The sequence below is a fragment of the Olea europaea genome, unplaced genomic scaffold, assembly GCF_002742605.1.
Source record: "Olea europaea var. sylvestris unplaced genomic scaffold, O_europaea_v1 scaffold2039, whole genome shotgun sequence".
In the NCBI taxonomy this organism is placed as follows: Eukaryota; Viridiplantae; Streptophyta; class Magnoliopsida; order Lamiales; family Oleaceae; genus Olea; species Olea europaea.
This window is the reverse complement of record NW_019238293.1, coordinates 583-72,671: the sequence shown is the minus strand read 5'-3', so window position 1 is coordinate 72,671 and position 72,089 is coordinate 583. Positions and strand designations below refer to the sequence as shown.

The 72,089-nt window shown below is 34.6% G+C and overlaps 6 protein-coding genes and 1 pseudogene across 6 annotated transcripts; 5 read left to right on the top strand and 2 right to left on the bottom strand.

The window, feature by feature from the left end:
* Nucleotides 1–2,048: 2,048 nt before the first annotated feature.
* On the top strand, nt 2,049–3,680 carry LOC111379819 (mitogen-activated protein kinase kinase kinase 17-like). The gene has a single exon (XM_023003253.1). The coding sequence runs from the start codon at nt 2,259–2,261 to the stop codon at nt 3,489–3,491; it is 1,233 nt and encodes a 410-aa protein (XP_022859021.1). The 5' UTR covers nt 2,049–2,258; the 3' UTR covers nt 3,492–3,680.
* Nucleotides 3,681–7,429: 3,749 nt separating this feature from the next.
* Nucleotides 7,430–9,210, top strand: LOC111379821 (mitogen-activated protein kinase kinase kinase 17-like). The gene has a single exon (XM_023003255.1). It carries the CDS (start codon nt 7,781–7,783, stop codon nt 9,026–9,028), a length of 1,248 nt encoding a protein of 415 aa, XP_022859023.1. The 5' UTR covers nt 7,430–7,780; the 3' UTR covers nt 9,029–9,210.
* A 4,773-nt stretch (nt 9,211–13,983) lies between these two features.
* LOC111379820 (mitogen-activated protein kinase kinase kinase 17-like) lies at nt 13,984–15,751 on the top strand. The gene has a single exon (XM_023003254.1). The coding sequence runs from the start codon at nt 14,374–14,376 to the stop codon at nt 15,619–15,621; it is 1,248 nt and encodes a 415-aa protein (XP_022859022.1). The 5' UTR covers nt 13,984–14,373; the 3' UTR covers nt 15,622–15,751.
* Nucleotides 15,752–19,602: 3,851 nt separating this feature from the next.
* Nucleotides 19,603–24,245, bottom strand: LOC111379813 (annotated as a pseudogene).
* Nucleotides 24,246–39,682: 15,437 nt separating this feature from the next.
* On the bottom strand, nt 39,683–41,775 carry LOC111379817 (shikimate O-hydroxycinnamoyltransferase-like). The gene is made up of 2 exons (XM_023003250.1): nt 41,698–41,775; nt 39,683–40,749 (listed from the first exon to the last, which is right to left on the bottom strand). Exon 2 carries the CDS (start codon nt 40,705–40,707, stop codon nt 39,856–39,858), a length of 852 nt encoding a protein of 283 aa, XP_022859018.1. The 5' UTR covers nt 40,708–40,749; nt 41,698–41,775; the 3' UTR covers nt 39,683–39,855.
* A 19,123-nt stretch (nt 41,776–60,898) lies between these two features.
* On the top strand, nt 60,899–61,909 carry LOC111379812. The gene is made up of 2 exons (XM_023003247.1): nt 60,899–61,513; nt 61,610–61,909. Exons 1-2 carry the CDS (start codon nt 60,899–60,901, stop codon nt 61,907–61,909), a joined length of 915 nt encoding a protein of 304 aa, XP_022859015.1.
* Nucleotides 61,910–64,458: 2,549 nt separating this feature from the next.
* Nucleotides 64,459–65,904, top strand: LOC111379811 (uncharacterized protein K02A2.6-like). Its single transcript, XM_023003245.1, has 2 exons — nt 64,459–65,044; nt 65,144–65,904. Exons 1-2 carry the CDS (start codon nt 64,459–64,461, stop codon nt 65,902–65,904), a joined length of 1,347 nt encoding a protein of 448 aa, XP_022859013.1.
* The last annotated feature ends 6,185 nt before the right edge of the window (nt 65,905–72,089 follow it).

The window sequence follows — 72,089 nt, the reverse complement described above, 5'->3', positions numbered from 1 at the left end:
TGCAGGTACTTACAACGAAAATCCTTACTGATATTATTTAATTTTTAATATGCTTTGTATTTCAAAATGAGATCATTTGAATTCGCATATAATTTATCATTTAATTATGTACTCTAGGAAAACCTCATGTGCCAACTCAGCTGTCTAAGGAATCTCCTAAAGATGATTATAATAAAGCTATTTATTATGCATCTACTTTGATAAACATTTAATTATTTCTAGGCACAGCATCGCATGACAATGGCTGTAAGTTTTGTTACTTTACAGGTGATGTTATTCCACTTGCAAAAGGAGATTTCCAAAGTCAGGCTTCTAGTGTTCTTTATCCGCCATCTCTTTCAAGAAGAGCAAATGAAAATTCTCTGGCTGCTCCATTAGTTCAACGCCCGAAGATAGTTTCTCAATTTGTTAAACATCATTCCGGAACTTACCAACAGAAGTATATTCCACATCCTATTCCTGCTGTTCCTCTTCATACAAAACGGCAAGGTATCTCAATGATCCCTTTCACTTGCAAGTTGCAATCACTTTGTTGACATAATGGAACTGGGTAGTTTTGTTATTTTCAAAATTTTGATGTAGTTGCTGTGACCTATAATGTAATTTTGTTATTTTTCAAAATTCTTGCCCATTTTATTATAGAAACCTGTGTGACTGCTAGCTAGTATATTAACGTCAATGCAGTTTGATTGTCATTTAGCATAATATTATGGGATTGTAGATAAGGGAGCTGATGGCTGTATACTCTTCATTCTCTCTCCGTTGCATGCTAAGTAGTACAAGAAACGCATTGGCACAATTATTTTATTTTTTTCCTTCTTTTGTGCTGCTATAATGACAATTATAGCCCAGTCAGTGACTGTTAAGACACATTTGCAGGTTTGGAGGAACCTCATTAGCCAACAGAACAGAAGTGCCTGTTATGGCAAGAGTGATCTTTCATTCACACCAGAAAGTCCAATACATATCAGCATAGTGTTGCTGTTCTTCCTTGAGGCCATATATTTCTCCACCACTGTACCAAAAATTACGCCTCAAGACCAATCAAAAAAGTCCTCGCATTTCTTTTGTCATTTGTGAAACATGAAGTTCGTCATTTTTGCTTTATCTTTTTGGGCTATCACCAGAAAACAAATTGATTTCCAAACTCATGTCAAGGAACAAAAGAAGTTCTAGAGAGTGGAGTTAGGTATGATTCAGACAGAGATATTTAATTATGTTGCCAGCCAGCAAGCTGATTAAATTGAATCTCATGTCAAGTGACAGAAATTGGACTTGTACACGTTGACAGCTAATTTCAATTTCGTCAAGTGACACGATTGGATCATCTTCATGTGACCAAATCTCTTATCTAGACCATTCAATTGGAGGGGAAAAAAAACTAGAAAGAAAAATGGAATTCATTCCCCATCATCCGATCCCATCTCACGATTCTAAGCTTTTTGATAACAAAATTTCAAAACATTAATGGTGTCTTTAGTCATGGGAAAATAATTGACATTTTCTTGGTTAAGACATTTACATTGAATCTCATTATTAACATAAACGACTCCTCACTATTGTCTAATTCAACATTTATAGTAACGCATCACCTACCTATTAAGGTTCATTTTGAAGAATTCGAAAAAGATGGATTTGGAAACCTTGCATGCAAAGTAACGATTGACGAGGAAAGTAATGAGGAAAGGCATAAAGCAAGTATTGCACCGATTACCACATTATTCGAGATGAGGACACCAACCATGGTTATAGCTAAGACAGTGAATGTTTGGGTAATTAGCTTACAAGTGAAAAGCAAGTTTTAGAATTATTGAAGATTCTTAGCATTCCTTGTTGATTCAAGGAATAGTGTACAGAAAACGGGTTAGCAATTGAAATTCTGACTTGTAATGGCAGTCAAAGTTTGTCAGCTCTCTGACTATTCCAACTTGTCAATTGCCGAAAGAGAAACCGCCCACGCGTTAAAGAAAAACAAGCGCACATGACCGTTATTCCTGTTATAAAAATTTTCTACTTCTAAGAAACGCGGATGTTTCATTCTTTACCCCACGGTTCCCACCCAACCCACACCACCGCACCCCTGCCTAGATTGTTATTTATCCAAGCCCTAAAGTAAAATTTTCCTTTAACAGCCCCAGAAGTACAAGAAAAAATTCTGTTAACTGATAGGTTGTTTCGTTCCCTATCCTTGTCAAAAACTGAGAAATTGGGAGGTTTTCTTCGTCATCCAATTTCAAGGAAATTGCGAAATAGATAAAATGGTTCAAGAAAAGGGTGAGCCTACGTATGGAGATGGGGTTGCATGGTTTAGGGGTGCAATGATTGGAAAAGGGGGTTTTGGGCGTGTGTATTTGGCTAATTTGAAGAATCCCAGATCAAAATACAGTTGTTTGCCTTCTGTGATGGCTGTAAAATCTGCCGAGGTTTCAGTTTCTGGTTCAATTCAGAAGGAGAGGGAGGTTTTGAGCAATGTCAAGGGTTGCCCTAATATAATTAGATGTTTTGGTGAAGAGACAACAATGGGGGAGAATGGAGTGATGGTGTTTAATCTTCTTTTGGAGTATGGTTCTGGAGGAACATTAGCCGATAGAATTAAAAAATTGGGTGGCAATGGAATGTCTGAATCTGAGGTTAGGGTATATGCAAAGTCTATACTTCAAGGATTGAATCATATTCATGGCATTGGTTATGTTCATTGTGATCTAAAACCCGATAATGTTTTACTTGTTCGAAGTGGCCGAAGAACCGGGGTTTGTGAGTTTAGGGCAAAAATTGGCGATTTTGGGTTGGCAAAGAGGGTGCCGGGGAACAAAAAGAGGAAATTGGAGCCTTATTGGAGGGGCACTCCACGGTATTTAGCTCCCGAGGCTGTGGTGGATAATGTGCAGGAGTTTCCTTCTGATATTTGGGCATTTGGGTGTATTGTTCTTGAGATGTTAACTGGGAAACCTCCTTGGGACGGTGATGGGGAAAAGGATTCAGATGCAGAAGATATTCTTTGTAAGATTAAAGAAGGGTTGCCAAAAATTCCGAATGATATATCAAAGGAGGCAAGGGATTTCCTTAAGGGTTGTTTTGTGAAGAAACCAATGTTTAGATTGACAGCAGAAATGTTATTGAATCATCCATTTTTAGAAGGTTTGGATGTCATTGAGGATGGGGATGAAGAATTCAACGAGGTTGAAGATTTGAATGAGATTGAATCTATTTTGTTAGTATATGAAAGTGAGGATGAATTAAGTAGTAGCTCGTTTCAAGATTATTGTAGCTTTGATTCGGGAGAGGATTTCTTCAATTATTCATCTGAACAGGATGTGGAGGATGAAATTGTATCATCCCATTTTAACGAAGGAAAATCAAAGGAAGAAGAAACTAAGGGTGTCACTAGCTCCATTGATGATTCTGGTTTTGATAAATCAATCAGAACATCGATATCATCTAGAAATGGACGACAATATCCAGTTACTCATACTATTCCTGCAGGTGTCTAGCAAGATATTCAGTGAGAAATCCATATTCAATTTTGCTTTGTTGTGTGTTCAATAGATTATTTTACAGGTTATACTACTGTACCTAGATAATATACTAGGAATTGATTTTTAGATTTATTCTAGTTTCTGCTAACTTGTAGCATTTCTTCAATCATGATATTGTTGTAGGTTCCCTTTTCATCGTTTCAATTTGTTACAAAGGAATGCATTTACTAAATCAAACTATGTTTGCCAGAAATTGCATTGCATTAGCAAGTGTTGGAATATGTGGAGCTTAATCATATTCGACACTAATTCTTTTTCCATGGTGAAAAAAACTTGGAGTGGTGGGTGGACATAATTCTCACCATGTGTCGTTTGCTTGTATTCGTTTCTTTGGACTGGCAGGATGTGAGAATTCAGGTACATGGAATGTCCAACTATTCGAGTTATTAGAGTAGTAGTTAAATATTGACGAGGATGACTAGCGTGATGTAACTATTATTTTAGTATATTGTCCGAGAACGTTTCTACTATATACTTATTCAGTTTGTTAAAAACGATAAGAGGGATAACATTTAAAAAGGGGACATTATGGTCAATGACACAGACGTTCAGCCTATGATGGTTCATGCTTATAAAAAAGTCATTTTTATCCATATGAGTAATGTTCACTTATTCACCACTCGTTTATATATATTTATAATTTAAATGGTACTTTCCAAACATGGATAATAAAAATGAAGAGCTAGCCATTTTCACCTTTTTCCCTTGAACTGGGCCATTTAAAACCAAAAATAAAATAAAAATAAAAATAATCTTAAAATGCGTATTTACATGAAACAAGAAGTATTACGGCGAAAGTCTAGGAAAGACAACGTTAATAACATAACTTTAGTGCTACTAGTGTCAATTTCTCTTTAAAATTGAAAATATCAACTAGAGGCTTAAACTCGCCCGTCATTCATGTTGAATAGTATTGTTGGATTTGGTCCGTTTGGATAATTATATTGGATCTGGGTTCAAACCTGACCCGCTTAAAGCCCAAATCATTGTATATTCCCGCCTTGACCTGCTTTCTCACACTCCCCAAAACTGGTCATCATTAAATTCAATTACATTACATTCCATTTTTCTCTCTCATAATTTCAACCACACAATCTTCCATAAAATAATATTACTAGTAAATCGAAAACTTTTCCTTCTTTTTCAACCACCCATTTTTCAAAAAAGTAGTATTCTCCCCTTTTTCATTTTCAGAAAATGGGGGCCAAATGGAGGCTCAAATTAGTTTCAAAAATTGAAAATCTAAGAAAATTTGAAAACCTTGAAGGAAATTCTATTTAAATTTTTTATCAAAATATATTTGAAATCATAGATAAGGAATTAGGGGTGGTGTTGTTGGTTACAAATATCAACTTAATTACAAACTTTTATCTTTATTTTATTATTAATTTTCCTAATTTTATTAATCCTTTCCACATCCATTATAAGTCTTTTCACAAATATGATATTTATTTGTTTGCTATGAATCATTTTTTTCAGATGATATTATGCCCTTATTTGAGCTCCATTCTTTTCATAAGAATGAATTTTTGAATAGTATATTAGTGAAAAATGTGTGGCTAAAAAATAATTAAAAATGTTGAATTTGTGTATAAAATTATATTATTGAAAAATGTGTAGTTAAAATAATGTCAAAACACTGTGTGAAAATGTATTTTTTTTTCTCAAAGAATGGACTCAAACAGGGGCTATGTTAGCTTATGTTTGGTACTACTTATTTGAAAATCCTTTTTCATCAAGTGCATTCTTCCTAAAATAATTTCACAAGTGGACTCATAATTTTTTAGTACATTTTTCCTCTTTGAATTCTCTTTCTAAACTTCTTCTTCTTCTTCTTCTTCTTCTTTTATCTGTTATCATCTTCTCTCATTTTTTATTAATTGTTGTAATTGACTTGGTCATTGCAATTAATATAGTGGGCGTTGAATTTACTTTTCTATTTCTGAGTAATTGTCACTAAATTGTTCGATTTTGTTGAGAATCAAGCTCAACCATATCAAATAACCATTGACACACATCCAGGAGTCACTCCCATTGAAGAACCCTTATCAAAATCATTGGAGATTCAGAAATTTCCTACACTATAGCATTGAGCAAAAGCGACCAAAACCACACACACAAAAAAAAAAAAAAAAAAATGAAGGCACCTATCACAATGCTAACTATAGTTAATGTGAATTCCTTGAACAAAATTACCAAGTTAACTACATAGTTCATCTATTTTTTTTTTATTGGGGTTTTTAACTTATTAATGATATGCAAATTTGTTGATGAGTAATAATTCTTATTGAAATAACCGAGGAAGAATTCATTTTTATCCACCTGGTGGCATTTGGCGTTCCTGCTACTCCGATAAGCATATGTAACCTGAAAAATGAAGGAGGGCTTTCTCTCCAATTTTACCTCCGACGTGAAAATCAGTATATGGTGTTAGGAAAAACAAATGACGAAATTCATATAGCTAAAGAGTTCTCCCTAATACCTATTTCGCCTTCAGGGTATTTATATACGTTAGAAGCCAGGTGAGTGCCGAGCAGCTGTGGTGCCACGTGTCCCACGTAGCCTTCTCGGGGGTTTTCATCTTCCCGCCAGTAGGTTGTGCTCGTGATAGCCGTTACGTGAACCTTATCAATTCATCAATGATTTTATGGCTAAGTGTTGGGGTGGCCGTGTAGGTAATTTCACGCCGGTCGATGGCCACGTGTAAAGGTAGAGTATCCATGGAGAGTCGATAGTCTCACGCAAAGGTATAGTGCTCATGAGGGGTCGACGATCTCACGTCAGCGTGTAATACCTTACCTTGCTCGTCATCCCAGGCTCCAATATCACTTATATTATAGTAGTTAGTAGTGGTATATGAAATAGTCAATGAGTATGAAGATATTTATAATGTCTAATTTTAGAACTTAACATTATTCGTGCAAGGTCGTAAGTTAAATAAGTCTAGAAGGCTACCCAATTTATAAGTGCATATTCAATGCTAATATGAATCACATAACAAATTGTTAATAAGCAAAAATAGACAACATCTACAAAAATCCATTTTCAATGCAATCCAAATGGGACTACTCTACCTGATGTGGCAAGAAAGAATTGACATTATGAAAAGCTTCATCTAGATGTAGAGGCTTTGTTAAATGGAGTAGGTCAGCAAAATTTAAACTTCATTTCTCTTTCTATTTCTCCCATTTATTCTTTTTTGCTTCTATTAAAAATTCAGAGATAAAAATTTGAGTTACAGAAAGAATTCGTTGAAGACAAAATATGAACTTGATTTTCTTTTAATTAGACAACAATGTCGCATATATTTGAAGTCAATTTATTTTGTTTCCACGTAAATTGCTATTTATAGAATGCATTAGAGGTGCTATATGCCAATTTCAAAAGCTATATCTACCTAATGTGCTGATAATAGTAGTATCAAAGTAAAATCTCATTTGAGGAGGAATTTTGTTGTGGAAGGATTTAAGTATAAGACTCATTAGTTAAAGTCACCGACTCAACTAGGTAAAAATATTTGTAACCCTGCTTAACATTTCAATACCTTCATTATTTTCCAATATGAGAATATCACGATAAGGAGTCGGGCATGACAATACAAACAACGAACTCCTAATTTTTTTATAGGATCTCCATTGTGAATGTGATAAAGCAGAAAACTAATTCAGTGGAATAAACTAGCTAACAGAAATTTAGACGTTGTAAATGCTACTCTTAAATAAGGAAAACTTGTAAAAACTAATTCTTTTGAGTCTCTTAAATAGCTCGTAAAAAACGTGTGCATCTTAACTTTAAAAGGATATTAGGTACCTTTTTCTTATCAGGCTAATCCAGTTTAGAAGTGACTTCCATTTAGGGTTATTACAGTTATAATCTTGACGAAGATTCTTTGTAGCAATCTTGTTCTATGGAATAAGTATTACCTGACATAACCAAAATGGGTTGTCAATTGTCTAAGGAAATCACCCACACGACACAATACACACGACCGTTATTCCTGTTACGTTATTTCCTTTCAAGAAGCGTGATTATTTAATTCTTTTACCCCATTCTCACCCTAAATTTTCCTAAATTGTTAGCCTCATAACAGGAGGAAAAGAAAACTCAGAAAACTAATAGGGTTCTTCATTTATTCTCAGGAACGTTCAATTCAATCATCTGAAGTTGTCAATTTAGATTCGTATTTGATTCAATTTCAAGAAAAATCAGTAAATAGGTATAGAGGATATATAGAGGAAGGTACAATGGATTGGAAGGGAAAAGAAAAGATTCAAGAAAAGGGTTTACCGAAATATGGAGACGGGGTTGCATGGTTTAGGGGTGCAATGATTGGAAAAGGGGGTTTTGGGCGGGTTTATTTGGCTACTTCGAAGAATCCCAGATCAAAATACAGTTGTTTGCCTTCTGTGATGGCTGTAAAATCTGCCGAGGTTTCAGTTTCTGGTTCAATTCAGAAGGAGAGGGAGGTTTACAGCAATGTCAAAGGTTGCCCTAACATAATTAGGTGTTTTGGCGAAGAGACAACAACGGGGGAGAATGGTTTGATGGTGTTTAATCTGCTTTTGGAGTATGGTTCTGGTGGAACATTAGCGGATAGGATCAAGAAATTGGGTGGCAATGGAATGTCTGAATCTGAAGTTAGGGTATATGCAAGTTCTATACTTCAAGGATTGAATCATATTCATGGCATTGGTTACGTTCATTGTGATTTAAAACCGGATAATGTTTTACTTGTTCATAGTTGCCGAAGAACTGGGGATTTTGAGTTTAGGGCAAAAATTGGCGATTTTGGGTTGGCAAAGAGGGTGCCGGGGAATAAAAAGAGGAAATTGGAGCCTTATTGGAGGGGCACTCCAAGGTATTTGGCTCCCGAGGCTGTGGTGGAAAATGTGCAGGAGTTTCCATCTGATATTTGGGCATTCGGGTGTATTGTTCTTGAGATGTTAACTGGGAAACCTCCTTGGGATGGGGAAAACGAATCAGATGCAGAAGATATTCTTCGTAAGATTAAAGAAGGTTTGCCAAAAATTCCGAATGATATATCAAAGGAGGCAAGGAATTTCCTTAAGAGTTGTTTTGTGAAGAAACCGATGTTTAGATTGACAGCAGAAATGTTATTGAATCATCCATTTTTAGAAGGTGTGGATGTCGTTGAGGATGGGGATGAAGAATTCGAGGAGGTTGAAGATTTGAATGAGATTGAATCATTTTTGTTAGTATATGAAAGTGATGATGAATTAAGTAGTAGCTCATTTCATGATTATTGTAGCATTGATTCGGGGGAGGATTTCTTCAATTATCTGTCTGAAGAAGATGTGGATGATGAATTTGTATCATCCCATTTTGACGAAGGAAAATCGAAGGAAGCAGAAACTAAGGGTATCACTAGCTCCATTGATGATTCTGGTTTTGATCAATCAATCAAAGCATCGATATCATCAAGAAATGGACGACAATATCCAATTTCTCATACTATTCCTGCAGGTGTCTAGCGAGATATTCTGTGAGAAATCCATATTCAAATTTGCTTTGTTGCGTGTTCAGTAGATTATTTACAGGTTATACTACTTTACCTAGATAACATACTAGGAATTGATTTATAGATTTATTCTAGTTTCTGCTAACTTGTAGCTGCATTTCTTCAATCATGGATTCACGATATTGTTCTGGTTTCCCTTTTCAATGTTTCAATTTTTTTGCAAATGAATGCATTACTAAATCAAACAATGACTGCCAGAAAATTGCATTGCATTAGCAGGTGTTGGAATATGTGGAGCTTAATCATATTCGACACTAATTTTTTGTCCATCGTGAAAATAACTTGGAGGGGTGGGTGGATATAATTCTCGCCGTGTGTCGTTTGCTTGTATTCGTTTCCTTGGACTGGCAAGATGTGAGAATTCCGGTATATGGAATGTCCAACTATTTAAGTCATTAGAGTAGTCGTTAAACATTGACGAGGATGACTAACGTGATGTAACTATTATTTTAGTGTTTTGTCCGAGAATGTTTCTAGTATATACTTATTCAGTTTGTTAAAAATGATAAAAGTGATAACATTTAAAAATGGGACATTATGGTCAGTGACACAGACGTGCAGCCTATAATCAGGGGCAAATCCAGGCGTCGAGTTCAGTTAGGGCGGATCGCGAGCATTGAAAGCTTACTATCAACAGTTAACGTCCGTGATAGCAAAATTGTTTATTAATATTTAATTAAATAATATTCAAAAAATTGTACGGATTAGAACTAGAAGAACTAGATACACCAATAGAATTAGAACTAGCTATGAACTTTCATTTTGGATGAAAAAATCGTTTCATAATCTGTAAAATGCTCTAATTTATTTTTTAATTAAATAGGCAATATATATTAACAAAATGCCAATATTCAATTTACAATTAAAGTTAATTAAATAAGCATTATTATATTAACAAAATTGAAATATTTATGTGCTTGTATGATTCCACTTTCTCGCAATCGATTTTTTGTGAACGAAAAGTGGAACCTTTTATTAATTAAATAAGTTTTGTTGAAAGATTCCTTATAATTTTTCTACAAATTCATCCATCGTCAATTGACCAAACTCTCAAATCAATTGATTAGAGGGAAAAAGGAAAAGAAAAAAAAAAAGAAAGTCAAAAAGAGGGACAAAACACCGATTAAAATGTTTCTACTAGTATTAAACCAGTGCAATTGAACAAATATTATTTTGTTATATTATGTGCTAAAATCAATTAGTGTCATGATGGTAAAGTGGTTAACATGTTTAAAGAAGGTAGCAAATTCGAATTACCTTCCTTGCATTTGTTTTGGTAAAAATTGTTGAAATACAAAAATTATAAAAAATATTGCTCTTGAATAATTTCGAACATAAGACCTCCAATTCAATAATGTAAGGGCTAACCATCTAAGCTTACAAAAATATTTGTTGTTAATATGAATTATCAAATACATAATCTAAAAATTCGATTTATTATCAGCAAAAAAAAAATCTCCCCGTCAAATCCAGCTAGGGCACCGGCCTCTAAATCCGCCCCTACCTATAATGGTTAATGCTTATAAACAAGTTACTTTTATCCATATGATTAATGTTCACTTATTCACCACTCATATATATATATGAACTGGGCCATTTAAAACCAAAATAATAATAATAATTCTTAAAATGTGTATTTACATTAAAAAAGAAGTATTACGGCGAAAGTCTAGGAAATGTTGACAACGTTAATAACATAACTTTAGTGCTACTAGTGTCAATTTCTCTTTACAATTGAAAATATCGACTAGAGGCCTAAACTCGCCAGTCATAAGGTTTATGTTGAATAGTATTGTTGGATTTGGTCCGTTTGGATAATTATATTGGATCTGGCTTCAAACCTGACCCGCTTAAAGGCCAAATCATTATATATTCCTTCCCTGGCCTGCTTTCTCGCAGTCCCCAAAAAATGTATATTCAGATTAGTTTCAAAAAATTGAAAATCTAAGAAAATTCTCAAAAAAGGTTTTTATATTTTATTTTTTAATAAATTTTGAAAACCTTGAAGGAAATTCTATGTAAATTTTTTATCAAAATATATTTGAAATCATAAATAAGGAATTAGGGGTGGTGTTGTTGGTTACAAATATCAACTTAATTACAAATTTTTATCTTTATTTTATTAATAATTTTTCTAATTCTATTAATTCTTTCCACATCCATTATAAGTATTTTCAAAAATATGATATTTATTTGTTTGCTATGAATCATATTTTTTCAGATGATATTATGATTCTTTTCATAGGTATAAATTTTTGAATAGTATATTAGTGAAAAATGTGTGGTTAAAAAATAATAAAATTTTTTGAATTTGTGTGTAAAATTATATTATTGAAGAATGTGTGATTGAAATAATATCAAAACATTGTGAGAAAATATATATATATATATATATATATATCTGAAAAATCTTTAATAGTTAATAAAAAGTCTGGATTACAATAAATTATACCATTATTATTATTCATATCTAATAAATTATACCATTATTATTATTCATATTTACTTCTGTACTAGCAATTCGAAAAAAAAATGAATATAAGTTTTATACCTTTGGTGTAAATTTTATTGCCCCCCCCCCCCCCCCCCACCAAAAAAAACCCCCCCCAAAAAAAAAAAAAAATCATTTTTCCTTAAATAAAAATTAATGAAATTATTATTTTTCATTATTTCATAATATATATGTACCGAATTAGTGCCCTACTCTCACATGCGCGCGGGCCCTGCGTGCTTTTAAAAATTCTGGCTTGTGGGACCCGCCCTCCTATTGTAAGTGTAGGTAAAAGATTCGGTAAAAATGTGTAGATAAATGTAGCTTTATCCATTAATTAATATTACCTTTTAATTAAATATTGAATTAATACTTTATTTTTCAAAAATAGCATTAATTGCATATTATTATGTTCCACGGTCCATTTCCGTAAGTTCATGAATCTAAAGCACTCAGAAAGCTCTTACAACATTTGATTTTAAAAACATTATCGACGCAATTAAGGTTGGTGAAAGCACATATTGTCACGCAACGTATAATGAATTTTTACTTGAGTCATGAGTGACTACCGGAGTTTACCACTTAATTATATTTAATGTAATTTTTAAGAGAAAAAACCCTATCACAATGCTAACTATAGTTAATGTGAATTCCTTGAACAAAATTACCAAGTTAACTACATAGTTCATCTGATTTTTTTATTGGGTTTTTTAACTTATTAATGATATGCAAATTTGTTGATGAGTAATTGTTGAGTTTTTTGATACCCAATAATTCGGGCGATGATTTAAAACAGTCGTCGGATTATTTATCGATACCATGGAGTTGGCTCGGTACGGAGACGAACTACACTTTTGGATGGCTCGGGTTTGGGTTGGATGATTATTTGGTTAGTTGGACCATTTAGTGATTAATATAGAGTTGAAATTGACCCATTAGTTTAGGTTAATTGGTAGCCTTCTTATTGAACTCTAGACCCAATTGGAGTGATCTAAATTATACCTATATATATCCATCTATTCCAGCAATTTTCTGTGTGGGTGATTGAACGTGCAATGGTGAGTGAAAGGGGGCAGCCGGTCTTGGGGAAAAAGGGAGAGAGATTTTCACCATTGTTGTCCATTCTTTCTTCCATTGTAGTCACCACCACATGTTCTTTGTGGACACTAAATAGAGAGTCACCGGAGAGGCAAAGAGGGCTGTCCAAAGTGAAGGCGAAAGTCTTCAGTCAAGTCGAGGTAAATCGGTATTCGTTTGATTGTTTTTTGAGCCCGAAATCAAAATTTATAGAGGGATTTTCGCTACAATAATAATTCTTATATTATAGTAGTTAGTAGTAGTATATGAAATAGTCAATTGAATATAAAGATATTTATAATGTCTAATTTTCAAATTAACATTATTCGTACAAGGTCTAGTATAAATTAAATAAGTCTAGAAGGCTGCCCAATTTATAAGAGCATATTCAATGCTAATATGAATCACATAACAAATTGTTAATAAGCAAAAATAGACAATATCTACAAAAATCCATTTTCAATGCAATCTAAGTGGGACTACTCTACCTGATGTGGCAAGAAAAAATTGACATTATGAAGAGCTTCATCTAGATGTAGAGGCTTTGTTAAATGGAGTAGGTCAGCAAAATTTAGACTTCATTTCTCTTTCTATTTCTCCCATTTGTTCTTTTTTGCTTCTATTAAAAATTCAGAGATAAAAATTTGAGTTACAGAAAGAATTCGTTGAAGACAAAATATGAACTTAATTTTCTTTTAATTAGACATCAATATCGCATGTATTTGAAGTCATTTTATTTGGTTTCCACGTAAATTGCTATTTGTAGAATGCACTAGAGGTGTTATATGCCAATTTCAATAGCTATATCTACGTAACGTGCTAATAATAGTAATATCAAAGTAAGAGCTCATTTGAGGAGGAATTTTGTTGTGGAAGGATTTAAGTAAAAGACTCATTCCTTATAGTCACTGCCTCACCTAGGTAAAAATGGTTGTAACCGTACTTAACATTTCAATACCTTCATTATTTTCCAATATGAGAATATCACGGTAAGGAAAAATTTTGAGTCCACCTAACGTGCTTGTAACATCAATATCCAAATAAAAATACTCTAATTTTTGGGTTTTGCTATACGTACAGTCGGGCATGACAGTACAAACAGCAAACTCCTAATTTTTTATAGGATCTCTATTGCGAATGTGACAAAGCAGAAGACTAATTCAGTGAAATAAACTAGCTAAGAAAAATTTAGACGTTGTAAATGCTACTCTTAAATAGGGATAACTTGTAAATATTAATTCTCGAGTCTCTTAAATCGTTCGTAAAAAATGTGTGCCTCTTAACTTTAAAAGGATATTAGGTACTTTTTCTTATCAAGGTAATCCAGTTTAGAAGTGACTTCCATTTAGGGTTATTACAGTTATAATCTTGGCGAAGATTCCTTGTAGCAATCTTGTTCTATAGAATAAGTATTGCCTGACATAACCAAAATGGGTTGTCAATTGTCCAAGGAAATCACCCACACGACATACGGCCGTTATTCCTGTTACGATATTTCCTTTCAAGAAGCGTGATTGTTTAATTCTTTTACCCCATTCTCACACTAAATTTTCCTGAATTGTTAGCCTCAAAACAGGAGGAAAAGAAAACTCAGTAAACTAATAGGGTTCTTCATTTATTCTCAGTAACGTTCAATTCAATCATTTGAAGTTGTCAATTTAGGTTCGTATTTGATTCAATTTCAAGAAAAATCAGTAAATAGGTATAGAGGATATATAGAGGAAGGTACAATGGATTGGAAGGGAAAAGAAAAGATTCAAGAAAAGGGTTTACCGAAATATGGAGACGGGGTTGCATGGTTTAGGGGTGCAATGATTGGAAAAGGGGGTTTTGGGCGTGTTTATTTGGCTACTTCGAAGAATCCCAGATCAAAATACAGTTGTTTACCTTCTGTGATGGCTGTAAAATCTGCCGAGGTCTCAGTTTCTGGTTCAATTCAGAAGGAGAGGGAGGTTTACAGCAATGTCAAAGGTTGCCCTAACATAATTAGGTGTTTTGGTGAAGAGACAACAACGGGGGAGAATGGTTTGATGGTGTTTAATCTGCTTTTGGAGTATGGTTCTGGTGGAACATTAGCGGATAGGATCAAGAAATTGGGTGGCCATGGAATGTCTGAATCTGAAGTTAGGGTATATGCAAGGTCTGTACTTCAAGGATTGAATCATATTCATGGTACTGGTTATGTTCATTGTGATTTAAAACCGGATAATGTTTTACTTGTTCATAGTTGCCGAAGAACCGGGGTTTTTGAGTTTAGGGCAAAAATTGGCGATTTTGGGTTGGCAAAGAGGTCGCAGGGGAACAAGAAGAGGAAATTGGAGCCTTGCTGGAGGGGGACTCCACGGTATTTGGCTCCCGAGGCTGTGGTGGATAATGTGCAGGAGTTTCCATCTGATATTTGGGCATTTGGGTGTATGGTTCTTGAGATGTTAACTGGGAAACCTCCTTGGGATGGGGAAATGGAATCAAATGCAGTAGATATTCTTCGTAAGATTAAAGAAGGGTTGCCAAAAATTCCGAATGATATATCAAAGGAGGCAAGGGATTTCCTTAAGAGTTGTTTTGTGAAGAAACCGATGTTTAGATTGACAGCAGAAATGTTATTGAATCATCCATTTTTAGAAGGTGTGGATGTCGTTGAGGATGGGGATGAAGAATTCGAGGAGGCTGAAGATTTGAATGAGATTGAATCATTTTTGTTAGTATATGAAAGTGATGATGAATTAAGTAGTAGCTCATTTCATGATTATTGTAGCATTGATTCGGGGGAGGATTTCTTCAATTATCTGTCTGAAGAAGATGTGGATGATGAATTTGTATCATCCCATTTTGACGAAGGAAAATCGAAGGAAGCAGAAACTAAGGGTATCACTAGCTCCATTGATGATTCTGGTTTTGATCAATCAATCAAAGCATCGATGTCATCAAGAAATGGACGACAATATCCAATTTCTCATACTATTCCTGCAGGTGTCTAGCGAGATATGCTGTGAGAAATCCATATTCAAATTTGCTTTGTTGCGTGTTCAGTAGATTATTTACAGGTTATACTACTTTACCTAGATAACATACTAGGAATTGATTTATTCTAGTTTCTGCTAACGTTTAGCTGCATTTCTTCAATCATGGATTCACGATATTGTTCTGGTTTCCCTTTTCAATGTTTCAATTTGTTTGAAAATGAATGCATTACTAAATCAAACAATGATTGCCAGAAAATTGCATTGCATTAGCAGTTGTTGGAGTATGTGGAGCTTAATCATATTCGACACTAATTCTTTTTCCATGGTGAAAGAACTTGGAGTTGTAGGTGGATATAATTCTCACCGTGTGTCATTTGCTTGTATTCGTTTCCTTGAACTGGAAGGATGTGAGAATTCCAGTATATGGAATGTCCAACTATTTAAGTCATTAGAGTAGTCGTTAAATATTGACGAGGATGACTACCGTGATTTAACTATTATTTTAATATTTTGTCTTAGAATGTCTCTAGTGGATACTTATTTAGTTTGGTAAAAAGGATAAGAAAGAAAACATTTAAAAAGTGGGCATTATGGTCCGTGACATAGACATTCAACCTATGTTGGCTCGTGCTTATAAATAAGTCACTTTTATCAATACGAATATTACTTACTTATTCACTACTTATTTATATATATTTAAATAAAAAGAAAAAAGAGCTACCCATTTCAGCCTTTTCCCCTTAAACTAGACCATTTTTAAAAAATGTTTATTTACATTAAAAAGAAGTGTTACAACTGAAGTCTAGGAAATGTTGAAAGCGTTAATAACAATACATTAGTGGTACTAGTGTCAATTTCTCTTTAAAATTGAAAATGGGGCTTAAACGGGCCAGTCAAAATTGGATAAGGTTCATGTTGAATTGTGTTGTTGGATTTGGTCCGTTTGGATAATTACATTCGATCTAGGTTCGAACCCGACCCGCTTAAACCCAAATCATTGTAAATTCCCATCTTGGCTTGCTTTCTCCGAATGTATATTCAGACTAGTTCAACATTTGAAAATATAAGAAAATTCTCAAAATGGTTTTTATATTTTATTTATTTTTAAAAAATGTTAAACCCTTGAAGGAAATTTTATATAAATCTTTTATCGCAAGGAATTAGGGGTCTTGTTGCTCGTAACAAGTAAATATCAATTTAACTACAAACTTTTATCTCTATTTTATTAATGATTTGTCTAATTTTATTAATTATTTCGCTCATTCATTATAAGTCTTTTCACAAATATGATATTTATTTGTTTGCTATATCATCATTTTTCTTTTTCTTTTTCTTTTCTTTTTTCTTTTCTTTTTCTTTTTTTTCCCAGATGACATTCTAGTTTAGCGTATGTTTAGCACAACTTATTTGAAAATCGTTTTTCATCAAGTTTATTTTCAAACACACATTATTCCCAAAATAATTTTACAAATTGACCATAATTTTTTTTTACATTTCAATCACACATTTTCCAAAAAAAAAAAAAAAAATCATCAAATTAAAATGAATTATGAAGTTGACTATATATTTCAGATAAAAAAAACTTCGTATTTGTGATTAAAAAAAAAATTACATAATTCATTATAAGTTAACTATAGTTCATGTGAATTTCTTGAACAAAATTACCAAGTTAACTATATAGTTCATCTGAATTTTTATCTGAGTTTTTAACTTTTTAATGATATGCAAGTTTATTGATGAGTAATAATCCTTATATTATAGTAGTTAGTAGTATATGCAATAGTCAATGAGTATGAATAAATTTATAATATCTAATTTTCAATTTAACATTAATTAAATAAGTGTAGTAGGTCACCCTATTTTTAAGAGCATATTCAGTGCTAATGTAAATCACATAAATATTTGTTAATAAGCAAAAGTAGACATATGTCTACAAGAATTAATTTTGAATGAAATCTAAGGGGGACTATTCTACTTGATGTCGCAAGAAAAAATTGACATTTTGAAGAGATCATCTAGATGTACAGACTTCATTAAATGGAGTAGGTCAGTAAAATTTAAACTTCATCTCTCTTTCTATTTCTCCCATTTGTTAGTTTTTTTTCTCCCTTCTATTAAATATTCAGAGATAAAAATTTAAGTTACAGAAAAAATTCGTTGAAGATGAATTATGAACTTGATCATCTTTTAATTAGACATCAATGCGCATGGATCTGAAGTCTTTTTATTTGTTCTCCACGAAAATTGATGTTTATAGAATGCAGTTCGGCACTAGAGGTTTTATATGCCAATTTCAAAAGTGATATCCAGGACTGGACATGGTTCAATTCAGTTCAGTTAATCAAACTCGAAATTTTGGATATTGAGTAAGTAAAACCGTCGGATCCAAATTTAATTATGAACCGTTCAAGTCGATTCCATTCGTTTTGGTTTGGTTTGGTTTGGTTTAGTTCGAATCCTCGAATTCAAACAATAATTAATTTTTTTTAATATTTATAATAATACTACATTAATTTAACTAATGATATATCAATCTTAACTCTTACAAATAACGTAGTCTAATTTTATGTATCTTTTGTGCCTCTTTTTGTTGAGTTATTAATAAATTTGATTGTTAAAATCACAAGAAGAAGATAGTGAACTCATAATAATGAAGAGAGGCGTAGCGGAGGTTCCAATTCGATTTCTCCATTACTATAGAAACATAATTAATGTAGAAAAATAAATTTTGGTAAAACTTATATCAATTTGATTAAAGGGCAACTTACAAAAATACCCTTAAAATTAGAGATGTTTTGAAAAATCATATGAAAACCAAAAAATTACTGTCTAAAATGAAAAAAGTGACACAATGTCACTTTTGTTATAAAAATTGTCACATTTTTTAAAAAAAGTGACACAAACACTTGAAAAGTGATAAAATTCAAAAAATGTGACACAAACTCAAAAAAATGACAAACACAAAAATAGCACCGTCCATTTGTGCAACACCAATAATTATATTCTTAATATAATCAGCATATTCAGAACAATCCACACGAGTATAGTGGCAGTTCTTAACATAATCAGCATGTCCAAGACGATTCAAGTATTGATTATGTTAGGAAAATATAATATGAAAATTTAAAAAAGTGTCAACAATATAAAAAAGTGACGAATTTAAAAAAAGTGACAAAAAATAAAAAAAAAAAAAAAAAGCTGCACAGATTAGAAAAAGTGACTGAAAATAAAAAAGTGGCAAACAATAAAAAAAAGTGAAGTCAATATTAAAAAGTGACACAATGCCACTTTTAAAGTTAAGTATCACTTTTTTATTATTATTATTAAAAATGACATACAACGTCACTTTTATTAAAAAGGGATGCTTGTCGTTAAAAAAAAAAGTGATAGAAATAAAAAAAAATGACTGAAAATGTGACAAATATTAAAAATAGTGGCAAAAATAAAATAAAAAATGGTGACAAATACTAAAAAAGTGACAAAAATTCAAAAAAGTGACGAAAATTTAAAAAAAAAATTGGCGAATTCAAAAAAGTAACATAAATCATATGAAAAATTCTTTAGAAATAAAAATTACTGTATAAAATTAAAAAGTGACACAACGTCACTTTTTAATAAAAGTGTTATTTTTTATTTTTATTTTTTTAAAAAAGTGACACAATGTTACTTTTAAAAGTTTAGTATCATTTTTTTATTAAAAAATTATATATAACATCACTTTTATTTAAAAAATGATGTTCGTCATTAAAAAAGTGCTAGAAATTTAAAAAGACGATTGAAAAAAAAGTGACAAACACTAAAAAAAGTAACAAAAATTCAAAAAAATTTGCAAAAATTTAAAAAAGTGATGAATTTAAAAAAGTGGCACAAATTAAAAGAAAAAAGTTACACAAATAAAAAAAAAAGTGATAGAAAATAGATAAAAAAAAAAAGTGACAACAACAAAACTTTATTTTTTATAACAGATAAAAACTATGTTCTAAGATTAATCCCTGATGCAAAATTAAGGAAGATAAAATACAGGAACAAGAGTAACCAAATAAGTTAAATACATCTAAAAGACGAGCTCATGAGATTTCATTCCTGCCTTTAGAGAGAATCTCGTTCCCAATTAGAACTTCAATTCTAAAACGCTCTCAATAGCTTTTAACAATTCTGTATCAACAGCTTTTTGGTCATCTTTCTTCTCTATTGGAAGCACATTTCTCCTCTTTTTTTACCTCAAAGAATTCAGTCTCACCCTTCTTCTTCTCAGCTTGTGTAGCCAAGTACTCGTCATCGAGCTTCTCCACATTCACCCTAGAGATGTCAACCTTTGTGGAAGTAGCAACAACGTAGGCTTGGTTGACACGTTGTAGAGGAACGCCATTGATCTTGAATGGTCTGGTTACAAGCAACAATCCAGAAGCAAGCGGCTTCAAGAGAACATCACGCATCCTCTTAAATCTTCCGGTCAATATAATTAACACTGTCCTTGGAGTAATACTTGCCCTAAGTTTTGTGGGTTTGTGCTTGTGCTTGTTGGAAAGCGGCTTCTTAACATCATCAGCTGGGTAGAATTTGGGTGCCTTCTCGACAGCTGGCTTTGTTGCTATGGATTTCTTCTAGTGGTTTGGGAATTTGCCTCCATTTTTGGCCTTGATAGCCTATATTTAGTTATTGGAGGTGTTGGCGTCCATGTTTAAGCGATAATAAAACATTAATGCCACGAATCCCATTTCATCAACAGAGAAATTTACATTTCTCTATTCAACGCTCCACTTCCACCACATCAATTCTCACACAATCATCTTCACGAATGAAAAACGTACTTGAACAGGGGAACTTAACTTGAATCAAAAATCAAAATCAAAGTTTATATCATTTTAATCTAGATACGAAAAGGGAGGCAAGCGCTGGAGAACTAAAATTCACAAAACCAAGCCATAAAGCCTCCAAGATTACCAAAAAGACCGCTTCCGAGTTCAATTAACAATCTATGACCAACCCCTTAAACATAAAATCAGAAAACATACGTCGTCAATGAAAATTAAAAATTAAATGTAACAAAAAAAAAGTCCTTACAGAAATATATTGATTTGTGTCCTGGGAGGCGAGAGTGAGAGGCACCAGTCGTGGAAGGCGGGAGAGACAAGAGTGAGGGCTAAGGCACCTGATAAAGTCGTGAGAAATGAGAGGAGAGTGAAATCCGTGGTTTGGATGGATTGCAGATATAGGATTTCTCTCAGCAATCGGTTGGTTTTGGGGGTTTTGGAAGATTTAGGGCGTAATTTATTACGGTCATTATATGTTTTAGTTTGTTTAAGCGTATTAATCTATTTTGTTCACTTTTTAAAGTAGGGAGCCTAATTTCCTCTTAATTAAATTGGACCTGGGCTGAAAATTAAAAAAAAATAAAATAGGAAAATCATATTTTAGGTTTGAGCTAAATTAATTAGTTAGTAAATTTATTTTAAAAATAAAATAATTTTGCTTATTTAGGATAAATAAATTTAAAAAATTCTAGAGATTCGGTTCTGTTCGATTATTCAGTTCTTAATATAGAATCGAGAACCGAACTGAATCCGTCCATTTTTTATTTAGATATAAGTTCAGGTATTTAATTTAAAAATAATTGCTCAATTCGATTCAATTTGGGTCTGACCCGATTTTATTCGATTCAGTTCAAAAGTTTTGTCCAACACCAGTGATATCTACCTAACGTGTTGATAATGGCAATATCAAAGTAAGAGCTCATTTGAGGAGGAATTTTGCTGCGAAAGAGTTTAAGACTCATTCCTTATAGTCACAACGAATATTCCAAGTGAATAAGAGATTAAATGAATATTGAAGTTTCAAATGCAATAGTCACAATTAATTTTATATTAACAATGCACTGAACGTTTATTATTATTATTGTTGTTGTTGTTACTGTTGTTGACTTGATTAGCAGCTTAAATTCTGGAAATGTTTTGAAAAGTTAAAATTGTTTGTTTTAAGTTGACTTGATTAGCAATAAGTAAAACAAATGACATGCAACATTATATGCTTCAAATCTGAAAATGTTTAAAAATTAAAAATGTTCTTTTTTAATTGATCAGCATTCAAGTAAATAATATGATTTCAAAACTTTCAACTAAATTATCAAAATGGAATAATTACTTAAAATTAAAATATTAAAGCAATTTAGAAGAGTGCAATATTTAATCAATAAAAATTTTATTAGCTCCTGGAATGCAAAATTTATGCAGTAAGTTTCAAAATGAAAATTGTAAAAGATTCTAAATTTTAACAAAATCAAATAAAAATTGAAGCATAATAATAATAATGAGTGTAGGTATATTAACAACTACCACGAATCATTATTACACAACCCACCCACACGACTTTAGATTGTTGTAAAATTTTGTGATTTGTAATAAATTATCAACTATAAGCATGAATAAAATAATATAAATATAAAAGTAGAGTTAGAAAAGCCTCTCATGGGGTGGCTGAGTTAGTGGAGTCGGTGAGCACGTAGACTTTAATCATGAGTTCGATTCTCCCTACCAACATTTTCTCGGTCGAGTTTGTCGTACAGGGCTTGCCTAGTGCGCTTTACCTGACTGACGTGGTTTACAGATTATTAAGTCGGCCCGAGGGTTTACCTAATGCGCACCCGAAGGGCAGCGACTGCGGATTCACCCCATCATAAAAAAAATAGAGTTAGAAAAATTGGTCTGAGAGAGTCGCGATAAACGCTGTTATAAAGTCATGTAGCCTCCTCTTCACGTGGATACTTTCAACATTGTACGGCTCCAATATAATACTCTTATAACTTGTAGTCAATTCTCCTTTTATGGACACGATCACAGGAAGAGAAAGAATAGACCTTTATCAATTACCAAAATTATAGGAAAAGATAATCTGAAATGATTAGAGAGTATTTTTCAAGTATTTGTTTTGTGGAGTATAAAACAATGGGAAATTTTCTCCCTTTTATAGTAGAAAAATTCAATACTCTCATAATGAAAATTAATCAAATTAAACATAAGTTATAAATATAATAATGAGATTAAATTTTGTATTGAATCTGAATATTAAAATAAAAACTGAAAAACTAAAATACATGAAAACTGAAATTTTAAGTTTCAATTTGAAAGTTTTTGAACTTATTTTCAGGAATGTCCTCTCTCCAAATTATTGCTAGTGATTTCAAATTTGCTGATATATCCCATGTATATGCAACAAAGAGTATAGAGTCCTCTTGTTGGTTATCTCACACCTTGCTAACAGCAACAGTATGGAGTTTCGATTCCTGAGTCATGAAATTAGACTCCTTATAGGCGCAATGTACAGACAGCTCTTGTTTTCTGACCTGCTGGGACACATCCCGGGATTTATCTCCCTCACAAACCTCTAGAGGTGGGGTGGTGGGGGCCCTAAAAAAAAACAAAGTATAGAGTCTTCTTTATAAAAGGGCGAAATCATATTTTTCATGTAACATGTAATAGTACACATTTTTTGACATACTATTAAAGTGAAAGAAGCTTATGTAACATACAATACATTACATCAATACATATGAAATGCATTTGATTTGTGAAAATAGTTTGACAAAATTTAGAAGACAACAAACATATCATTGTCAATAATTTGTAGATGTCAACAACCTACAAAGTACAATTTTGCTCATCTCACTATATATCAATCAATTATGTGGTGATATTGATACAATATGACTGGTTGATTAGATCTCATGGCTTGAAGCGGGTTCAAAAGATCGTGGATCAAATTTGAAATACTAAAATACACGACGCTATAATACAATATTATACACATACACATGATATTGATAATGAAAATTATGCATGATTAAGTAGTGAAGAAAATTGTTATAACTCTCCAAATTAAGTAGTTCAAAGGTGAGGTTCAAATATTTATATTCTTCATATATAGTGAAAAATAAATAAATAAATAAATAAATAAATCAGAACAATGTGTTAAAAACGTGTTATATGATTGTCATGGAATTTTTCACCAACTTGTCAGAACACGGAATTTAGTAACCTAAATCGCAAAAAATAAATAAATAAATAAAATAAAATAAAAAATATAATAATAATAATAATAATAATAAAATAAACAACAACAACAATAATAATAATTTTCAAAAAGTTTCAAGACAAAATAAAAAAAAAATTAGATAATTTCATTTTACCTTAAGATTCAGAATATGATAGAGATTTGTTGGATATTTTTTGTGTTAAAATAGATAAGTGTCAATAATTTTACCAATTTGTTCAATAAAATATTTAGTAATTGGGATGTCATTAATTGTAGCGTGTTCGTAATGGTTGCTGTGTTTCAATTACCAAAATTAGAGAATGTATGAGAGAGTAATTTTGATTTAGTTTTATATAATGACTGATGATACCAAAAATTGTACTTGTTGATTTCTCGAGATTGAGGACTGAGATTGAGCATGAACGGAGCCTTCCAGTACCTGAAACAAAGGTAACGAGGTGTGTTCTCGTCGCCCCTCTGATGCTTAAGTCAGACGGGAAAATTATGTAAAAGTACGTATTGTAATTGTATTGTAAAAACGTACCTAAATAATGGGGCTAGGTCTTGTATTTATAGACATTGGTGGTTGAGTTGTAGAATGATTCAACCATTTAGAGTCCTTATTTTCATCAAATAGAGTAATTGAGTTATAAGAGGACTAAAACACGTAAAAAGGCTCGAGACGAGGACAATATTTTGGCATGTGGGCCTGACTTTAGCAGGGCCAGATTATTAGGCCCGACCACTTTTTAGAGGATATTTGAAGACGAGAGTGGTCGAGGTATTGACCTCGGGCCATGCTTGAAAATTCGGGGTCGGGCTATAATTTTTGTACACATCATAAGCCCCCGTGCATCTGTGTCAAGAGCTCATGCGCAATGTGGGAGTTTCTGGCATGAGATGCATAATTATATTAAGTTCTAGAATAGGCATGCTCATGTCGAGTTGATAGACCCCCGAGCACATAGGTCTAGGATAGCAAGTATTGACTATTTAAAATTTGAAAGGAATAAGCTCGATCTTAAGGCTTACTAGAAATTTTGAAAGAAAGGACTTGATCCTGCCCTTGTTGAAATTTTTGAGAGAACTGAGCTCGACTTCGACCTTGTAAAAGAATTTGGCATGAATGAGCTCAACCTCAAGCTTTGCTAAAAGTTTTGGAAGTAATGAGTTTGACGAATAGACAAAGTTTCGTATAGGAGGCTAATTGGAAGCTCAATCCTATTCTGAATATATTTATCTCAAGCTTGTTGGCTGGGGTTTGACAATAATTTGAGCTCCAGAAGATAGCTCGGGTCCAATGTGAAATAATATCCCCAGCTCTTGCGGCTGGGTTTTTGACAATGCGTTGAGCTCGAGGATAGGGCCCCGAGTTGAAAGTGAAATAATATTCCGATCTTTGCTCTGCTGAATTTGAGAATAGGTCGAGCTAGCAAGCTCGGGATAGGCCATGGTCGGGTTTTTACTTGATGCATTGCAAGACTTAGAGGTGCTTGCGTAGGACAAGACTTAGGTGCCTACGAATGATAGGGCTTTTGTGCTTGCGCGAGACAAGGCTTAGATGCCTGCGCGGGACACGGCTTTGATGCTTGCACGGGACAAGGCTTTTGATGTGCCTGCTCGTGACAGGGCTTTGGTGCCTGCTCGAGGTTGAGGTGCCTACTCTTAACAGGGCTTTGGTGTGCCTGCCCAGGGCAGGGCTTTAGGTGTCTGCACAGAGCAGGGCTTTGTGTGCCTGTGCGGAACAGGGCTTTGTGGTGCCTACACGGGACAGAGCTTTGTGTACCTGTGTGGAGCAAGGCTTTTTGGTGCCTGCTCTTGACAGGGCTTTGGTGTGCCTGCCCGGGGCAGGGCTTTGTGTGCCTGCGCGGAGCAGGGCTTGACTTCAATAATGGGAAAGACACGAGCTAAGCCTTGCCTTTGATAATAAGAAAACCACGAGCTGAGGCCCGCCTTCAATAATAAGAAAACCACGAGCTGAGACTTGCCTTCAATAAATAAGAAAACCATGAGCTAAGGCTCACATTTAATAGATAAGAGAATCTCGAGCTCAGCTCGTCTCCAATAATGCGAGGTCCTCAAATAAATATGATTATTAATAGGCGCTTTGAATAAGAGAAATATCAATGGGACCTTCTATTGAACACTTGGTATGCATGGTCATGATTTTCTGCCCAAGTTGTAACATGTGGCTTGAGAATTTAATAATTGAAGCACAATTGGCATATCCTCCTCAAGAGGTCACGCTGGCAACCAAATGAAATTATTTTCCTCGTTTAACATCGATTTAGCACTTTGAGCCTAAATATTCATTCATTTCAAGTTGTGGCAGATTTATTTTTCCTAGATGATGAGCTCGTTAAACTCGAGCCAATGATCATATAACTGTGTATATAAGCCAACAAGTTCACATGGAAAATAAATCCTGGAGACAGCTTCAAAAATAACTAGTCATGCAGAGATAGCCTAAATAAACGCAACGAGTGAGGCGCAACCAACACGAGTAACTGCATTGAAGTTTTTATCTCCTGAATTTAAGATTTGCACAGTCAAAATGCTCCAAAATAATCAGGTAATGGACTAGAGGAGTTATTATCATGTAGATTCAAGTTAATCATATTAAAATATGCTATTAAATCCAATTGGTTTTTAAACCGACCACCTAAAGAGCATGATTCTCAAAGCAATTAATCTCCTAGCATGCCACGTGAAAAGTATGTTACTCACGCCAACTTTAAACATACTCTAAAATTACTTTAAGCACTAACTCATTCATAAATGTAAAAATTTATGGGGTTGTTTGTCGATGAAGGGAGTTCGTGCATATTTTCCTTATCCAAGACACCAAATTCATAATGACATTCTGAGAATAGTGAGCTGGCCAATTTATTGTTAAAAATTTAAGCAATTGGCCCACTCATATCAAACCTAACAAAGTGCAATTGGTGACTAGCAGCCCAACTAAAGCAAGCTTCAAGTGCAAAACTTCACAAAATGTGGCGTGGAATTAATGGCAGATGTGTTAGATAAATGCAAACCAGTTTGATTTGAGCAAAAGAAATTATAAGCATGATGATGAAGATGTAAGAAAATAGGAATGAAAGCAAAATAATTAAAATGATTGCTTCCCTTTTTATAAGTTGTTGATGTCGATCTGTATGTCATCGACTGACCGGTTCCTCTATCCAAGCTATAGTACCCATAATTATTTTTGTAGGTCGATATAGATGAATCGGTGTTCTTCGAGAGCATGAGCACGTGTAGCCTCCAAGTTATTTGAAACAATTGTGGAAGCCCGGGTAAGAGGAAAAGAATCCAAAAGATGTACCGAACGGGAAGAAAATAACTCCCCATTTATGGTCCCATGTGAAGAAGACCAGATTTAGGCCCAATCGAAGCCATAAGCTTAGACGGGCTAAAGAGTGATAAGGCCCAAATGAAAATAAAGCAACCCAACTTTCCACAATTTGAATGGCAGCCCATTAAAGAGACCAAATGGCAATAATTCTCTAACAATAGAAATGGCCCAATGGAAATGAATTGTTGGGCTCAATCTACGTGAAATATTGGCCTAACTCCGTCGAAATATTGGCATACGCCCTTTTTGATTTGATTCCAATAGTATTTTCAAAATTATCGGCAACAGCTAAGCTCTATCTCCAACTGCAATATTTTTGAAACAACCTCACCATTCTTCTATTCTACCTCTATTCACGGTCGAAAGCTCCATGTCCTCCACAAGTCAGGTATGTAAAATAACCTCTGAAGCAGAAATAGAAGAGAAAAGGGGCAGCCGTGTTCATTCGTTGTCATCAAAGCTACTATCCACTTCGGTGAGAACTTTCGAATCTACCATAGGTCACCGAATATAGTGGCTACCGAAGGTGGTCTCAACGATGACTGCTGACTGCCGGAGGCTGTATTGAGCAACGGTTACCTTAATTTTCATTACTAGAAATTTGAACTTTCTTGGAAATTTTCTCAAACAACTTGTGTGCACATCAAAACCTTAACAAGTTTCATCTTTCTAAGCATTCATTTTTTTCAAATCCAGTGCGAAGTTTTTTTTTTAAGGATAGAACTTCAAGAAACGACATCGAAGTGGACGGCTAACTGAAAAGTTGCGATGATTCTTCTAGTGGCATTTTTCCTCTTTCTTGGTGGTTGATTTTGCTTCAATTGGTTCCACACCCATTGTCGTATGATAGCTGAGCATTTGGTTGTTGGCAATTGGCTTGCATAATGGTGCAAGATCCATCAATTGAAGAGGACACGACAGTCACGGTAGGCGAGCGAATTGGGACAAAATTGATTTGAAAAAATTGGATTGTTTAGAGGCTGAATCGAATCAATTGAATGTATAACCAAGGTCGTATGAGAATGCTAGATGCTCGATTAGCGATAATTTCGTGGAAAAATGACGGAGGACCCGTACAATTGGAAAAGGCGCTATTGCCTCATTGTGCGTACTAACTTGGCTTTTTTTTTAATGATGTTAATACATTAGGATGGTAGTATAGATGATGGGAGATGATAGGTGGTGGACGGCCATGGGTGTTGCCGAAAGTGGCGAAATCGGTTTGTATAGGGTACGCAGATCGAGGCAAATTTGCACCAATTTCTGTCTTTAGATTGAATATTTGGATTGGTTATTTGTTGGATTGTGTTTTTGGCGAGAGGACATCGGTGTAGAGGACAGTTTCATTGTGGCAAGGGGGCGGCAAGGTGGTGGTACGGGTGATAAGTGCGGCGAATGCATAAGGGGGCAAAATCACCCTTCTTATCGAGAGAAAATTAAGTCCATTCTTGATTGATGCCTTTTCCAATTTCAAGCAGAAGACTGATCGGAAGATATCTCTTTTGCCGTGGCTTTTTGATGTGGTAAAAGCATGGTTGTTGTACCTAATTCCCACAGACGGCGCCAATGATGATACCAAAAATTGTATCTGTTGATTTCTCAAGATTGAGGACTGAGATCGAGCATGAACGGAGCCTTCCAGTACCTGAAACAAAGGCAATGAGGTGTGTCCTCGTCGCCCTTCCGATACTTGAGTCAGACGGGAAAATTATGTAAAAGTATGTATTGTAATTGAATTGTAAAAACGTACCAAAATAATGGGGCTGGGTCTTGTATTTATAGACATTAGTGGTTGAGTTGTAGAAGGATTCAACCATTTAGAGTCCTTATCCTCATCAAATAGAGTAATTGAGTTATAAGAGGACTAAAACACGTAAAAAGGCTCGAGACGATGACAATATTTTGGCATGTGGGACTGACTTTAGCAGGGCCAGATTATTAGGCCCGACCACTTTTTAAAGGATATTTGAAGATGAGAGTGGTCGAGGTATTGACCTCGGGCCATGCTTGAAAATTCGGGGTCGGGCTATAATTTTTGTACACATCAATGACCAATATGTAAAATTTTCCAAATGAAAAGTGGCAATGGCCCCAACACAAAACTGGACCGAGATAGGCATGTGAATTCCTAGTTCGAGTTTAACCGTTTAGGCATTTAACAGCGCTAAGCATAAATAACAATGAAAATTATGGCCTCTCGAGGCATAACCCAATGGTGCAAATGACAGGAGTGAGGTTATCTCACTTTTTGTTGGCAGCCACAGTGTGCGGGTTCGATTCATGAGACATAGAATTGGACTCCTTGTAGGCGCAGTGTACAGGTGGCTCTTGTTCCCTGACCTGCTGAGGCACATCCCACAATTTACCTCCCTCACAAAACTCTAGGGGCGGGGCGATGGGCCCTCAAGGTTGGTGTTCAACCTTTTTTTTTTTTAAATGAAAATTATGTGTTTGTTTCGATAAAATAATATTGGGTCACTTTCAAAAAGAAAAAATTGTAATGGTATTACAATTATAAGGACTAGTGATTCTAATTAATATATGTAAATAAAAAGTGAAAAGTGTTATAAAATGAGAGGAAAAGAGAATAGAGAAAACTCAATAAACTTTTTTGTATATATTATTGAAAATCAAAGCCCTATATTTATAGGTAAGAATCAGGGATACAATGGTAATAATTTTTAGGGCTACAGGGGTACAAATATCATTCACTAATAAACTTTAATGGACTTTCTATTTACAACACTCCCCCTTGAATGACATATTACAAAATATCTGCCTCGTTAAAACCTTGTTTGATAAAAACTCAATGGGAAAAAAAAATTAAACGAAGGAAAAAGAGTACAGTTATTTTGAAGTATTAAAATTAAATGTTGCCTCATTAAAACTTTGCTAGGAAAACCCAATGGGACAAAACCTAAGCGAAGGAAAAATAGTACAGCTATTCCCCCTGATATTGATCACTAAAAATCTTTGAGTTGACACATTCCAATCTCATGAACTAATTTTCTGAATGTAGATGTTGGCAGCGCTTTTGTGAATAGAACAGTCACATTGTCACTTGAGTGAATTTGTTGAATATCAATGTCACCATTCTTCTGAAGTTCATGTGTATGAAAGAATTTTAGAGAAATATGTTTTGTCCTGTCGCCTTTGATATAGCCTCCCTTGAGTTGTGCGATACAAGCTGCATTATCTTCAAACAAAATTGTTAGACTATCTTCTGTTGAAGTCATTCCACATGATGATTGGATATGATGGGTCATATTCCTCAACCATACACATTTTCGCCCTGCTTCATGGATTGCAATAATCTCAGAATGATTTGAGGATGTTGCTGTCAATGATTGCTTCACAGATCTCCATGATATAGCTGTTCCTCCATGTGCAAACACATATCTTGTTTGTGATTTAGCTTTATGTGGATCGAAGAGATAACCTGCATCTGCATATCCCACTAAAGCAGATCCTGACTTTTGAGAATAAAATTGTCCCATATCAATAGTGTCTTTTAGGTAACGAAAAATATGTTTAACACCATTCCAATGCTTTTGAGTTGGTGTAGAGCTATATCTTGCAAGGAGATTTACAGAAAAAGCAATGTCAAGTCGAGTGCAATTTGCAAGATAAGTTAATGCTCCAATTGCACTAAGGTATGGTACTTCAGGACCAAGAATCTTTTCTCCATCTTCAAGTGGACGAAATGGATCTTTTTTCACATCAAATGATCGAACAACCATAGGTGATGGCAATGAATGTGCATTATTCATATAAAAGCGTTTCAACAATTTTTCTGTATAAGTAGATTGATGAATAAATAAACCCTCTGGAAAATGTTCAATTTGTAATTCAAGACAAAATTTGGTTTTCCCCAAATCTTTCATCTCAAATTCATTTCTCAAATAATCTGCAGTTTTGTTGAGCTCTTCAGGAGTTCCAATTAAATTTAAATCATCAACATAAACTGCCACAATTGTAAATCCAATATTTGTTTTCTTTATGAAAACACATGGGCAGATATCGTCATTTTTATAACCCTCTTTCAACAAATATTCGCTAAGGCGATTATACCAATGGTGCAAAGGACAAGAGTGTGGTTATTTCACTTTTTGCTAGCAGCCACAGTGTGGAGGATCAATTCATGAGACATAGAATTGGACTCCTTGTAGGCGCAGTGTACAGTAGCTCTTGTTCCCTGACCTGCTGGAGCACATCCCACAATTTACCTCCCTCACAAAGCTCTAGGGACGGGGCGGGGGCCCTCAAAATTGGTGTTCAACCTTTTTTTTAAATGAAAATTATGTGTTTGTTTCGATAAAATAATATTGGGTCACTTTCCAAAAAAAAAATTATAATGGTATTACAATTATAAGGACTAGTGATTCTAATTAATATATGTAAATAAAAAGTGAAAAGTATTATAAAATGAGAGGAAAAGAGAATAGAGAAAACTCAAAGAGAATAGAGAAAACTTAATAAATTTTTTTGTGTATATTATTGAAAATCAAAGCCCTATATTTATAAATAAGAATCAGGGATACAATGGTAATAATTTTCAGGGCTACAGGGGTACAAATGTCATTCACCAATAAACTTTAATGGACTTTCCATTTACAACACTCCCCCTTGAATGACATATTACAAAATATCTGTCTCGTTAAAACCTTGTTTGATAAAAACTCAATGGGAAAAAAAATCAAATGAAGGAAAAAGAGTACAGTTATTTTGGAATATTAAAATTAAATGCTGCCTCATTAAAATCTTGCTAGGAAAACCCAATGAGATAAAACCTAAGCGAAGGAAAAATAGTACAGCTACTCCCCCTGATGTTGATCACTGAAAATCTTTGAGTCGACGCATTCCAATCTCATGAACTAATTTCTTGAATGTAGATATTGGCAGCGCTTTTGTGAATAGATCAGTCACATTGTCACTTGAGCGAATTTGTTGAATATCAGTGTCACCATTCTTCTGAAGCTCATGTGTATGAAAGAATTTTGGAGAAATATGTTTCGTCCTATCGCCTTTGATATAGCCTCCCTTGAGTTGTGCGATACAAGCTGCATTATCTTCAAACAAAATTGTTAGACTATCTTCTGTTGAAGTCATTCCACATGATGATTGGATATGATGGGTCATATTCCTCAACCATTCACATTTTCGCCCTACTTCATGGATTGCAATAATCTCAGAATGATTTGAGGATATTGCTGTCAAGGATTGTTTCACAGATCTCCATGATATAACTGTTTGTAATCCATCTGAAAAATGTTCAATTTGTAATCCAAGACAAAATTTGATTTTCCCCATATCTTTCGTCTCAAATTTATTTCTCAAATAATCTGCAGTTTTCTTGAGCTCTTCAAGAGTTTCAATTAAATTTAAATCATCAACATAAATTGCCACAATTGCAAATCCAATATTTGTTTTCTTTATGAAAACACATGGGCAGATATCGTCATTTTTATAACCCTCTTTCAATAAATATTCGCTAAGGCGATTATACCACATGCGTCTGGATTGTTTCAATTTATATAATGATTTTTGCAATTTAATTGAGAACATAGTTCTCGGACATGTATCATTTATTCCTGGCTCCTTAAATTCTTTAGGGACTTTCATATATATGTCACTATCAAGTGAATCATATAGGTAGGCAGTTACTACATTCATACGGCGCATATCGAGCTCTTGTGACACGGTCAAACTAATTAAGAATCTAAAAGTGATGGTTACCATTACGGGAGAATATGTTTCCTCATAATCAATTCCCGGTCTTTGGAAGAAACCTTGAGCCACTAGTTGGATTTTGTATATTGCAATTTCATTATTCTCATTTCTCTTTCGTACAAAAACCCATTTGTATCCAACAGGGATTATATTTTCAGGTGTTTGAACTACTAGTCCAAATACTTTTCGTTTCTCCAAAGAATTTAATTCTGGTTGTATGGCTTCTTTCCATTTTGACCAATCATTTCTATTTCGACAGTCATTAACAAACTGTGGTTCAGGATCCTCATTTTGCATAATATCAAGAGCCATGTTAAAGGCGAAAATATTGTCTATAACAATATTATTCCGTTCCCATAATTTATGAGATATCATATAATTTATTGAGATCTCATTATTTTCGGACACCTCTGGCTCTTCAGGAACCATACATTCAATATTTGATTGATCAATCTTTTCTAATGTGATTTCTTCTGAAGTTTTTGGTTGGTTTTTCTCCTGTACTCTTCTTTTTCAAGGTACAGAGTCTTTTGAACCAACTAGTCGACTACGCTTCTGGCGTATTTGAGATTCATTTGCCAAAGCAGATTGTCGTGCAGGGACATTAATTTTTGCTGGAATATTTTCTGCTGGAATATATGACTTTGTCACTTTTCTCGTGTCGACAAATACATTAGGTAGTTGAATTGCAACTCTTTGCAAATGAATGATTTTTTCAACCTCTTGTTCACATTGATTGCTACGGGGATCAAAGTGAGATAGAGTTATCTCATTCCAAGAAATTCAATCTTGTTTTTCAGGATGTAGTTTTTCTCCTCCCAAAGTTGGGAAAGTCATTTCATCAAAATGACAATCTGCAAAACGTGCAGTAAATAAGTCACCCATTAAAGGTTCAAGATTTCTAATAATAGATGGTGAATCAAAACCCACATACATCCCAAATTTTCGTTGATGACCCATTTTAGTACGTTGTGGGGGTGAAATAGAAACTTGGATAGCACAACCAAAAATCCGTAAATGAGAAATATCAGGTTCATTACCAAATGCAAGTTGCAAAGGTGAATATTGATGATAGGCAGTTTGTCTTATACGAACCAATGATGCAGCATGTGATATGGCATGACCCCAAATAGAAGTTGGGAGTTTTGTTTTCATAAGTAATGGTCTAGCAATAAGTTGTAGACGTTTAATAAACGATTCCGCTAAACCATTTTGTGTATGAACATGTGCAACTGAATGTTCAATTTCAATCCCAATTGACACACGATAATCATCAAATGCTTGTGATCTAAATTTACCAGCATTGTCAAGACGATTAATCTTGATTGAGTAATCGGGGAATTGTGCTCGCAATTTTATGATTTGAGCAAGTAGTCTAGCAAATGCTACATTTCTAGTTGAAAATAGGCAAACATGTGACCATTTTGTAGAAGAATCAATTAATATCATAAAGTAACGAAATGGTCCACATGGTGGGTGTATTGGCCCACATATATTTCCATGTATTCTTTTCAAGAAAGTTGGAGATTCAATATTGACCTTTATAGTTGAAGGTCTAATGACTAACTTGCCTTGCGAACAAGCTACACATGGATAATCATTAGATAAAAGAATCTTCTGATTCTTTAAAGGATGTCCATGTGAGTTGTTTATTATTCGACGCATCATTATGGCTCCTGGATGTCCAAGTCGATCATGCCAAAGTATAAAACTTTTTGAATCAACAAACTTCTGGTTCGTAATATTATTTGATTCGACCATTTTTATAAATGTAAAATACATGCCAGACGGGAGTGCATGAAATTTTTCTTTTATCTGCTTCTTACAAGATACAAAAGAAGTGATGCAAAGATATTCAACATTATTTTCTTGCATCGTCTCAATGTGATATTCATTGCAGCAAATATCTTTAAAATTAAGCAAATTTCTTCTTGATTTGTTAGAATAAAGTGCATCGTCAATATATAATTTTGTATTATTTGGTAAAATAATACAAGTTCTTTCGGAGCCTTCAACGATATTCGACGTACCCGATATCGTGTTAACATTATTTTCAGCTAATATTAAGTCCAAAAAGTATTTTTGTCTTGAAGAATAGTATGAGTAGTTGCACTATCAATTAAGCAGCTGTCTTGACTATCTATCATGAATCTATAAATATAACAAAATAAACAAAATTTAAAAAAAAAACTTGAATTTAGATTTAAAGAAGTAAACATTACTTAATATCATGAAATAAACGGTGCATAATAGAGTTTTATTTCTTATTTTTTTATATTTTTGTGCGGAAAAGTAAAAACATATTTCAGACTGAATTTTTAAAACGAAAGAAATACTTGTAAATTAATCTATATCTTCTATCACACCACCCCCAACCAAATGGTCAATATTTCCATTTGGATCAGTAAAGAAATCGGAGACATCCAAATGAGTCACATCAATTGGACCATCATAATCAGCAAAATTAGTCTCCAATTTTTCTTTTCCCTTAATTGATCTCTGGTAGAGATCCACAAGATATTTTGAGATACGACACGTACGTGCTCAATGCCCTTTCATTCCACATCTGAAGCAACTTTCTTCATGTTCCTTTTTAGATTTGTCACTCTCGTTTGCTTTGTGCCTTTTGAATTTATTGCCTTGTTGTTGATAACTTTGTTGATTATTTCTTCCATGATTTATTCCACGTACACGTCCGTGTCCGTGTCCTTGTCCAAGTCCAAATCTGTGTCCACGTCCACGTCCTTGTCTTGATAATAGTATTTGCTTCAGACAATGTAGTACCATTTGCTTCAGGCAATGGTACAGAACCAGTTGGACGTAATCCATGATTTTTCATTAACAATTCATTATTTTGTTCAGCAACTAATAGACAAGATATAAGTTATGAGTACTTTTTGAAGCCACGATCACGATATTGCTGCTGTAGGAGCACATTCGAGGCATGAAAGGTGAAGAAAGTTTTTTCTAGCATATCTTCATCGGTGATTTTTCTCCACACAAAGTCAACTTTGAACATATTCTGAACAATTCAAAATTGTACTCACTAACCGTTTTAAAGTCTTGCAAACGAAGGTGCATCTACTCATAACGGGCTTTGAGGAGGACTATAGTCTTCTGGTGATCAAATATTTCAGTTAACTTTTTCCAAAGAACTTGTGGATCTTTCTCAATGAGATATTCAATTTTTAATCCATCGTGAAGATGGTGACGGAGGAAAATGAGTGCTTTTGCACGATCCTGCAGGGATTCATTGTTTCCTTCTTTTATTGTCTCTCCCAAACCCTTTGAGACGAGATGGATATCAGCATCCAGTATCCATGATAGATAATTTTTACCAGATATGTCAAGTGCAGCAAACTCAAGTTTCGTAATGTTTGCTATTTGTTTAACTACACAATAAAAAAATACAATTAGTTTCGAAGAATATGATTAATCATCACATGTTAATCAAATAGTCAATATCAACATGACTTTAAATTACGTGTTTTCCTTTAGGGATAAACATTAATTTGAAATAATATGTTTTTCGAAACATATGCTACTTCTGAAGCACATTATATTTTGTTATTATTTCTTCAAGTGCAATATGTCAATATTCTTCTGGAATATTGAGAGTTATAATTTATGCTCTTTAGGAGCAAATAATATTCTTATAATGTTGTGCTACTTTTGGAGCAACAACGAATAAATCTATTATTAATATTTTTCTGGAATATTAATTATAATGTTGTCCTATTTCAGGACCAACAACAATTAAAAATAAATTTAATGTAATGTTTCATAACTAAACATAAAAAAAATGATAATACATCCAATTGCTCACCATTAATTAATATACAAATACATGTAAAATATTATTTTGTATTAATAACGTGAGTCGAGTGAAACACAAAAAAAATTGGTAACATGTAGAAACCTATTCACATATTATGGCACGAAATTCTAATTATGTGTAATTAAAAGAATTGAATTAGTATTAACCAATTAAGGCATGAAATTTGAAAAAACCAATGGATTTGAGAGAAAAGATAAGTTGGGTACAGTTATTTGTTAATTGTATATTATATATATATATGGAATCAGCTAAAATAGAGATCTAGAATTGAAGCTTGCTTACAAAGAACATTGACCAATTGAATAAAAAAAAATTATAAGCATGTGTAGAACGTAAAGGGCTAATCTAAAATTGATGTTTGACTTTGATTTGAAATTTTAAAGAGTTTATAATTTATCCAATAAGCACATAAAGTAAAGGCGTGTTTGGTCGGACTATTGCTTTTGCTTCTACTTATTGTTGACGTGCTTTCACCATAATTGGTATTTGTAAACTAATTTTTTTTTGAAGTTTTTAGAGAAAATCCTGTAGAGATAACTTTTTATCAAAGTTCTTGTAATTAGATGAAATATGTTTATTAAATCAATCAAACGGGGTTCAAAAATATTTTTTGGATCTCAAAAATTCATTTTAACTTTTTAAGAGTCATGTCAAACGGATTATAAATATCTCTAAAAATAATTAACAGATATAGTGAAAATCATTTTCTCATAAAGAATACGAAAATAAAAAAGGAAGACAAGCGGGGGAGAGTGATAATGGGAAAGTCCACCAATATACTTGGCTGAAATGGAAAGTAAAGAGACCATACGTTCATCGTCGGTTAAATGATTGATCATTCAAGAAAAATTTAGCTCAAAATTAACCACAAATATATGATTAAAGTAAAGAGACCATACTTTAGCTTCCTATCCTCATATTACTACAAAAAAATTCGAAAACAAGGAAATAAACTGCTCTCTATAATATCATTAAGAATAATATTATTTACAGTCGCACGCTATCGCAATTACTTTATGTGACATACACGTGAAAATTAGTGATTTATTACATAAAATAATTAAAAATTATCACATTAATGTATCAAATCATTAATCGTCATGTGTATGTCATATGTGACGACTAAGACAATGAATGATTACAAATAGTATTATTCTATCATTAATAGTAAAGATCTAATCAAAGTCACACTTCAAATAAGGTCTTGAAAGGATGAGGGGTCGTTTGATGAAACTTTTGATAAAAAAATTAAGTAGATTTAGATTAAATATTTAAAGTTGATAAAATATGTGATCGAAAAGCTTATAAAAAATATGGATCCCTTAAAATAAGTGATTAATATTAATTATTGAATTTGATCTCAATTTTTTTTAGCAACTTTTAATCTGTACCAAACAAACACCAAGTGACACTATACAAATATAAAAACTATTAACATTTTCTGGAATTGTTGCCAATCCTCAAGTCAATTTTACTCGTTCATGAGCAAATTAAAAGAAGGCCTGTTCAAGTTGATTTTTTACGAACTTTCAGAAAAATAGGACCAAACTCATTAATAGAATCCACTCCCTATTTATAATTTCAATACTATTCTCCAGATAACACCAAAGCTGTTGGAAATTCAATTACAAATTAAAAAATGGATAATATTCCTTGCGATGGCCATATTTACATCCACCATTTTTATATATACATCTATATGTAAAAAAATAATTATGTTGCATTTTTAATCTTTTGTAAATTTATTAAATAGACATACATAAATAAAATATTTCGCTCTAAATCCATAAATCTTTTTATATTTTTTTAGAATTCATGTTTAACTAGAATTTTAATAGTTATAAAATATCATCTTCAACTAAAGAGTGAATTGTTCAAATGGTCATTGAACTTTGCAAAAAATTTCTAAGAGGCACTAAACTTTAAAAATCGTCTAAATGGTCACTGAACTTTGTAAAATATTTTTAGGGGTCACTGAACTTTAAAAATTACATAAATAGTCACTGAACTTTACAAAAAGTTTTCCAGGGGTCACTGAATTCAGTGATCTCGTGGAAACCTTTTGTAAAGTTCAATGATCTCGTGAAAATCTTTTGCAAAGTTCAGTGACTATTTATGTGATTTTTAAAGTTCAGTGATTCCGTAGAAACCTTTTGCAAAGTTTAACGATCATTTATGTGATTTTTAAAGTTTAGTAGTCGCTTGAAAATATTTTACAAAATTCAGTGACCATTTGGACAATTCACTCTCTGCTAAAAAGCAAAACTAAAGGATTTGGATCAGAACTAAAAGGAGAAAGCTCTTAAATAGGAAGATGTACAAAGAAGGGAATGGGTATAGACAACCTAAACGATCAACCCGTATCATAACAATAGCACTAAAAACTTTGTTATATTTTGTTAACTTTAAAGAGATTGAATGCAATTCACTTTCTGATATCCATCAATTAATGTCCGTAACTCGGATCATGTCAAGAATACTCTAAATTTCATCATCTTTTCACATTCACATTGAAATCAAACAATTCCATCAAATTTTTAAGCCATTTTCACCCAAATAAGGAACAGAGAATATGAAGTAAAAATTTGATGAATTTTACGAGAACCCAATTCAGTATATCCAAATTTTATGAATTTTATGAGAACCCAATTCAAAAACTCAATGAATTTTATGTCACGCCTCTTTGAACAAATTCTTGAATCCACAAAGACCAGCAAAAATTACTTGAATATGTTCGAAACACTCTAATACTTAGAATTTTAATAAACAAATAATTTAGTAAACAATAAAAGAGACACCCATAGAGCAATATCATAAAAATTTATTATTTTAAATACTATTTGTACAATCTTTGAACCGATGTATTTTGGAATTACACAAGAAAATACCATCTTGATGTTATATGTAATGTGGATGAATATAGAGATTTAAAATAATAATAATAATAATAATAAAATAAATAAAAATTGAAATTGTATTAGGGATATATTAGAGTGGGATGAATATATATAAAATTTATGTAAATTTACAGTGTTTAAAATGAACGAATTTAATAAGGACAATATTGGAACGTGACGTGGATGAAAATAATAATTTTTAAACATTTAATATTTCAAGAGGGATAAACATAGAGTGAGATGAATATATAACAATTGTGGATGTAAATACCAGTTCCCTTACTTACATATGCAAGTAGCATTTGGCTTATATAAACAATGTTGCCATGGCAGAAGGCCATCCCTAAAGACACAAACACTACCAAATTAACCCAAAATACTCGTAGTTTTTCAGTTGATCAAATGTCATACAACAGCTTCTCAAACACTTTCATATGTTCTGTTTGAAGTGAAATCGCAACAGATAAGCTCCCGTCATTTTCTGGACTTGGCAATACAAAACTCAAACCTTCGTAGGCGATCCCACCGGGTCCCATAAAGATCGGCCTACCCCAGCCGAAGTCTGCATCGTGGATTGGCAGCCGAACCCAACTTGTTATTCCAAGATTTGGACACCTAAAAGTATGCGCACCTCGAACAAGTGCCTTAAGATCCGGTTGCAATTCCAGGTAATCGAGAGCAGATCTCAAGTAATCATTGTCCATTCGGGCTAAAGCATCGTTAATTTTACTGGCTGCATACCATACGGGCTTTGATTGGAGATCACCAGCTACTGCAAGCGGTGTGGCTGTGAATATCACATTCCCAAAATAGCCATCAGGGAGTAGAGGTTGGAGCCTAGAACGCCCATCGGTTGCAATGTAGAGCTTCGTCTCCTGATCCACGGGAAGTCCTCGTGCATTACACGCACAACGCCATACGTGCCCTGCCAACATTGCATACGAGCTATAGGGAATCGTGTTTTCCTCATCCTTCGACTTGGATTTTAGGGCATTGAGTTGGGCACGAGTTAGTTTGAATATGGAAATAGCTGTATCCGGCTCAGATTTAGAGTTATTTTGAGAAGGGGTTTTCATGGCCGGAGCAGGCTGGTACTCGATGTGCTTGAACTGTGGCTTGGGTGGATCACGCGCACGGAGGAGAGTCCGGTCGATGAAAGGCGAGATGGTAATGTCTAGACCACGGGCCATATCGGACCATGTATTGATAAAATGAAGACCAGAAAATCCATCTGCTACGTGGTGTTGCATTCCAACACCTAGTGAGACTCCTCCACATTTGAAATAGGTGACCTGCATAATAAATTGCATCAGTTTTGCTGGTTTTAATTTTAACTGAGCTAGAAAAAGCATTAAATTCTCAAAAAACAATCACAAGTCTTAGATATACTTTTTTCCTTGTCACTACTTGGCTTCTATTTTCTAAAATCATTTTTCTTTAAACTCATTTTTAACCACATATTTTATGAATCCCACAATTTTTAACAACTTTTCAACTCACATTTTATTAACTTTGTCAAAATCTAATTTTTAACTAATCAAATGAGGACTCGAATGCAATCACTTCCAAATATTTTTGGGTTTTGATGCAGCCAAGAGAGGGGGGCCCGCGTCTAATAAAAAAATCACTAGCCCCCTCTTGCAGGGGAATTGTACACCGAGAAGCTCGGTGTACGTGAAGCAAAATCCAATGTTTATTTGCATGAAGATGCATTTTTTATTTATGTATGGTACAATAAATTCATGTGGGTTTTTTTTTTTTTTTTGGGTCGTTTTTCCTATTCAAGGTATCTCTTTATTTTGTTCCAAAATAATTAGAGTGAAAACAAGACTAATTGCCACTTCCTTTAGCCAATGTTTGGTTTGGTTTAAAATTAGATTTTTGATAAATTTTGATAAAAAAATGATGAAATTTGTGATTGATGTCGATAAAGATTTTGATCTATGCAATTGAAAATGAAAATGAAATTTTAAAAACTTGGACAAAATAGGAAAAAAGTCATACCAAATGCGCTGACAAAACTAACACAAATGACCTGAATTATTTATTTTAACAAAAGTAACATGTTAACACGTTTTAGGTGGGACTTTACCGTAATTGCCACAACTTGATAAGTCATGTCGTGATGAATTGTGGCACACAATATATATATTATTATAAATTAATGAAGCATAATATAAAATAATCAATGGAGTCGTCACACGCACACATTCTAAACCAATGTAGAACCAGAATCGCACCTGTAACACCAGAAGTGGGTACGTCGATATTGGTTGAGAATAATCCACTGCCGGAATAAGGAGGCGGAGCTCCAGCGTCGGAGGCGGTGGGGTGGGGTGGGGTGGGGTGGGGGGAAGAGGAAGAAAAATAGTAGTTTCTTTTATTTTTATTTGGTATATTAGTTTATTTGTTTTATTATAAAATTAAATAGCAAATTTACCTTTCTAACCTTTTAAATTGGTCAAAAATTGTTCAAAATTCAAATGTATTGGTCAACTAAAAATCAAACGGACGGTTTCCATCCATTTGAACCCTCGGTACATATTTTTGAAAGGTTTTGGACTGTGGATGGTACAAACTAAAGATTTGGACAAAGTCTGCTAATAAATGAAAGGTTTGGTACCTCGAATGCAATTTTTTCTAAGAAAAAACAACTTATAATAAAAAATGGGTAAAATAATTGGCCCTTGTTTGAGCCCCATTTTTTGGAATGGAACGAATTTTTGAATAGTGTAATGATGGAAAATATGTAGTTAAAAAATAAGAAAAAATTTTAGATTTACGTGTAATATTATTTTATTAAAGAATGTGTGATTGAAATGATGTTAAAATATTGTTGAAAAATATATTTTTTCAAAAGAATGTGACTCAAACGAGTGTTTAAAATCTGAAAAGGAGAAGAAAAACAATTTTATAAAAGACAAATGAGATAGCAAGGGAGTTGGTGAGATGGTGACCCAAAAGAGAAAAATATTTTTATCATCACCAAGTCTTTTGAAACTTTACCAGCTGGTCTTAGGAGTAGTGGGACAAGTAGGTCCATTGTACCGGCAGGGTTAATCAAAGTAATGAATCGAGAAATTTTTGAACATAAAAATCAAATTTTAATTTTAAATTTCAATTAAGATATTAATTCATTAAAAGTTTGGGAGTTAAATATTAAAGAATTGAACATAGTTAAATCACATATCAAAATGCACACAAAACTCTCCTCTTTTCGACATGAGTGATATTAGAACACACAACCTTCTTCAATCGAATTTAAGTAATAGTCATAAATAGAATTTCGACAAAGAGATATATCATATTATATTTGTCCAATTTTCAAATTTTGTAGGTTAGAGACCATTTGATTGTTAGTCCATTTTAATTCTTACCTTTTCTACTAAATTTAAGATTTAGTTGTGTTAATTAACTTGATAAATGATAAGTGTCATTAATCACATCATCCACAACCATTAGATTTAAGAAGCTTCAATATTGTTTCAGTTAGCCGAAAAATTGTTTGAAAGGTGTAATTAATCACATAATCCAAATTAACAATTTGATTGAAGTATGGGATGTGTCATTATCTGTCTAGAGGAATCGATCATATTCTTTTAATAAAATAATTTTACATGTAAATTTAAAATTTTTCATTATTTTTTAATTACATATTCTTTAAATAAATCATTATTACAAAATATATTTCCTAAACTATAGGGCTCAAATAGAATAATAGATGTGGTATAACAGGGCTCAAGCAGTCCAGTTTAGACAATTTATGATAAATATTCAAATCAAAATATTTAAAATGAATTAAAAAATTTAAATCTAAAATCTAAATCAAACGTTTAAATGGTTTGAGGGAAAAAAACTGGAATAGAAATTAATTGACTCGAGGTTAAGATTGTAATTTAGGAATATGACCGTGTGCAATTTAGATACTTCTTTATTTTACTAACAGGAAGCACGTGCGTTACATGTCTCATGCACGAAATGAATGATATACATAATTTTTTGAAGGAAAAACTCTCCTCATCCAGGGCCACAAAGGCCCTGGATTTCTAGCAGAGTTATTTTTAAAGTAAGGTAATTGATAATATTAAATAAAAATTAAATATGTTATATATATGAATAAAATTTTTATGAAATTATGTACATATAATGTGAAAATGTTGAATAAGTTGAAATGTAATTTTTGTTTACTTATTTATTCATTTATGCTAGACATTGGTTGGACCTCTATTTTCAACCATTACAACGGCATCGACCAATTTTGTGAACACAAAAAAGAATCAATTTAAGAAATGTATATTTGATTAAGTTGAAATGCTTACTTATATAAGTAAACTAAAAATTCATAAATGATTTTTAAAATAAAAAATTACTTATTTTGTCTGTTAGATAAACATTTTTACCTTAAAAATTTAAAATAAAAAATACCATATTTAAAAACTTTTAGAAACAAAAAAAATTAAGTATTGATCGTGTTCGTCATATTTATCCCTAGCATATTTATTTTAAATTAAAATCTATGTAGAAGGTTTGACCTAAGTAGAATTCATATTGTGAGTTTACCCGTCTTTATGGTCAGCCTGCTGAGTTTGGCTATAAAGTTTTACGAGTTACTCTAATCATGCTGATGAACTGAGCAACCTACTATGAAAAGAATTAGGCCTATTTTGACAGAGTTTCCACGTTTTTAGAAAAACTTTATGAGAGCCTGTTTGGGCCCAATTTTTTTATCCAAAAAATTAATTTTTTGACCGTTATTTCACTATTTCAGCCGTCATATTTGACTTCTTCTCTCACAAGTGGATCCCACTTTTCTCCTAACGGTCAAAAAATCAATTCTCAAAATCACTCCCAAACAGGCTCTGAGTAAACCATATTAATTAGTGTTCGAAGTTAATTTCTTAAGGAGTTTTTTTCTTTCAAACGAGCCCTTAGAGGAAGCCTTGTTAGACCACTTCCTCTAAAAAAATTTAACTAAAAGATACATTTTTATGAAATTAAGAAAACTAATTCATGCTAATGGTCCGAGCAAGATACCATGAAAAGAATTAGGTGCCCATGTGATAGAGTTCCTACAATTTTGTAGAAGAACTTTCTAAGTAAACCATTTTAATTAGTGTTTGAAGTTAATTCTTTAAAAAACTTTTTCTTTCGAAAGGACTTCTAGAGAAAGTTTTATTAGACCAGGCTACTTTAAAAAAAATTAATTAAAAAAAGTATTTTTATAAAATTAACTAAACGAATTCAAAATTAGCTTTTGAGTCAAAAATCATGTTAAAACGGATATTAAAAATGATAGATCTTCAAAACTGGAATGATAAGATCCAATTGACACAACCACAAATTAATATAATATATATATATATATATATATATATATAATAAATATTATTTTATATTGTAATTAATATATCATTATCTTAATGTAACCTTTAATATTTTAATATTATATAATTATAATAAAATTACATCTATATATGTGAGCTTCGATTTTAAGTAGTAAACTTAATTTAAATAATGTAATTTAAGTAATTAAATTTAACTTCATTAATGTATAATTTTAAGTACTCCAATATAAAACAATGAGTATTATACTTAAATAAATATTAAATGAAGTTAAATTATATTTAATGGTACTATATTAAATATACAAGAGTATAATTGATATATAACTAAATATATAAGGGTTAAATTGGTATTTAAAAGTTTCTCCTCAATCTACACTTTTAATATATTTTAGATGTAGATTATGGGGCATTTGATTCCCATTTTTCCAAAACTACATATTTCCTTATATTCTTTTCATTTTCATTAAAATAATATTACATGCAAATCGATTTTTTTTTAATCACACATTCTCCATTAATCTATTATTCCAAAATACATTTTTCAAAAAGATTGTGGCTTAAACACCCTAGGCCCTGTTTGGCACCCATTTTTATCAAAATGCATTTTTCTCTCTCTTCTTTTCAACCACACATTCTTTATTAAAATAATATTACACGTAAATCAAAAATTTTTTCTTATTTTTCAACCACACATTTTCCATCAATTTACTATTCAAAAATGTATTTTCACATAAAAATTCCTACCAAACACCCTCTAAATTCTCAAACACTTGATAGAAAATCAAACCAGACCGTTCCGTTGACGACATGTGACACCAACCAGCAGTTTTGAAAAGATGGTTTTAGATCAATTATTAGAGTTACTGATTTTTGCTCACCTAATTTTAACGCTAATTTATTTTCCAGCCCTTTGCTGCATAAATACTAAAAATAGGAAATAACAAGTAGGTCACCAATTCTAACCTCTATGACAGAACAAGTTGGTAATAACATTTCGTATAGTTGTATTGTCTATCTTCAGTAATAAAATTTCAAATTTTGTTCATTAATTGTTATTTTACGTTTCCTATATGTCAAACTTGGTGAGTTTTTCTTCCCAACTCAACGGAATGTAGAAGGCTAACTACTCTACCTCCTTACCCAAGTGGGTTGATAAGATTGGCATAAATTGTGAGTGTGATCGTATACCAATTTTGAACTAAAGAATAAATATATCTATATGCATTTGTCGTTATATCTATTCGGAGTTCTGTTATTGTACTTACAATGAGCTTACTACACGTGTAAGTGGATGGGATTTCTTCGGGACTTCGTGCATGGATGCAGACAGTTCAAAGTGATGCACATTTTCACAAAGGTCATATGATAGCTTAATGAATATTTGGATTTTTTTTTGGTTGTAATTGGAAATAGATAGTGCAAATGTAATAAAAAGTTGCTGAAAAGGTTATCTGGGGGACCATTGATGCAATGTTATCTTTCATTTATTGTGTTGTAGTTTAGAAAACCACCTAAAATTCTAGTTGCATTAATTTATTGTTGTTTAAATTGGTGAAGTAAGGCGGGGGGTTGGCCAGCAAACATGACTTGGTCGGTGTTAAATCGTCATTTTCACTAGTCCGTGAGGGCCAATTCAAGTCATTTCGTCAATTCCTATGGATTCAAACGCTGTTTAGTCATGCAAATTAATATGACTTCACCTGTAAATGGATCAGCGTTTGCGAGTAGCATCGGTTTTCTATCCATTTGTAAATTTTTCAGATTAGTGAGATGTATATGGATTAAGATCTGTCTGACAATAATTTTGAAAAGTCAAAAATTGTTTCTGAGACTAATAAATTGCTTTTGAACATTAATAAGTGCATACTATATACTTATTTGGGCTTCTATTCTTAATTATTTATAGCCATATTAAGCGGGGATATCTAATAATTTAGTGTATATGATTAATGGTAGGTCAAATAACTTGAATATAATTGGTGTAAACTTGGAACTTATTTGAAGTTAGTTCGAAGCAATTAAAGACTAATATGATTGTACGAGAGTGATTAGAAGTTAAAAAAAAAAAATAAAATAAGATAGCGGTCGGAAGAATATCACAATTTTCAAGGATGAAATTCAACTTTTGGAATTTTGGGGGACTAAATTACACGCTATAAATTAGGATGTTTGGGGATTAATATGACAGCTTTTGAAACTCACAACATCAAAATTGAAGATTTGAACGAAAAATGATCAAAATCGAACAAAACGCTGAAAGGGGGGACCAAAATGAAAAAATCAATAATTTTAGTGATTGACCACAATCCAGCCTGATTTGCTGTTTGTCGCGATCGGACCAGTCTGCAAACTGTGCGGTTCACAAGAAAGTGAAAAACAAAAAGAAGCCTGCCATGCAAATATTAAATGAACACCTTCGATGCACATCTTACGTGGTACCACGTAAGATGCGAAGTAGAGAAGGACAGTTTTGGAAGTTTGTCATAAATTGTAGTGCATTAGAGATTGTTGAGTAAAAGGGTCCCTAGCCACGTGGGAAATTTTTATTTTTTTTAAAAAAAAAAATGTAGATTCGAAAATCTCTTCTTCTTCTTCTTCATTTTTTTTGTTAAGGGTGATTTTAATAATGGGAAGATGATTTTCAGAATATGTGGACGTGTGGGTTGGTGTGGCTTTTGTGGGTTGTTACATACAAAGATTAGGTATGCTTTCACCATATCTTAGCTTGGTCTAAGGATGGCTGTGAAAGAATTGTCATCTACAGGTTGAATTGAATAAGCTGAATCATTAAATTGAACTTCAAATTAGTACTTTGATTTTGTTGTTTAACTGAGATGATTGTGAAAGTTCTTGATCTAACCAACTACAAGTACAAAGGGAAAGGATCATCTCCGACCAATAATCCCGCAGCTGAACCAACTTTCCAATTTCCAACCCCCATGATGTCCCATGAAGCGCGTTCAGGCGGTGTTAATTGTGGACCAGCAGCAAGTATATGCAGTCAGTCAATTGCTCTTGATGTTCCAACCGAGTCAAGAGGAGCTGAAGAATTAAAACTCAGGCTGCAACAAGTAATTCACTGCATTGTGGAAGAATCTTTAGTCTTGTAAATGTTTAGCAGCAGGTGTGGTGATGGTTTTGCTTGGATTCGTGTTAAGAAATTTACTTCAGTGATGTGCATTCGTGTTAAGAAATTTAATTCAGTTGAAATGTCAAGATGTTATGCCTTCTGGTTTTCATGCACCCTGAACTTTATGCTTAAAATGCTGAAAAGCTTAAACAAAAACAACATAGCGTTGAACGAAATTTTTCAATTTAAATTGGTGACAAAATCAAGGCAATCTTCACAAAAGATGAGTAAATGACTTCACCAATGCATTAACATTTGTTTATAAACATTAGGATATGCAAATCAAAGCAATCACCAATACATTAATTTCAACAAGTTGGCCAAGATAATTCAGACACACTACAAGGCTCTGTACATCACCAAATTGGTATATATATCAACAAATTGAGAGGTTTTAATTGATCAACGAGCTGAATCATCACAGTGGACAATCTCCATTTCTACTTCATTTCCAGGCTCAACAATTTCTTATTCTTCTTCTTCCATAGTCGACATCTTGCTCCTCCTTATAGCTTCCTCAAGTTTCATTGGAGAGGGTATCCTTGTCCTCATCATCTGCAAAGTTTATAGTCTCAACAACAACAAAATCATGCCAGTCAGTCATTGCCATCTGTAGCATCTCTTCATCTTTAGTTCTCGTCTCAAGACATTCTAGTCTTCTTCCACTCGGTGGATTTCTTCTCAATTCATAGAGAATTGCGTGGTGAAATGAAATGGGTTTGGGAGTGCAATCGGTGTCGGTGTGCGGTTGGCGTCGGCCGGTGGTGCCGGTGAACGGTCGGTGTCGGCTGGTGGTGATGGTGAGTGCTTGGGTTGGGAGCTTAGGGCCACTCATGGTTGCGTAAATAGGGGAAAAATTGGAGCACAAATGGGTTTTTGTTTTTTTGGGGAAGACTACAGATTTTCTACTTAAATTAAACTAAAGAATTGCCATCTCATATCTTTTTAAAATCCTGTACCTATTCTGTGAAAAGCCTCCTGTACGTAAGGCATTGTTCCTTTCTCTGTCCCATAAACACGAACTCATTTTTATTTTTGCACAAATTAAAAAGATTTAATTATTATATGTTTAAACTATAAATTTTTCTAGAGCCGAACTTAAGGAGAGGCCACCACCTCAAGCCTAGCTCTTTAAGGAGCTCCAAAATAAAATCTATAAGGACCCAAAAAAAAAAAATTATATTTGAAAATTTCATATCTAACAGATTAAGTTATGTATATTTCCTAACTAAGAAACTATGTTTAAAATTTAAAAAAAATTAGATATTAATTAAATTTTATTTAAATAATTCATTGACAATATATTTTATTAATTAAATATTTCAAGGTCACAATTCTATATTATTTGGTCACAAATTATCGAATTAACTGGTTATGAATTATTTTCCAGTCACAAATCAAAAAATTTATAGACACAATTTGTTCATCGATCGCAAATTAAAAAGTTTATAAATCATAATTTATTTATCGATCATAGATCACAAAATTTATAGGTGACAAAACACAAATTTTAAAAGTCACAAATTACTCTTCAGTCAAAACTTATTAAATTGTGAGTCATATTATTCATCAGACAAATTAATCAATTTATTGATTATAATCAACCAAAATAATTGGTCACAAATACCCCAACCCACCCCTAAGCACCGCACCACAATTGCCATCGTTGTCAAGGAAATAGTGGCCATTGGCCGGTTGACCTGGCCATTTTTCCAAAGAGGCCTTTGACCAGTTAAAAAAAAAGGCAAAAATGTTTAAAATCTTGAAAACCAACAAAAACCCAGAGAAACCCATATTTACCCTTACCATTTGAAGAAGAGAGAGAAGACAGTAAGGAAAGTGAAAAATTACTGTAGCACCGTTGACCTAGGCATCGACAAAAAAGGAAAAACAGGAGACCCAGTTGGACATTTCTCTCTGAAGAAAGTAAGAGTTTGATACCAATAAAAAGCATGTTTTTATTTTAATTTTTGAAAAAAAGCATGATTTTATATATATGTGTTGAGAAATCATTGTGTAAATGTGGAATTTGGGTAAGAATATTGTTTAGGAGGGGAAAATGGAATGGAGATAGCCGAAAATGGGGTTTTCCGACGAACTCCAAGGTTCACCGTGCGCTAGGCCGGCTGGGCACGTCGTTTGGGTGCCAGGCACCCCAGTCAACTAGGTGCCCCAGTTGATTGAGTGCGCCTGGGCCGCCTGTTATCTGGGGACGACTCAGACATTCTTTTTTTAATTATGTATTATTTATTTCCTGTAATTATTGAAGTTAATTAAATAATTTAATTGCTTATATTGTGTTCTTCAATATATAATTATTTATTTGAATTGTTTAATTTTAATGTATATTATGTATTTAAAATTATTTCTTTCAAATGCTTAATATAAATGTTTTATTATTTATCTAAATATTTATTTATTTGCTAATTTAGTTTAATTAATTATTTTATATTAAGTAATAGTAAAATAATTAAAAGAAATAATTACATATTAAATAAGTAATATACATAAAGAATTTAAATAAATGTTTTAACATTTGTAAAATAATAAAAATAAGCAATTAAATTTAAAAATTAAAATATCAATCAAATTAATTTTTGGCAAAGCAATTAAAATAAATTTGTAAATATGAAATAAGCGTTATGCGTATAGAATTAAAATAAGTATTTAAACATTCATTAAAAATAAAAAACTAAATTAAGTGTTAGAAAAATAATTAAAATAAGCAATTAAAATATTAAAATAAACTATCAAAATAAGTGTTAGTAAAATAATTAAAAGAAATAATTAAATATTAAATAAGTAATATATATAAAGACTTTAAATACATATTTAAACATTTTTAAAATAATAAAAATAAGCAATTAAATTTGAAAATTAAAATATCAATCAAATTAATTTTTTGCAAAGCAATTAAACTAAATTTGTAAATATGAAATAAGCATTATGCCTAAAGAATTAAGATAAGTATTTAAAAATTCACTAAAAATAAAAAAGTTAATGAGGCGTTAGAAAAATAATTAAAATAAGCAATTAAAATAAACTATCAAAAGAAGTGTTAGTAAAATAATTAAAATAAATAATTAAATTTTAAATAAGTAATATGCATAAAGAATTTAAATAAATATATAAACATTTGTGAAATAATAAAAATAAGCAATTAAATTAAGAAATGAAAATATCAATCAAATTTATTTATCAAATTAATTTTTTAATAAGCAACTAAAATAAGTTTGTAAATATGAAATAAGCAATATGCGTAAAGAATTAAAATAAGTATTTAAACATTAATTAAAAATAAAAAATTAAATTAAGTGTTAGGAAAATAATTAAAATAAGCAATTAAAATAAACTATCAAAAGAAGTGTTAGTAAACTAATAAAAATAAATAATTAAATGTTAAATATGTAATATGCATAAAGAATTTAAATAAATATATAAACATTTGTAAAATAATAAAAATAAGCAATTAAATTAGAAAATGAAAATGTTAAATTAATTTTTTGCGAAGCAATTAAAATAAATTTTTCAAAAAATAAATTTTTAAATATGAAATAAGCAATATGCGTAAAGAATTAAAATAAGTATTTAAACATTAATTAAAAATAAAAAATTAAATTAAGTGTTAGGAAAATAATTAAAATAAGCAATTAAAATAAACTATCAAAAGAAGTGTTAGTAAAATAATTAAAATAAATAATTAAATGTTAAATAAGTAATATGCATAAAGAATTTAAATAAATATATAAACATTTGTAAAATATGCGTAAAGAATTAAAATAAGCATTTAAACATTAATTAAAAATAAATAATTAAATTAAGTGTTAGGAAAATAATTAAAATAAGCAATTAAAATATTAAAATAAACGATCAAAATAAGTGTTAGTAAAATAATTAAAAGAAATAATTAAGTATTAAATAAGTAATATCAATCAAATTAGCAAATTAAGTATACGGAAAAACGTTCATTTTCTTTATTTCGTTATCGATTGGTTATTGCATATAGTAGCAGTGTGTTAGTATATTTTTGTTTATCAATTACCTATCAATAAAAAAATTTGTTTATCGAACATCATTTGCACAGGGTTCTAATATTTCAAATTTTGTAGGATGGATTATCATCTGGACGACGCTGTCAGACAGATCCTTGGTAATGTTACGTCGAATTGTAACTTTACTAGCTTCACTTTGGTATTAGATTTACTGGATGACGAGCACGCGGACATATTACGTCGATCATGCTTATGGCCATTGCATTCGTTGCGTGATGTACAATGATCTGGGCAGCTGCTCGATGCCCTACTATGTCGGTTGCTAAAGCCAGTTGACGGAGACGCCCTCCATTTTGATCTTGGGGGCAAGGTAGCGACGTTTTCCATATTTGAGTTTGCCCTCGTCACTGGATTGCAATGTACGGACGAAGAAGAGGCGAAGGCCTGTATTTCGAGGAAGAAGAGGCTGTTAAATGAATATTTTCCTGGACAAACGACAGTTACTCTAGCGCAATAGGGAGATGCATTAAGGAGATGTGATCAGATGTCTGATAGGCTGAAACTGGGCTTGGTGCTTATCATCGAGAGCGTATTCCGGAGTCATCACAAGAAGATATCGATTGACATTTTCGATTTGGAGGTTGTTGATGATATTAATGCCTTCAACAACTACCCATGGGGCCGGAAATGTTTTCTAGATATATTACGAATGTTCAGGAGGGGGTTTTCGATGCCAAAGGGGGATAAGCCTGAGCTCAAATACGATGTATATGGACAGTCGTTGGCGCTGCAGGTATATGTTTAAATTAATGAATTACCTATACTTTTTTTATTGAATTCTATACATAATAATTGTAATTGCTGCAAATATGGGTGTACAAGACTGTCCCCATCTTGGCCAGTCGGTATGTGAGGAGAGGGGAGACACACTATTCTATGATGCATCACTGGCAAGCACAAGACAAGCCACTTGTCAAACAGTTATCGGCTCTCCTCGACGATCTTGAGATACATATTATACAATTGCTATTTATGTTGTATGTCCTTTTACAATCTCAATACAGAGTCATTAACTGTGAAATGTCAAAATGTCAGCTTAAAGTTCTCACTGAGTTGGCCCCGTCGATCGAGGAGGAGAGTTAGCTTTATATTTGTGAATTGCCTGCTCCGACTGCACATGACGATCAGATACCTGAGTCCTGGGTGGATCGAGATAGGGTATGTTACTATGCAGGATTTGTTGGATATCGCTTTGATCTTGTAATTAAGTGCTTCACTTGTAATATTTATTTTTTCAGGAGAGTTGTTCAGTACTACCTCTACCGAGGATGTCACCTCTACCGAGGAGATCATGTCCGGCGAGGAAGTCACCTCCGCCGAGAAGATCATGTCTAGCTACGCCAGAGGTTCAGATGCCTGAGTTTAGTGTTGATCGAGATAGAGTATGTTACTTAAAAATAATTTTTCAATTGTCATTTTAATTTATTTGTTAGGTTATTCATTTGTAATGGTTATTTTTTTTAGGAGGACCGTCCAGTATCACCTCCTGCACCTAGTCATCGTGCTTCAACGATTGATTTGTTCGAACTCCTAACGAATATGAGAGGAGACATGGCAGAGTTACAGGATAATGTCGTGACACTACGAGCTGAGTTTGGTGACATGGCAGAGTTACGATATGATGTCGCGATATTACGAGCTGGGTTAGGAGACCTTCATGCTGAGGTTGTAGCGATTATCGAGATAGAGGAGCTGGCGGAGGGACAGGTCGCTATCTGGACAGAGGGGGTAATGGAGAGACTAGTGGCTATCGGGACGAAGGGAGTGATGGAGGGACTGGCGGCTATCGGGATGGAGGGCTCGGTGGTTATCAGGAGGAGGGGGCCAGATGGGGTATGTTGACTCATCGTGGCCATCCGTTGCTGCATTTGATTCATTTTTAAATGACACGATGGGGATAGAGGAGCGAGAGGGGATACCTGCGGTGGTAGGGGTACCCGAGGAGGAGAGGGTGCCTTTGCAGGGGATACCCTAGGACATCGAGGGGGTACCAGAGGTGGAGGTGGTACCCAAGATGACATCACCCGAGGCAGAGGGTATACACGAGGAGGTGGGGGTGCCCGTACAGGGGATACCTAGCGATGTCGAGGGGGTATCGGAGGAGGAGAGGGTACCGAAGGTAGAGGTGGTACTCGAGAGGACGTCAAACTCGTCAGACGTAGTCTTTGTGTTGGAGGAGGTGGTCCCGATAGCGGGCGAGATGGTGGTCTCGATGGCTAGGGAGATGGAGGTTCTCGAGACGGATGAGGAAATGACGCGTGTTGTTGACGTGCCGGAGCAGGTGGTCGGCAAGAGGCCGAGGGTGCCATCACAGTACGTTGTTTCTCCCTTTACTGCAGAGGCGAAGAGAAGAAGGTTCATTGACGGGACGCACCCAAATTTATTTAGGGAGGTAGACCACGCCAAGTGGAAGCCTTCGAGACGGAGTGGAAAGCAATAAGGCCTGGGTAAGTTTTGTATTTTATAGAATTAGTATAGTACGCAGACGCTGACACATGTATACTTCTTGTAACTAAAAATTTTGTTCTTATTTTTTCAGGGCCAGCCGCACAATTGCTCAGAAGATGATCTCAAACGCTTACAAGTGGTTCCACAACATCACCACTTCGGGGGCTTAGCTCGCCAACGATGTAAGCGAAATGAAAATATTGTTATTTATTATGTATGTTGAAAATCAAATTTTTTAAATCAAATTCATATATTAACTCCTTTCTTTATTGGTGTTTCTTGATGTAGCACATCGACTAGGCCATGAATTTGCTACGAGATCGAGTTGAAAGACATCCAAAATCATTTAAAATTCCTGGCAGACTCATATTGAACATCGAGTTCATCCGTGTCGTTGACATTGAGTACCAGTCGTTCCAAGCTATGAGTAACGAGTAAACGGTGTCGGCATATATGATGGAGTGGGTCGTAGGGATGTGGCTGAGTGTCGGAGAAAAGCCATGGGAGGGCTGTACGCATATGTACATGCCAGTGTGTGTGAATCATTACTACATTACAGTGGAAATTGTATTTTCCGATTCCACTATGTATGTGTACGACCCCGATCATTCATGCCTGACACAAGGTCAACTCGGGCGAAATCTGGAGTTGGTGTCTGTGATCGTTCCCATGATGGCTAGACGAGCGAACATAACTGTGCAGGACAGATTGGCCACCGTGCGGAATACGACGACGGTGAGGCAGCAAATACAGTAAGTGTTTGTAATTTTATTTTTGTCATTTACATCTTAGGTTTTAACTAATTTTCGATGTGCTAATACAATATTGTTTAATCGTAAGGGTGATTGTAGCATGTTCGTCATCAAGTACATAGAATTTTTGAGTGTAGCATATAATGTTGGTGCAATCAACCAGGCATGGATACAAAATTGGAAAAATAAATTAGCATGTGATTTATTTGAACTTAATGGGGATCCGTAAATAATTATACATATTTTTACATTTATTTAAATATTGTACATTTCATTCATTCATTTGTAATTACGAAAGAATTGTAAAATTTTAATTGTTTATGTAATATTTAAATATTTATTTTATAATTTATGTGTTTATTTATAATATGTGTGTGTATTGTGGATAACGCTGTGTCTAGAAAAATCTTCCAATACTACGATTTCAAATAATTAATATAAATAATATGCATAAATAATTTGTGCAACAAATGAAACTAATGAATGAAATGTTTAAAAAATTTTAAATCTAATAATTTGCATAAATAATTAACGTCAATTTTATAAATAATTACATTGTCCATAGTTATTAAAATTACACATCTATTACATTGTCATGCAGATGAATCTGACTTGTACAATATCTTCTAGAATGCCCTGTTGCACAGCACCTACCGCACTTACGAAGCTGGGGAAACTCTCCGATATATGATATTCTAGACGTACGTGTACGTCCAAGAGTACGTGGTCCAACTTCTGGTGGCAACAAGTTATTCAGTGGAAGAATGTGGTCGGGAACTTTCCACTCGATTTCGTTTGGTACAAGAAATATTGATTCCGCATACGTTGCTCTCCAATAATCAGTCATGTAATACGCATTGCATAAGGTGTGTGGTGGAAATCCTCTATGCATAACCACTGTCACTGCATGTGTACAAGGAAAACTCTCCAACTGAAACTATCTACACGTGCACGTGTTATCATTCAAGTCCACGATGTATCCGAAATTACGTGCACATCTCACAGAGAAGCGAAACTGATCCATTGATTCTACATATACCTTTCTCACCATATCTAGAGTCTTGAAGAGCTTATCTTCTCGAGTCGAGGTTAGCACACTTACACAACTCTGTGATTCCTCACGTCGATCATGAAACTACTGTTGTAGCTTGTCACGAATGTTCTCAATCATTGCGAGAATTAGTAACTCTTGATCTTTCTTGGATAAAGCGTTGAGCGACTCTGCATTGTTCGACGTCATCATGTTGTATCGACGTCCTGAAAAATGTGATCGTGTCCAATGTTCGATCCCCATCTCTGTAAGATACTCCCATGCATCATGCGCTTTACTATCTATTTCGACCATGAACTTTTCAAACTCTTCAAAACTGTAAGCCTCTGCAACTCTCCCAAACAACGCAATGATGCTCTTGCCTCGATACCTGGTCTTCATGTTTCCCTGTATATGGTACATACAATAACCATGATGTGCCTCGAGGAAGATTTCGACGATACCATATATTATTGACTGCCCTCGATTGGTTACGAATGCAAGGTTTTCGACATCCCCAATTACTTCCCTCAACTTCGTGAAAAATCAACTCATCGCTACATCATTTTCTCCGTCGACTATGCCGAACGTAAGAGGGTAAATTTGGATGTTAGCATCTTGGCATGTTGCAATAATCAACTTGCCCCCGTATCTCGTTTTAAGGGTTGTACCGTCGACTAATATTAGGGGTCGCATTGCGTTTCAAAATCCTCGAACGCATTGTCCAAGGGCCATAAAGAAATATTTTAAGTGTGATTATCATCATCCTTCTTAATAAAAAATGTCGACCCAGTATTAATTCTTCCCGTGTTATAGTAATACCTGGCCAATGTAAATAAAAAAATCATAATTTAGATAACCTATTAAATATTAAATGAACAGAAATATAAATAATTCAATTAAATAATTAATTACATATAAATAAACAATTGAAATAAAATAATTAAAAATTAAAATAACAAAGAAATAAACACCTAATCAATGAAATACCTGGCTAATTTATCATAACTCTCCTCCGTCGAACCCATCAAATCCTCTAATGCACATTCTTTAGCCTTCCAAGCCTTCTGATAGCTCATGACCACCCCGTACTCTCGTTGAACGTTATTAATGATATCCGAAGGTCTGTAAATCGTTGGTGGGTCCTGGAACTTGTGCATTATTTCTCGACCAATGAACCATGATCGGGCCTGCCTATGATCATTTTGATGAATACTCAATTCGCAATTATGTTCCCGTACATACTTACGGACTACAAAGAACTCATTCGTGTCCATCTTAGTCGCTCGCAAATGTCAATGGCAACTTTCGTCAACGCAAATAATTGTGTACGTCGACTTGTTTGATTTCTTCACTTTAAACTCGAAATTATGCTTTAAAGCAATCCGGTGCACAGCTTCTTGCAATTCTTTCTTTGATTCAAATAGTTGCTCGTCATATATATCTTCATCATCGGGAACTACACGTGAACAATTAGAAGACCGTGTACTTGGTCCGACCTGTGAGCTCCCACCCGACTCATGTCTCCTACGGGATAAAACAATCAAATCCTCGTTTGTAAATGCCTTTTCGTTCTCGTTGTCTTCAATTATCGATGGAATTCTGTGTGTAACAGTGTGATCATGGTGAGTAGCAGTGGTCTCGGGAATAACTGCATCGTCTTCATAAACAGTTTGAATTGTATCCCAAACATCATTTACATTACGATTATCTTCATTTAAAACTTCGTGGACATTCTTCCCCAATAAAGTTACGCAAATAGGAGTCGACTTTCGGCCTTGGTTCAATTTAATTAGATGTTTCATTTCCATTTCAGAAGTAACTTTCATAGGTGGAATTGGAATGGTTGAATGTTTATGAAACAAAAATCCCAATACCATATCGTACTGAGAGGGATCGACGTTAAGCATGTTTTGTATATCATGGTGCATTTCTGCAAACGATATACTCCTTGTTATAAAAATTGCTTTAACCCCGTCTCCTTCACTCGTCCATTTCCATTCCCACTGAGCATTTTTATTCATTTGAAATTCACCGAAGTAACAAATTGGGACACATGCTGATGCCATATCTGCCACAAATTAAAAATATTAGAAAATAAATTAAATATAAGGAATTAATATATAATTTTTTAAATTGTTCATTTCATATTTAATTTAATTTTATACTTTAAATAATTCATTGACTATTTTAATTGTTTCAAAAATATTTATTTCAATTAGTATTAAATATTCATTAATATTTACTTCGATAAACATATACATTAAATATGAACAAATAAATTATAAAATTTGAAAAAAAAGTGGCCGGAACAGTTGGCCCTTACGTCTGGACCGACTGAAATTTTTTATTTTTTCCCTTTTTCAACGAAATAATGTTTAAATATTTACTTTACAGACAACTATATGTTCTTCCTGTAAAATATATGAATACGGAGATTATTTTTTTCGTTTTTGCTATAAAAAATTATACATCCGTGTTTAATACTGTAATAATTTATCTATCTTTGTAAAAGTAAGATTTAAAGATTCAAACAGTATATAAATTTAACTAAAATGAAATTAAAAATACGTATTTACACTTACCAATTTCCAGTGCCGACTGTGAGTAATGTTTTTTTTGTTGAATCTTTGATAATTTTGTGAGATTTTAATATTCTAGCAGATGGAAGAAATTTGTTTTTAACTGTATTGGAGAAACTGATAAGCAAAATTGATTTTGAAATTTACATGTGGAAGTGATTGAATTTATTTAAACTTTTAAGAGTATTATTGTCTTTCAAAGAATTAACATATTTTTGTAATTGTGGAACATAATAAAGACACAATTGTCTTTTTCAACACAAGAGGCCAATGTGGTGAATGCAAAAAAAATTGGTCAAAGTGCAAAACTTGTTCTTTGACTAAACCAATTTGAAAAGTACCCCATCGTTGTCACCATCACTACAACACTAACATCACCAACACCACCAATAAAAATACCTAAATCTAATTTCTCTCAGCCACAGCACTAGGCGAATACCACTACCATAATCTGAAGCAACGACTGTAGTGGCATCATCGGTAGTGACGACATCTAAAATAGCGACCACCACGATATCGTCTAAAGGAAGCAAACTTAAGAAGGTCAAATCTCGATACCTTGAGCGAGCACTGATGCGACTTTTCGGTTCGCACAACATCAAGCAGCGACGCTCCTCGTAGTGCCATCGCCATTGTTGCTGCTCGGGGACGATGATTGGCACTACGCATGACAATGGTGTGAATTCTTTGTCGGTGGAATGGATGAAATCAGACAGATGTGGATAGAAACTGCGTGTTGCGCAGTGCCATCACTATCACTACTGCAATGGTGATGAGTGGCTGCACACACGGCAATGATTCGATTGTGCATTATCCTTGCTTCATTGGTGGAATGAATTGTGGCTGACTGACGACTATGGGGAAGTTTTGTTTTTGTGAGAGATTTTTAGGGTTTGAAATTAGACGGGGATGAGTTTTTTGGCTTGTGGTGGGTTTGTAGTTTTATTTATTATTAATAATATGTAAAAATTGTAATATAATTTTGATCTTTTATAAAAAAAAAAAAAAACTTAAATTTGAATTTTGAAATGAAATTGAGATAATCTGGTTGGTTGTTGTTTTCGCTTTTAACAACCCAAATTAAATTATTTATAGGCCCAAAATTAAAGCCTTACAGGCCCTGCTATAGTCCCTTACCAATCCAACTAAAATCTCATGGACCCATCTTCAACTTTTTAAACCAATTGAACTCCTAGTTCTCAATTAGGTATATATATATATATATATAATATACACTGACATTCCTTGTAACCCGATCACTAATTATCTCGACGACCAATTTTAGCTAAACTTGCAATTCCACATATGGAGTGCTCGAGCATTCCCTGTCTCCCGGGCTATCATGCTCGAGCATTCCTTGTCTGGCCGCTTTACATATTGCGATACTTGTCCTTGAGCATAAGCAGTCCTCGAGCACATGCTCCTCCTCACAACCTACGATTGTTGACCCTTTAGAATTCTTATGCAATTAGGACTCTAACTCAACCATATACTTGACTCCCGCAAGGATTCTATCCCACATACAATTATGGTATTTGACCAACTCCTTAACTGTACAGGACTTGAACAGTTAAGGACATCCAACTAGTTGAGTCCCACTAGGAGAATGTCGCTTACTACTATAAATACAGAACCTTGAGCCATTATTCAGGTACGTTTTCATTATTCTCCAGTTTATAGCCTCACGTATATAATTCCATTTCTGACTTAAGCATCGGAGGGGCGATGAGAACATACCTCGTTGCCTTTGTTTCAGATACCGGAAGACTACGATCGTGTACAATCCGAATCATCAAGCTCGAGAAATCTGCATGTACGATTTTTGGTAGCATCATTGGCGCCGTCTGTGGGAAATGCTACCAAAAGTCATGGTTAACACACGATCAAGTCTTCCTCCCGCTAGCTCATTCGCTCTCATCCCTCATCCTGTTGAAGATCAACCAGCTCTCCATGAAGAATTGTCAGGAGTGCCCGCACCTCTGCCAGTGATCATCACAACTGAAGCCTTTGAAGAGCTACATCAGCAGGTGGTCATGCTCACTCAACTCTTAAGTTAAAAAAATTCACATCCGTCGCCAGCGCAAGCAGAGCATGGCGATTTTATGGCTGATGGTAGAGCACGACCACCAAATCCCGCAACTGGTGGAATAGGAACCTCGAGTATTCACAATATGGCCTCGGGCTCGAGATCGGTCGCCATGGATTCCGGTGAAATTGTCTGGATCATTCAAGAAGGAATTACAGATGGCCTGCAACGGAATGCTCAGGGGCTAATAGGTTTCACCCCTAACACTCCATTTACACCAGAGATATTGTCATATCCTTTGCCCGACATATTCAAATATACTCGCATTAAAGAATATGATGGTACGACCGACCCCATCAACCATCTCAATGTATACACCGATGTCATGAACTTGCAAGTTGCGCCGGATCAGGTTATGTGCAAAGCCTTTCCACAAACGCTGACTAATGCTGCTCGGGATTGGTTCTCAACATTGGAGCCCAACTCCATAGCCTCATTCTTAGATTTGGCTGATAAGTTCTCAACCTTCTTTGTAAGTAGCAAACGAATCAGGAAAATCGCGGCCTCTCTCATGCAACTTCGCCAGGGACCAACTGAAACCCTACGAGGATTTATAACAAGGTTCAACAAGGAAAGGCTTCAGATACCCGACCTTCACATCACATCAGCTGTCTCCGCCCTCACTTACGCCGTAAGATGTGAAGCTTTCATGATATCTTTATCAAAGACCCCACCGCAGATAGTGACTGAGCTCCTCACTTGAGCTAAAAAATACATTAATTTGGAGGAAACACTAAATCCAAGGAGACCTGGTCCTTCCCATGAAAAGACCGAGAACAAGAGGCAACATGATCCCGTCCCCCGGCATGAGCTTTCCCGGGATAAGTGCAGGAACGAGGCGTCGTCAGCAGCTTTCACTCGGTTGGACACCTCTAAGACAAACATCTTGATGGAGGTTAAGGATATGAAGGAGTTAAAGTGGCTTTCAAGGATAAAGTCATCCCCTGACATAAGAGATAGGAGCAAGTATTGCGAATTTCACCGGGATCATGGGCATAGTACAGATGATTGTCATGCTTTACAGTGAGAAATTGAAGCCCTTATCAAAAGAGAATTTTTAAAGAATTACATTGGTCATGATAAACAACCAAGGAATGACCGTGACAATCAGAAAGAGCCTGGGGCCGGAAGCAGTGCTCAAACCACTATCAGAACCATTAATATTATCGTTGGGGGCATAGCATCCGACGGAGACACAAGTAGCGGGCGAAAGCAGTATGCCCACCAACATGCTCATACCTGAAGAAAATCTCGTGATGAAGTCAAAGACATCACTTTTGGAGCAAGAGATTTGGAAGGAATATCATATCCTCATGACGATGCCTTGGTCGTCTCTGCGGTTGTGGCTAACTTCGAAGTAAAGAGGTTTTGGTTGATAATGGGAGTGCAGCAAATATACTCTCACAGGAGGCTTTCGCTAAAATGGGGATCTCTCCCAAACAGCTCAACGCAGTAAAAACTCCCCTACAGGGATTTGGTGGTGGTGTCATTATCCTTGAAGGCATCGTCGAGCTCCCGCTTACATTAGGAACTGGTAATACACAAGCGACGGAGATCACACCATTCTAAGTGGTTATTACCCTAATGGCCTACAACATCATTCTGGGAAGACCCCTACTGAACAAGATCCAAGCTATTGTGTCAACTTTCCACCTGGCCATGAAGTTTCCCACAGGTCATGGCATCGGAGTAGTTCGAGGAGACCAAACAGCTGCCAGACTGTGCTATGTTACTAGCATCCGAGGAATGAGTGCTGACGTCATGCAACTTTCAGACCTTGAACTCGAGCTCGAACCAAGGGGTAGATTGGCCCCCGTTGAGGAATTGGAAGTGGTTGAGCTCGAGCACAGAAAAGCCGTTACTATTGGTCGGGATCTCAAGGCCAACTTCCGACAGGAAGTCATCAATTGTCTGTCCTGCAACATTGATGTTTTTGCATGGAAGGTGGAGGATATGCCAGGGATAGATCCAAAAATAGCTGTCCATAAACTCAATATCAGCCCAGGGGCCAAACCTATTAAGCAAAGGAAGAGACAGTTTGTGCTGGAAAGACGTGTGGTCATTCAGGAAGAAGTCAGCAAATTGTTGGGAGCGGGGTTCATAAGGGAAGTCCAAGACCCCGATTGGCTCGCTAATATTGTTCTAGTGAAAAAGGCCAGTGGTAAATGAAGGGTCTGCATTGACTTTACAGATCTTAATAAGGCGTGCCCAAAGGATAGCTACCCGCTACCAAGGATTGATAATCTTGTGGATAGCACATCCGGACATAAGCTGTACAGCTTCTTAGATGCATTCTCAAGGTATCATCAAATCCTCATGGCCAAAGAAGACCAAGAGAAGACTTCATTCATGGTTGATTCAGCCATATATTGCTATAGGGTGATGCCATTTGGATTGAAAAATGCTGGGGCGACATATCAGAGGCTCATCAATAAAGTCTTCGCCGATTTGATAGGGAAGAACATCGAGGCCTATGTGGATGACATGTTTGTAAAGAGTAAGAAGGTGGAGGAACACATTTTCGACCTAGAGGAGGTGTTCGTCACCCTACAAAAATATAAGATGAAGCTCAACCCGGAGAAGTGTGTATTCGGCGTAGCTTCAGGAATGTTTCTGGGTTTCATGATCACTCATCAGGGGATTGAGGCCAACCCCGACAAGATTCAGGCTTTGGCAGCAATGGAATCACCAAGGACTAAGAAAGAGGTTCAAAAGTTCACAGGCAGGGTAGCTGCCTTAAACAGGTTCATGTCTCGAGCAGCAGACAGGTGTTTCTCCTTCTTCAAAGCGCTCATGGGTAATCATTGCTTTGAATGGAATGAGGAGTGCGAGAAGTCTTTTTAGGAGCTCAAGCAGACATTGGAATCTCCTCCTATCCTCACCAAACCCGAGCCCGGGGATACTCTATATTTATACTTAGCCGTATCTCAGAATGTAGTGAGTGGTGTCTTGGTGAAAGAGGTCAACAAGGGCCAGCAACCCATTTATTACGTAAGTAAAGTCCTACTTGATGTAAAAATAAGATACACTTTGGCAGAATAGCTTGTCCTTACACTGATAGTGGCAGCACGAAAACTTTGGCAATATTTTCAGTCACATCCTATTGCAGTGCTCACCAATCAGCCTCTAAAATACATTCTTGAGAAACCAGATGTCTCAGGAAGATTGCTGAGGTGGGCAATTGAACTCGGAGAATTTGACATAGAGTTCAAGCCCCGTCCATCTATCAAAGCTCAGGCCTTAGCTAACTTCATTGTAGAACTCACCCCAAAGCCTCGGGGGCCAGATGGTAGCTTGAGCTCAACCATAGTTGTGTGGCAAATTTTCATAGATGGAGCATCAAACTCCTTGGGCTCGGGATCAGGGGTCATAATCATAAGCTCGGACATGCTCATAAACATTCAGTGCACACTCAAGTTCGAGTTTGAGGCGACCAATAATGAAGCAGAGTATAAGGTCTTCATCATAGCCATGGAACTTGCCGTCAATCTCGAGCTTGAAAATATCAAAATTTACAGTGATTCCTAGTTGGTGGTTGGACAAATTGAAGGGACGTTCAATAGGAAGGACGAGAAGATGAGCTTATACTGCTTGAAAGTGCATGATCTCCAGAGAAAGTTCAAAAGTTGTGAAATTGTGAAAATTTCTCGGGTCGAGAATTGTAAGGTCGATGCCTTGTCAAGATTGGTGTTCATGGGAATAGATGGGCTTGACAGGATAGACCACGTTAGAATTGTAACCGAGCCAAGCATCAATCAGACCATAGGCGTCATGGATATTGATAATGAGCCATCGTGGATGGATCCAATAGTGGACTTCATAAAATATGGCCGTCTTCTAGAAGATCCTCGAGCAACGAGAAGCATCCGGTCCAAAGCTTCGAGGTATTGCATGATTGAAGGAGTTTTATTTCGCAGGAGCCTCACACTTCCATACCTCAAATGCCTTAGGCCTTTCGAATCATCCCTGGCCCTAGAAGAAGTTCATGAAGAAGTAAGTGGGAACCATCAAGGAGCTTGGGCATTAGCCTTCAAGCTCATAAGGTATGGATATTATTGGCCGACCATGAAGAAAGACGCCCAGGAATATGTCAAGAAGTGTGACAAGTGCCAAAGATTTGGCAATGTCATCCACCCTCCCGCAGAGGACCTCACTAGCATTAGTTGCACAACCCCGTTTGAGTAGTAGGGAATTGACATCCTTGGTCCCTTTCCAATAACTAAGGGGTAATTGAAGTTTGTGGCTGTGGCTGTGGCTGTAGAGTATTTCACTAAGTGGGTGGAGGTCGAGCCTTTAGCAACAATTTCAGAGCCGAAGTTAAGAAATTTCATTTGGAGATCCATCATATGCAGGTTTGGGATACCGAAAGTCCTCATAACTGATAATGGTAGGCAGTTTAACAATGCACAATTTAAAAACTTATGTTCCAACCTAGGGGTTGATCACCGTTTGACGTCGGTTTCCCATCCTAATAGTAATGGTCTCGCCGAAGTGACCAATCGAATTATATTGCAGGACCTCAGTACAAGGATCGGGGATGCAAGAGGTTCCTGGTCTGATGAGTTACCTTCCATACTTTGGACGTATAGAACTTCCCACAGAACTGCAACGGGTGAAACCCCCTTCATGTTGGCTTTTTGTATTAAGGCCACCATCCATATTGAAGTCAGGTTGCCCAGCCAAAGAAGGCTTGAGCCTGAAGATGTAGAGTGCACCACTGAACACCTCGACCTCTTGGAAGAAGTTCGTGATCAGGCAGCTTTAAGAATGGCCTCCTACCGAGATAAAATAGCAAAGTACTTCAATAAAAAAGTAAGGACGCAGAGATTAAGAGCCGGAGACCTTGTGTTAAGAAGAGTCGAAGCAGCAGGTCATGCCCCAGGCAAGCTAGGACCAGTTTGGAAAGGGCCCTTTGAAGTCATACGACAGCTCCAAGGAGGCGCATATAGTTTAAGGGATACATCAGGAAGACCACTTCCAAGACCATGGAACACTGAGAATTTAAAGATATATTACAAATAACTTGGTCTTCCAGTTATTAGTAGTCAAGCCTGCGCGTCAAGGTTCACGTTTTCAATTCTCAGGCCCGCGTGCCAAGTTTTATTTTTCGGTAGTCAGGCCTGCGTGCCAAGGTTCACGTTTTTAGTTGTCTGGCCTACGTGCCAAGTCTATTTTTAAAAGTATAATAAGAATTAAGCTATTCGTCAAAATATGATCTAGCAACTTAAGTCTTGCCCCACGCAAGCAATCAAAAAGCCTTGCCCCGCGCAAGCAAAATCAAAAAGCTTTGCCCCGCGCAAGAAAAATCAAAAAGCCTTGCTTCTCGCAACCAAGTCAAGCCTTGCCCCAAGCAAGCAATCAAAAAAGTAAAGTAACATTCCTGATCACACAGTGCCCGATCAACGATGTGAGAGATCTTATATAAAAAGCCATTACTGTCCTCGGGAATCACGCTATAGGTCGATACAATTACATTGTCATTGAGTCCTCGAGATAAACATGCATAATATGCTCGAGCTCAATGCATAATCTCAAAGAATGATTTTACAAATTGAGTCCTCGAGATAACTTGTATACATGCTCGAGCTCAACACATATTTTCAAAAATGATTTTGTAAAATTCAGTCCTCGAGAGAATATTATTTGTCAAACATGACAAAAATAAATCTTTGTTGTCGGTGAATAAGTACGTCAAGGCTAAAACTTCATTTAGGCGTCGAGATATTTAATTGATATAGGCGTCGAGTTATTAATTCATCTTAGGCATCGAGCTATTAATACATCTTAGGTGTCGAGCTGTTTAAAACATTTTGGGCATCGAGTTATTAATTCATCTTAGGCGTCGAGTTGTTAATTCATCTTAAACATCGAGATTAATATTCAGACGTCAAGTTATTATTTCATCTTAAGCGTCGAGTCATCCATTAGTTGTCTTAAAAGTTGAGCTATTTAAATTTGTCCCGATTGTCAAGATGCCCAAGTCGTTAGCCATACACCCCAACGTTGAAAAAACATTGATAAAAAGAACATTAACCAAGATCGAGCAATATACTTGTTCAAAATACAAAAATAGGTGTCGTCATGACCAAAAAGAATAATCAAGAAGTCTAGTCCTCGGTATTCTGGCTTGGCTAATCTTCCTCGACGTCGTCACCCTCGATGTCGACCTCCTCATCATCAACGTTCTCCTTGGACTCTGAGAGGGTGAGGTCCTTAGCTACCTGTGGGATAGTCTTCAAGTCCTCGGGTGTTGCGTCTAGCTTCAAGCGAATGAATGCTCGAGCCTCTTTCAAGGCATGAAAGTACGAGCCCATTGTGCATTCGCCCTTGAGCTCATTAAAAATGTCACACTTCTTGAACTCCTCACCGAGTCAGCTCGAGCTTGGACAAACCTCCCTTCATAATCCCTATGAATATTTTCAAGCTCTAGCTTTACCTCCTCAGCTTTATCCTTCATGGTACCAACTTCTTCTCGAGCTTTCATGAGCTCGCTATTCATCTGCTCACGCTCCCTCAGCAGCTGAGCGCGCTCGGCCTCAAGGTCGGCAATTCTTTTATCACAAGCTGCTAGGGAGTCCTCGTGGTCAGTCAATTTGGAGGACTCATCTTTTCCCTTCAAAGATAGGCCTCGAGCAATGCTTAACGTCTAGAAAAAATTGATGAATGGAAGTTTAATAAAGCCTCGATTAAAAAAGATGCAAAAATACCTGAACAAATAAAGTTCGGATTACATGATTGACGTACCTTCAGCGTCATGGCCTCGATGGCCCTTATGCCGTCATCAAAACCAATACTTCCTCGGTACTGGTCAGCAATGCTCGGCAAAAATTGGCCTCAGGTTTGGTCCTCTAATGGGACAGAGCATGTTGGCAGAGACCCATCCTTGAGATCAACCACTTCGATAGGACCTCGAGATTAAGGGAAGCTCCGAGGTATACCTTGAGGGGTTGGGTGCTCAACCCTCTCTCGCTCTATGGAAGTTTCGCCGGGGCCACTCCTCTATTTCTCGAAGCTCTCTTTTGTCCCCTCTTCTGGCCGGTAGCCCGAGCCTGGGGGACCTTGGACTTCTTGTTAATCGCATGACGTAGGGCAGCAGGATCAAACGTCATTTTTGCAAAATCACCCAACATTAGCACGAGCACGAGCATTACAAACATAGGCAGAATAAAAACATTGAAAGTGCATATCCTACCCTCGACGCCTTTCACATTCATGAGATCGAGGATGTCATCCCCGAGGACATCATCTATATCGTACACCAAAGGCTCGAGATTTTCTAACATCAGCCTATCCCTCTCTAAGGACTCAAAATAGGCTTGACCCTCACAAAACCTCGCAGTATCTGGTAAGACCCACTGAGGACTAAAAGGTAGGTCGAGATTCTGAGTCACGAAGTAAAACCATTTTTCCTTCCACCCTTTTAACGAACTAGGCATCCTCGGGATCCTAAATCCTCCTCGGGATGAAAGGTAGGCAAAACACGAGAATTGGGGAAGTTGTTTCAGGTCGAACACCATCCTGCATAAGTCTAGGTATGGGGTAATTTCTAGGTACCTTCAAGCTACAAAAAAGTAGGTCAACATCCTCTACCCGTTCGGCACTATCTGCCCGGGGCTCATATTATGCTCGGTCAACAGGGTGACAAAGAATGGGTGCACGAGCCACCTAACCCCCCATTTAAAGAATCTCTGAAAATCACGAACTCTTTTTCCCGAGCTATAGCCATCCTATCCCCATCCTCGGGATGCCTTATATCACATCCCGGCATAAGGCCATATTCCCTAGCCGTCGATATCGCTAAGTGTTCCTTAAACCTACAGGGTTGATCTGGGAACCTAAGTGATGTCGGATTATCCTGAGCTCGAGGCTGAGCACTAATAGGTACTACCATCGGCACTATGGGTCCTAAGTCCTCGGGTGTAGAACTAGACCCCGAAGATGATGTATCTCCTTCACTACTCGACATCCTATTCCAAGCTAAGACCTTTCTAAATAAACAACTTAAGTTCTCGAGCTCTTACCTGATATCGACGATTGCGAGAAAAATTTACTGAGAGTGAAAAAGTAAAAAATGAATAGCGAAAGGAGTATTTATAGGAGACCTGAGTGGGAGCCCAAAAGTCGGCACAACCGTCCGATCACGCCACGTGTCTACCATCTAAGGGCTCAACTATTCCACCGCCTTACTCGTTTAGGGCTGATGTTATCACCACGTCAGCTTCGCTCACTCGTCTTCAAAAGCCCGAGCTTTTGCACATCAGTCGCCTTCGAGCCTCTTTGCATCATATCCCCAAGCGAAGGCTTTGAGCATATGTGCACGGGGGCCAATTATACTGACATTCCCTGTAACCCGATCACTAATTATCCCGACGACCAATTTTAGCTAAACTTGCAATTCCACATATGGAGTGCTTGAGCATTCCCTGTCTGGCTGCTTTACATATTGTGATACTTGTCCTTGAGCATAAGCAGTCCTCGAGCATATGCTCCCCCTTACAACCTATGATTGTTGACCCTTTAGAATTCCTATGCAATTAGGACTCTAACTCAACCATATACTTGACTCCCGCAAGGATTCTATCCCACATATAATTATGGTATTTGACCAACTCCTTAACTGTATAGGACTCCAACAGATAATGACATCCAACTAGTTGAGTCCCACTAGGAGAATGTCGCTTACTACTATAAATACAGAACCTTGAGCCATTATTCAGGTACGTTTTCATTATTCTCCAATTTATAGCCTCACGCATATAATTTCCTTTCTGACTTAAGTATCGAAGGGGCGACGAGAACGTACCTCGTTGCTTTTGTTTCAGGTACCGGAAGACTACAATCGTGCACAATCCGAATTATCAAGCTCGAAAAATTTGCAGGTACGATTTTTGGTAGTATCATATATATATATAAGTGATGTCAGCAGGCAATAATGCCCTTTCTTTTATCGCATTTAATTCTTATATTCTATGAATATGTGCATTGTGTCTCTATCTCTGACCGAGTACACATGTTTGTATAAATTACTTGTAATTTGTATATGTAATTGATTATTAGTTTATTGTGTTATATTGTCTTATTGACTTGTGATTGATGAATTTGTGGTTTATAAGGAATTATTGATTAGTTTATAACAGCTTTTGATTCTTTAATTGTGAATAGTGGACTGCCTTTGGCTTGTGAATTGTGATTTGTGAGAGATTCATGAAAAAAGATACTACCCATTGGTTTGTTAATTATTATGTATGTAATTATGTTATCATTCTTATGAAAAAAAAAAATTGCCCTTTGGTTCGTTCACTATTTTTAATTGCTGATATTGTTATATTTTTCCTAAATGGTATAACACTCTATCTCATCAGTTATATATAACTAAGGTCTATGCAATTTGTTGGTACAATGCTTTAACAAAGTCAAAAAATCATATCTTTTAATCTTTATTTCTTAAACTAATTTGAGCCCTTTTTACACTCAAAAATCAACGTTTGTTGTTGAGTCAAATAATGTTGCTCCGAAATATGTGTTTAAAACATAAATTTACGAAATTGTTATTTTAGTGTTGTTTAGAACATTTTCGCATTGTTATTTGATTGTAATATAAATACTTTGAATATCTCATTTTATTTGTTGTGTTTATTGTTGATTTTAAATTAACAAATTTAGTTTCGTAAAACTCTTATAAATGAAGAAACTTGATTGCTTGCTACGATTTACGAGTCCAAATTCTGAAGTTCGCCTCAAGTTCTACGAAACACAGGTATGATCTTGTGTTTTACATACATTTTTTTAATGTACCGTTACATTAAATAATGGTAGCTCATATTTATTGATAACAAGACACATTAAATAAACATATATTAGAAAACTAAAACATTAACTATACTCTCAATAAAAAAAATGATTTATAACAAACAAAAAATGAAAGCAAGTCAATCTCAGTGGAACATAAAGAATATTATGCATAGAGGTGAGTTATTTATTTAAATCACGTCGTAAAATTTGACAATTAAAATAAAAGATAGGAATATACTTTTATGGTTGTCACGATTATTAACTGAATTATGATGATTGAATGTTCATGATTGAGATTTACCATGATCCGCATAGATGTACATGAGTTGACTTAATTGAGTAAATCAATTAAAACTCAAAAAAGATAAATCAATTAATTTAAAAGAATTCGACCTAGTGCACATAATTAATTGTTATCAATTTTTGATGAGGGAGATTAAAGAAATATCTATGGTGAACTCGTAAATCCTATTACTTTAATCATCATACAAAATTTTAATTTTCTCACTTATGCATCTTTTTTATTGTTTTAATATAGTTATAGTTTTTAGGATGAAAATCAAAATCAATTGTTTTTTAATTGTTTTCAATCGAATTGAAGTTGGGAATAGTAAAATCGGTGAAAAATAGTAATTCTTATGAGAACGATATTCTGAATTCTTTGATCCATTTGTCACTTGTTCATAATATCATGCACTTGCAAAATAATAATAATAAAAATAAATAAATAATCACGCAATAAAATATGTTTTGATTATTTTTTGAAAATGTTATTTCTGATTATAAGAGTTTTTAGAAGAAACTGTTGTAAAATAACTTTTTCATGGAAATATTATAGAAGAAATAGAACAAAAAACAACGACTTTGCCAAACGGATCCTTACTAACTATACAAGAGTGATTTATTCACAATGGTTTCATGTGAAAAAATTAAAGGAGAAATGCATCCACGGTTTTAAATATCTCATTTTACTGCGCACTTTATTTAAATATTTCATTTGTGTTACCTACAACCCCAAACATTTTATTTCATTGTAGCACAAGGATGGATAAATGGTTTCCATTCATTTGACCATTGATTGATTGGAAAAATGAATTTGAATTGGCAAAATGATAACTTTACAATTTTAATATAAAATATTTTAAGAACTAAATAAAGAAAGAAAAGATATAAAAAGAATTAACTGTTCATCTCCTTCCCCACCCCACCTAATCGAACTCCCAAATCAAATTAAATTAATCCACTATTAACGCCACCACAACCGTTCATCTCTTGAGCAAGCCGAGCTTGTGAGTTCATGTGCCGGACGACACCCCTATTTGTTCATTGCAATGGTATGCCGTAATGTGATTGAGGAAAGGAATATCTTTTGTATATATTTGACTGGAAAAAAGAAGAAGATAAAATCCAAGTAA

Excerpts from the sequence above, each read along its gene's own strand:
- LOC111379820 (XM_023003254.1), top strand. The coding sequence starts at position 14,374 with ATGGATTGGAAGGGAAAAGAAAAGATTCAAGAAAAGGGTTTACCGAAA.
- LOC111379819 (XM_023003253.1), top strand. The coding sequence starts at position 2,259 with ATGGTTCAAGAAAAGGGTGAGCCTACGTATGGAGATGGGGTTGCATGG.
- LOC111379811 (XM_023003245.1), top strand. The coding sequence starts at position 64,459 with ATGAGCTTATACTGCTTGAAAGTGCATGATCTCCAGAGAAAGTTCAAA. Across the intron at positions 65,045-65,143 it reads AGAGGACCTCACTAGCATTA|AGTATTTCACTAAGTGGGTG; the intron begins GTTGCACAACCC and ends CTGTGGCTGTAG.
- LOC111379812 (XM_023003247.1), top strand. The coding sequence starts at position 60,899 with ATGGCTGATGGTAGAGCACGACCACCAAATCCCGCAACTGGTGGAATA. Across the intron at positions 61,514-61,609 it reads TCTCCGCCCTCACTTACGCC|GAAACACTAAATCCAAGGAG; the intron begins GTAAGATGTGAA and ends ATTAATTTGGAG.
- LOC111379821 (XM_023003255.1), top strand. The coding sequence starts at position 7,781 with ATGGATTGGAAGGGAAAAGAAAAGATTCAAGAAAAGGGTTTACCGAAA.
- LOC111379817 (XM_023003250.1), bottom strand. The coding sequence starts at position 40,707 with ATGCAACACCACGTAGCAGATGGATTTTCTGGTCTTCATTTTATCAAT.